Raw genomic sequence first — 51,797 nt, 5'->3', positions numbered from 1 at the left:
TAGACTAAAATAAAGGCTTTGAATGCTTTAATATCATCTTTGCCGTTTTTAATGTGCCCCTCTGATTAAACACCGGCCCCTCCTCGGCCCCCACAGTAACACTGGTCTAGAGCCACCACTGAGAGAGAGAGAGGGAGAGAGAACACAGCATCCTGCAGGAAGCTCTAAGGACGGAGAGAGGCGTGGCGGTGATGATGATGTGAATAATTTGTTCTCAGACTAGTTGGAGCTGTTTGTTGTCACACAGGAAGGAATGAGAGTAACAAGGAGTTAAACCCGGAGGACCAGTTCCCCCTGCCGCAGACCGTGTGTGTGTGTGTGTGACCGGATGAGGACTGAACCGGAGGGAACACACACACACACGCACACTGAGGACGAGGAGGACCAACGTTTTTAGGAGCGAGCTGCCCGGACTGACCGACCATCACACACACACACTCTCTCTGCTCATGCAACACAACATACACACACTCATAACACACACACTCCGCCAGAAATAGATTTTGGAGGATGAATGGAGCGGCGGTTACGCAAGACGGGACCGAGCCGCAGGGTGGCGCGAGGAGGACACTTCGGTTCCAGCGGCCACACGGTGAGTGACAGCGACACACACACACACACACACACACACACACACGCTCACGCACGCACACACACACACACACACACACACACACACACACACACACACACTGCTGATGGAGCTGCATGTCAAACATAGTTATGCAATAGAAACATGCAGGCGTGCATACACACACACACACACACACACTTCCTCTTTATTTCAATCATTTGTGCACGGCAGCGTGAAAGGGAGAGGGACAGTGTGCGCGTGCGCGACCCCGTGACGCAAACTGTTGATCATTTGCTCTCATTGATTACCGAGCAGAGCGCGTGCTGATCATGACGCTGCATAACATGAATGAGACACGTGCGCTGTCACGCATGTTTCTGCACCATTATGTAAGAAATGTGCAGATTTTAACGGGAGCCTATGAGGTTTTGGGAGGGGGGGGGGCGATGTATGGGACACCGTGTGCTGTTTGAGTTTGAGCGAGCAGAACCGGACGTGGTGCGCGAGGAGGTGTTAGGTGTCCCTCCGCGAGGGCAGTCCGGGACGGAAGGAGGTGGAGAGAGAGAGAGAGAGAGGGAGAGAGAGAGAGAGAGAGATTTTAAGGGATGTATGGCCGGTCTGCGGGGGTTTATTTTGGGAGGGGGGGTAGCGTAACAGCCCACGTGTCCTCGGAGTCCCTCCGTGAAGACAAACAAATGGAGGCCAAGAGGAGCGGGACACCGGTGCGGCGGCCGCTGCGAGTGCGGTGTGAGAGCACAGGTGAGGTCTGAACCTGTAGTTGGACTATTAACCTGCAGTCTCTCTCTCTCTCTCTCTCTCTACTTAACTCTCTAATGGGGACCTAGTACCAGTCCTAACCTTAAAGGGGCAGTGTGTAATTCTTTGCTACATGCTGCATCTATTGTTTTTCCAACCCAGTTTCGCTAAAGTCACGCCAACTTCTAAATGACAAAAGCCTGAACTTTGCTGTGATTGGCTCCTCACCTTGACTTAAAAATTATGGCAGCCGCAGGTTGTGTGGCTCTGTCCCGAAGCGGGAAGCCAGGATCAAGTTATCCAACCAATTCGAAAGGGCCATCAGGGCGAATCGGGATATTTGATGTCGCGCGGGACGTCTACCACACGCCTCCCACTTGGTCCAACAGTCATCGAATCACTGTTCACTGCAGCCGCCGTTGCTAACTGTGCACAGCGCCCATTGGTTATAGTAAACAAACCAGCATGCTAACTGTACACATGGTGTCTGCCGCTAATCATTAAAAAACGGCTTTGCTAACTGAGTGTCCGGTGCTTGTTGTTAACAAACGTTGGTGGCAAAGTGAACACCTCCTGCAGCAGCAGCACACACACACTGTTTGCCTATTAGCAATGTGCTACTGTGCAGCACTGCTGCTGCTCTGTCGCACGACACTATCGTCTCCTCCCACTATCGTCTCCGCCCTCTATCATCTCCGCCCACTGTCGTCTCCTCCCACTTGTCTCCTCCCACTATCCGCCCACCTCGTTCCGCAACACCAGACTGCACTATGAAAGGATACAAATATCACGCCTTCGTGGGATCATTATGAACGCCCTAAGGAGAAAAGCCAGCACAGATCTTTACGGCAATATAGCGGGACATTTGTGGGAATGCACTATGAAAGGGGCTACAGAGAAGCCATGATTGATTCTGCTGAGACCAACGGTCACATGACAAATATTCACTGAAAATCTGTTTACACAGAGCAGAGAGGAGAGGACAGGAGAGGCTGTTTACACAGAGCAGAGAGGAGAGGACAGAAGAGGTTATTAACACAGAGCAGAGAGGAGAGGACAGGAGAGGTTGTTTACACAGAGCAGAGAGGAGAGGACAGGAAAGGCTGTTAACACAGAGCAGAGAGGAGAGGACAGGAGAGGCTCGAAACATGACAATACTGAGAATATGTATAATATGTGGAGAAAACTGTTTTTACAACATTCGTGACACTTGTTTATATGTATATTCCATTTTATTCTAATTTTATTAAAATAATCTATAAGAGAAATTATTTTTCTTTTTTATCACAAACACATGTTTGAGTTGTTGCCACTTCTAGTCATGATTGTGCTGATTCCATATGTAACATAGTTAATCAGGTATTAGGATTCCACTTGCCATCTTTCAAAAAGCCCACAGGTATTGAACGCAGCACCCCTGGGGGTTAGTGTCGTGCACCCCGGGTGCAGCTGCATTCAGACCTTGTGGGATAAACGGTAAGGTTACGGGCTAGGAGCTTAGAGAGTCTTTTTTCTTTAATATATTCATTTTATTTTATTTTATTTTAGTAGAAACTTAATGTGTCTTTTAATTTTATATCTTTCAGTGGGATGCACTTGTGTTATTTTGTCAGGTATGATTTTTGTATTTCATGTTTGTTGTATTTCATGTTTTTGTATTTCAAGGCATTCAGACCTTGTGGGATAAACGTGGGATGCACTTGTGTTATTTTGTCAGAATAAAGGGCTGGATGCCGACTCGATGTCCTGGTCGAATTAATCACACAACGCAAAGAGAAAGTACTAAGCCGCTACACATAGAGCTGCAGGACTTATAGATTTATATAGATTTTACAGTGGGTAAACAGCTTGCTGGTGTTCAGAGGCTGATGTTTTTAATGTTTATTCGCCGTCATCTGATTAAACCATTAAGGAACTTCTCAGTATGGTTGTAAATTGTTTGTCACATGACACCACTTCCTGTTTGCCGGGGCAAAGGTGCAGTAGTTGCACTTGCTGATTGGTGGATGACCTCATCACCGGGCCGGCTCAGGTGACTGACAGGTCATCCGACCAATCAGACGCCCCCTCAGGTGCTCTGACGGGCAAAGGACTCAAACTCCTCCCATTTCTACACCGTGTGTGAAAGTTCAAAATCAGTGCGCTCACCTGAGGAGCTCCTCTTTAGCTCCCCTGTCACACACACAGACACAGACACAGACACACACACAAGACAGAGGTTTTATACATTCACACACTCTCACTGGGCTGCTGAATCCATGTCACAAAGACTCACTCAGAACCCTCTGGAGAAAACGTGGGGGCCATGGATGAAAAGCAGGCTAAGCCAGCGCAGAGGCTGTGAGTATATACACACACACACACACACACACACACACACACACACATACACACACACACACACACTGACAGGCTGAAACTTGTGCATTAAAAAACCTGTCTTTCTGTCAGTCAGACGTTTTCTCTGTGTGTTTGTGTTTCTGGAGCTCGGCGTCTCTCCTCTATGAGACCGGCCGGCCGTTCACCCCGAAGGTGAACACGTGTGCTCTTTTCTTCAACATCTCCACAACTTTCACAGAACTAAATGCCTGTTTTGATTCACTTAACTCTTTGAACTCTGCAGTATAAATGCTCTGCTTATGCCCATGTTGGTGTTTTTGCACATTGTGATCATCTTCAAATGATTCATGCCCCTAAAAATCTGTAGAACTTAAACTAAAGTGTTATGTAAGTGAACAAACCATTATAACTGATAAAACTATTGAAATTGTGCCATTAAAAAGTATTATTATATTCTATCTATCTATATACACTTTGTGCTGCTGGGTGGTTGTTGTTGCTGTTTAACAGAATGTATTATGTTTATTCTTCTAACTAGAAACTAAAACATTTTGTAGGTCAACAAACACAGTATCTGATAGATGCATTTAAATTGTGCCATTATTATTATTATTATTATTTATTGTATTATATTTTTTATTTGTCTCTTCTCTTTTAGTGCTGCCAGGTTGTGGTCGTTCCTTTTGGCTTCTTCATAAATCAATTAATTGTTATTGAGTTTCTGTTGTAGATATTAATTGTATCACCTGGTTTACATTTTTAAGATATAATGTATTTTATGGACAGAGAGCCAAGGCATCAAATTATTTATATCCCTAAAAAACCTGTAGAACTTAAACTAAAGTGTTGTGTAAGTGAGCAAACCATTATAACTGATAAAACTATTGAAATTGTGCCATAAAAGTATTATTATGATCAGTATCATTCTATTCTATCTATCTATATACACTTTGTGCTGCTGGGTGGTGGTTGTGCCATAAACATTTATTTTATTTTATTTCATTATATTTTATTTCTCTGCGGTGCAACATAAAAACACAGGAACATAGGACATAAAACAGACCAATGCATCTTAAAATAAAGAGCAGATTTGACCATGGACCTTTCATGTGTTAAAAAGCTTGTTTTCCTCTGACTCCTGCTGACCGACTCTGAGATTGTTTACTCACTTTGTATGCAGCAGCTGTTTTAACACTCTGTGTGTGTGTATTTGTGTGTGTGTGTGTGTTTCAGCGTCGGTGCCCCAGTTCACCAACTCCCCCACCATGATCGTGATGGTGGGACTGCCGGCCAGAGGGAAGACCTACATCTCTAAGAAGCTCACCAGATACCTGAACTGGATCGGAGTCACGACTAAAGGTACAACATGTCTCATTAATACATGATCCGGTTTCACTTCGCTACCTTTAACCTGTTTATATGCACAGAGGTGAGGGAGAAAATATGAAATGTTGAAAAAAGGTGATATTGATTGTGCAGGAAAGACCTCAAACAAAGTCCTCCACTTTGTTTCAACAAGTCATTTAAAACATCAGGTGGTCACATCTGATGAAACCAACTGATCATTAGAAAATCAGCAAAAATTCACAATTTATCGTAGAAAGAAACTGTAAAAACTGGCTTTATTGGCGCAGTTTCTAGCGGTCCTTAAACAGATCATGTGTGAAACATGATGTGTGTCACATTTCAACTTCCTCAGCTGTAAAAACGTTTCACTGCACAATATTTAGTGCAGGTTGTTCATTGCGGTGTATGGAAAAGATATACTTGTTGTATTTTGCAGATAAAGTTAATTGTTTTTACACAAGCTTAGGCTGGATGTTACCTTGCAATAAAAAGTTTGCACTCCCACTATGTGAGAAGCTTTAGTTAGTAACTCATATTAATTAATCTCAAAACCTACTGAGTCTGAAAAGTATTTTTCTCTTTAGAAAATCACCCAAAAAAAGTGTATCCTAGGGGGGGAAAAAGTAAAACAGGCATTATTTGTAGAATTATAACTTTCTGACAGTCCTTGAGCAAACATTTGAGAGAAAAAGTAATCAAATTGTAGCTTATTGTTGATATTTGTGTCAGAATGTCTTTATTCTACATGTGTCATTTAAAATAAAGCGTTTCCTCTAACCAGATCCTGTTGAAATCATTAAATTCTGCTCCTCAGAGACACTGTGAAGACATGATTGATTCTGCTGAGACCAACAGTCACGTGACAAATATTCACTGAAAATCTGTTTACACAGAGCAGAGAGGAGAGGACAGGAGAGGCTGTTTACACAGAGCTGAGAGGAGAGTACAGGAGAGGCTGTTTACACAGAGCAGAGAGGAGAGGCTAGAAACATGCACATAGTTCAACATGTATAGTGTGGCATTGTGACACTTGTTGACCTTAGAAAAATGTTGTGTGTTTATATATGAGTGGAGCAAAAGAAACAAAAAAAAAAAACACCCTAAAAGTGCTTGTTGGGGTTCGGAGGGTTGAAAACAACTTAAAATGCAGCCCATATGTTTTGTATAACTTGTGCAGAATGTGTTCCTACAAACAGATCTCTCCCTGTGTCTCTCAGTGTTTAATGTCGGCCAGTATAGAAGAGACGCCACACGTTCCTACAACAGCTTTGAGTTCTTCAGAGCCGACAACTCAGAAGCCATGAAGATACGCAAGTAAGAACCTTCAGCTTCCAGCTGCGTCGCTTTACATGTCTCGTCTCTTTGGAATATTAACCAAATTAAATATGGATGAAAGGGCCCAAATCAGACTGTGTGTTTATGAAGTTTTGCATTCTTAATGTTTTTTTCTATTTCTGTGCACAGAGCCTGTGCCATCGCCGCCCTGAAGGATGTGTGTAACTACTTCACCTTAGAGCTGGGCCAGGTCGTGGTGAGTGAAACTAAAGTTTTACTGTATTATATACAATCTATATAAATCTGTAAGTCCTGCAGCTCTATGGAATCAGCACAATCATGGCTAGAAGTGGGAACAACTCAAACATGTTTTAGTGCAGAATAACATAGTTAGAATGACAGAAATCAGAAAAAAATGGGAATGCAAGCTGAATTTCTCCGATAAATTATGCTACATGTTTGGCATGTGTCCGGCCTCTCCTGTCCTCTCCTCTCTGCTCTTTGTAAACAGCCTCTCCTGTCCTCTCCTCTCTGCTCTGTGTAAACAGCCTCTCCTGTCCTCTCCTCTCTGCTCTGTGTAAACAGCCTCTCCTGTCCTCTCCTCTTTGCTCTGTGTAAACAGCCTCTTCTGTCCTCTCCTCTCTGCTCTGTGTAAACAGCCTCTCCTGTCCTCTCCTCTCTGCTGTGTAAACAGATTCTCAGTGAATATTTGTCACGTGACCGTTGGTCTCAGCAGAATCAATCAGGTCTTCACAGTGTCTCTGATTTTAACAGGATCTAGTTAGAGCAAACACTTTATTTTAAATGACACATGTAGAATAAAGAGATTCTTACACAAATATCATCATTTTAAGCTTTGTTTTGGGCACTTTTTATAATGGAAACTTTCATAACCTATGATCTGTTCAAGGTCTGTCAGAAAGTCCAAATTTCACCGATAATGCCTGATTTTACAATTTCTTTCTACGACAAACTGAGTATTTTTGGCGATCTTTTAAAGTTACAAACTGCTTCTTTTTTAAGCCATAAAACAGCTTTTCAGAAAGTTAAGGATGATAAAACTGGCGATGCTAAGAAAAATAATCACACTTACACTCAAAAATGTCACTAAGTCTACAAAAATGCTGCAAAGAATAAGGTCAATAAATCGATAAAATCTGGAATAAAATAATTCAGTTTGTCTGAATTCTGTAGTCCTAAAATAAAATAAAAACATTAAATAATGAGTCCTCACATGGAGTGATTCGTCTCTTTCAGGTCTTTGATGCCACTAACACGACCACAGAGCGCAGAGATGTCATCCTCAGCTTCGCCAAGGAGAACGGATACAAGGTTTGTTTTTGTTTTTGCTCTTTATAAAAATGAAAACCTAGAGGGGGAAAAATGCAAGCTCCAATGTGTCTTTGCCTTTTCCACCTATGCAGGTTTTCTTCGTGGAGTCGATATGTGACGACCCAGAAATCATCGCTGAGAACATAAAAGTAAGTGAATTATGTGTTTGAACAGGAAGTTGTGCTTCCAGGATCACAGTGAGGGTCGAGTGTTTGGAGTCAAAGCCCTCTGTGTGTGTGTGTGTGTGTGTGTGTGTGTGTGTGTGTGTGTGTGTGTGTGTGTGTGTGTGTGTGTGTGTGTGTGTGTGTGTGTGTGTGTGTGTGTGTGTGTGTGTGTGTGTGTGTGTGTGTGTGTGTGTGTGTGTGTGTGTGTGTGTGTGTGTGTGTGTGTGTGTGTGTGTGTGTGTGTGTGTGTGTGTGTGTGTGTGTGTGTGTGTGTGTGTGTGTGTGTGTGTGTGTGTGTGTGTGTGTGTGTGTGTGTGACACATATGGAGATCAGTTCTCCTGCAGTTACAAATATTTTACTTTCTTTTCCTCTTTTTTTCTGTTTAGCTCAGCTCATTTCAGCACAGTACAGTTTAGTTCAGTTGTTGTTTTCTTCAATTTTTTGTTCATTTTAATTCCTGGTACAACTAAAGATACATTGGTTTGGAAACAAATAAAATGGCAAAAAAGCTGATAAGAGTTTAATTTAAGAGCTGATGTCTAGACATTTTCCATGGTTTTCTTGATAATGATTTTGGTTATTATCAAGAGAACCATGGAAAATGTCTAGATATCAGCTCTTAAATTAAACTCTTATCAGCTATTTTTGTTGTTATCATTATATTTGTCCACATAACAAATGTGCCTTTAGTTGTACCAGGCATTAAAATGAACAAGATATTAGAGAAAACAAGGGTGGTCTAATCATTTTGTCAAAGACTGTATATGGGTGGTTGACGTGACGCTCAATTTTTGTGTTCCCAGTGACAAATATTACTCAAATTTGATAATATTTCATTAAAATTAATGTTTTAATATGCAGTTCATTCTTCTACATCTAATCCATCTGCAAACAATGAGTATCGTTCTTCAACTATGCAAATATTCTGTTTTGAACATGACATTTGTCCACCGGTGCAACTGTACTAGGTAGCATTACTTATCTTAAAACAACTGTAATTTAATGAAAAATTAATCTAAATACATTAAAATACTTGAATGCATGTCATACGAGTGTTTACTTAATGAATCTAGAGGATATAAGTGTTAAGGTCCCTATGTAGAGTTATTATGACACATTACATTTTGTCCGCAAAACTGGTGTCCTCCTGGAGCAACGGCATTATGTAGATATAAAACAGGCATTAATGTGACCACCCCATTACTGAGAGGGGTCCTTCCAGAATCAGGAAGGACAGAAGACATCTCTGGAGCAGGTGGACTGCACACAAGATCAGTTCTGTCTCAAATATTTTCATAATATTACTATTTCCGTGCAGTGTTGGAACTGGTCGTCTTAAGGTAGTCCTTTGGTACAACGCAGTTTAAGTATTGATCTGAATATTTTTATCAATTTACATTGATTGATAATTGAAAATAATGTAAACCTTAACACTGTTACTCAGGATGAAGAATGTCTCTCATATAGCTAGTCCGCAAACTAGCATTGATTTCGAAAATGTCCACTGGTGAAACGCACTGTCCTATAGTACAACATGAAGTCAGTTTCACTTATTTTTTTCCTTTACTCCTATCATAATGAAAATTAACATAGTGAAAGCAAACACGCATTTGGATGGCCCGTCCTACCTGGCTGACGGGAGCTTCTCTGTCCTGCTTGGGGATTTCTTCTCCTCTGTTGCCCCCCTCACCTGTGGGGTCCCTCAGGGCTCTATACTAGGTCCCATCCTCTTCCTATTATATATTTTACCCCTAGGGGACATCCTAGTCAAACATAACATCTCCTTCCCTGTTTTGTTAAAGCTAGTTTGATTTCCATGTTGAAAGTGAGAGGCTGAAATGACCACCAAAGAAAGGTCTAGGAAGTTTAGGGAGAGGCTGAATGAAGATCCTGAGAGGAAAGAGAACTTCCTGAGAGAGAGACGCAGAAAGTAAATTTGACAATGTTTGATAATTAATTTGACTTTGTACACGACATGGGCATACTAGTACTCTGTTGTCCAATGGTGCAACGGAATGTCCTGTGGTGCAACAAATTGAATTGTGAGTGGAAAAGGTATTTTAATGAAAAATGTATGTAAAAAGTGTGGGATAGTACAATAATGTTATCATCACTATGCAGCTATAAGGATGAAATGAAGATTCCTTGGGTTTTATACCAATTATAATGAACGTAACCCAGGCATTTGGGTGAAGTCTCTATGTGTACATCTTATAGTATATAAATAACATAATTCTGAATTTTTTGGGGGTATGTTTGATGTGGAAATATAATTGGGACAAACTAATATGCCTTTGGCTTATCAATCTTATCTGTCCAACATTCTCTGAATTAAATAATGACATTCTTTATTGTGTTGCACCGGTGGACACATTTTAGGACTACCACACCAAAAAGTGAATAATATGTAAAGAATTAGAAATGGACACATTCAGTTTTGAATTATTCACATATAAGGGAATATAATTATATATCATTTGACATATATTTTTGAATTATTATTTTTTTCACTTTGAATTTGAGTTCATGTCAACCACCCATATGTCGATAACCCTCTGAACCCCAACAAGCCATTTCAGGGCATTTTTCACTCTTTTTAAATTCTCCTCTCTATGTCCTAGTGTTTCACTGCAATATATAAAATCTATATTTATAAGTCCTGCAGCTCTATGGAATCAGCACAATCATGGCTAGAAATGGACAAAAAATGTTTTTATGTGCATTTATGTTATTGTAACAAGGTTACAATTACATAAATCATCATAAGTTGAAATGATCTGATAAATTATCTTTGTCATGCCCAATTTATGCCATTCCAAGATTGTTTTGGTACCCCTGTGTGCAGGAATATTTTGAATGCATGAGAAAAACTGTGTGGTGGCTGCTATGGGTAATGGCATCATGAATAAATTGGGCTCATTGAATCCACAAGAGCTTTCCAGTCATACCCGATTTATGCAATTCAGGGACTATTTAAGAAAATACGTCTCAGTGACTAACACATTTTTAATGCACAGGAAAAACTGCATGGTATGTGGACTAACATCATCACAAGGCTCATTGAATCCACAAGAGTCTCAGCTTTCCAGTAATACCCAATTCAAGGACTATGTAAGGAAATGTTAAAATACAGTGAGCAACAAAAACTGCAATAAAATGCTATTATGGGAACTAACAACATCACACATGAAGGAAATTGGGTTTATATAATCCACAAGAGTCTCAGCTTTCCAGTTAGATGCAATTTCTGCAGCTCACAGACTGTTTAGGGACCCCTGGATGCACAAATATTCTCAAACAGTAGGCGAAAATAAAACATTTTACAACAAGAGAAAAACTGCAAGGTGGCTATGATGAGGACTAACATCATCATACATGAGGAAAATTGGGCTCATTTCTCAGCTTTCCAGTTATACCCGATTTATGCAATTCAAGGACTATATAAGGAAATGTTTTAATATAGTGAGCGACAAAACCACATTTTTACTGAACGAGAAAAACTGCAATAAAATGCTACTATGGGGACTGACATAATCAGACATGAATAAAATTGGGCTCATTTAATCCACGAGAGCTTTCTAGTAATACCCGATTTATGCAATTCTGGGACTATTTAAGAAAATGTCAGAAGACGTCTCATTTCTCTGCATGAGGAAAACTGCAGTCATGCCCAATTTATGCAGCTCACAGACTGTTTAGGGACCCTAGGATGCACAAATATTTAATTAGAATAGGAGAAAATAACACATTTATACAAACTACATGTGTTTGGCGCCAGACTGCATGGGATTAGTATAAAGTGGGCATGTCTGTAAAGGGGATTTATGCAATTTAAGAACTATATGAAAAACATAACACAACTTTACTGCAGGAGAAAAACAGTATGTATTTTGCTGCAAACTGCATGTTATCTGCATAAATGGGCATGTCTGTAAAGAGGAGTTTCGTGGGTGCACATGGAGACCATTTTCATTCAGATGTGTGCATAGTGTTTTCACTCGCCAAAATGTAGCCTAACTTGCGTGTTATTTCACCCCCTTGATAAGATATCATGAACGGTTGGTGCCAGTGGATCTTGACATGATACCAGTGTCTTCACTGTGGCTGTAAAATTGAGCCTCGTACAGCTTCTGAGACACAGTAATCACAGGCCTGGCCTGTCAAGCTCCTTTAAGAATACGTCCCGCCTTTTACATTTTTGCTTTATTTTGAGTCTTTTCTTTGGGAACACTTGTAAATAAAAACAGATGTGAAAATGTTGCACAAGGCCTGTTGTGTCCTAGAATGTTGGCAGTGAGATTTAGTTTTCTGTCTCACGCAAACCCTCTCTCTGTCTCTGTCTCTTTAATAACAGCAAGTGAAGCTGAGCAGTCCTGACTACATCGACTGTGACAAAGAGGAGGCTGTGGCCGACTTCCTGAAGAGGATCGAATGTTACAAGTTGAACTACGTCCCGCTGGACGACAACAAGGACAGGTGAGTACATCTGCAGGGTGAAACTAGATTGCGGCTGCTCCTGCTTACAGCTCAATGTTTATACTCCATGCAGGAAATAAAGTATCCTGTATGTAACGTGAAGCCATGATGTGAGCTGGGCATAAGACTGTGGCCTTGATTTTCACTGCAATAAGTGGCAGAAAAAGTATTCAGATCCCTGACATGACCAAAAGTATTAATACCACACTGTTAAATTACTCCACTACAAGTAAAAGTCCTGAATTCAAAACTTACTGAAGTAAAAGTACAAAAGCATCAAAATGTACTTAAAGTATCAAAAGTAAAAGAACTCGTTATGCAGAATATTTTATACATTCCAAATATATTATTGAATGCATTATGTAAGCATCGTTTTACTGTCAGGGTAGGGCTCATTTTAACTGTTTAATATAATGTTTTGTAGTTTAATTTATGAAAAATGTCTAATTATTTTAAATGATCAGGTTTGCAAAAAGTTCAATATTTGCTTCTAAAATGTTTTTTTTACAGAATCCGGTTTATGCAAAGTTTTAAATGAAACGTAGAATAAAGTGAGTTTTAAAAAAATTTTAGCTTCTTTTTGGGTACTTTTTTATTGTGAAAGTGTTCGTTCAAGGACTGTCGGAAAGTTAAAGCTCCAACTATAATGCATGTTTTTACAGTTTCTTTCTGTGATAAACTTTTGTGTATTTTTGTCAATTTTCTAAATAAATCAAAAGTTTTAAACCAGCCAGTGGCTTTATGGTTAAACAAATTAATATGTAAGTACTAATATATATTTCTCTGCATTTTCTGTGTTTGCTCTGCATAAATCTGCATTCTCTCCATCTTATTTTATATTCAAAGAAAATGTACTGGCTTAATAAATGTTGACAGGTAATCAAAAAACTCAACTAATTTAATTAACAATTTTTTGCAACAATTAAAACAAATACAAGCAAACTAAACACAAAACTGCCTGGGGAGTGCACACTGTTATTACAATCTTGTAGAATGGTATATCTTTCAATTATTATTCAGTCCAGTCTCAGTGTATAGAGTCCTGGATATTGTCCATTTTTCCCATTTCCTGTCCACTTGTGCTTCTTGCAGCCGCAATATATGTGTCAATTTTTCCATTAAAAAGATTTCTTCCACAATTGTTATCCATTGATCCTTCATTGGTGGTGTTTCGTTTCCCCACTTCCTAGTGATGGCTCTCTTGCCTGCCACCAGCAGTACTTTGATCAGGTATTCATCATGTCTTAGACACTCCATACCCTAATATTTGCTGTAAAACCCTACATACCATTTCCCTGAATACAGTAATTTTTTGACATTTCCAAAAGACAGTGGTCTAAATTGAAAGATCCACAACCTCGATCCACAACATTTCTGGTGGCTGTGCAGTTGCTTACTCTTCATTTTCGGTGTAATAAAAAACAAAACGGATCAGATCCTTCCATGCAAACTCCAAATTCGTGAATTAGTGGATGAGTGATTTATCTTCCACATTTTGTGCCACTCCTCCTCTGTAATTTCTACATTAAGCTCTTTCTCCCATTTCACCTTAATATATTTAGTTAAATGTTTCCTGTTAGTACTCAATCCTTGATATAGTGATGAGATTATCCTTATGCTACATTCATGATAAGCTTTAACTATGATTCGGATGACATCATTCACTCCCCGCGAAGAATCCAACTTGATCTCCTTTTTATAGTAGTCCTTTACTTGAAAATATCTAAACATTTTGTGAGAATCTAATTCATATCTTCTTCTGAGATTTTCAAAACTCACCAGCTCCCCTTTGGTTCTAACACACACCAGCAGTTATTCCTTTTAATAACAGCTTTTATCAGCAGGTTGCAGGATCTTTTTTTTTCCAAGAGAGCAGAAATCTGTAAAATAATTGAATAAAAAATAAATAAATAGTGTTTGTGTAGTTGCCTTCCTTGGGGCTAGAAAACTTTACAGTCTTTTTTATTTGGACAATGCCAATTATCTCAGAAGAAGCGTTAATCGGCCTGATTATTAACCAAACGTCCATATTTATACAAACCGAAGCTCTGACTCTCAGAGATTTTCACTGGACGTAAGAATTATTGTGGTTTTGTTGCATTAAATGATTTTCTGCCCTCTTCTTGTCTTTACGCAGGAACTTGTCTTACATCAAGATCTTCAACGTGGGCAGCAGGTACCTGGTGAACCGGGTCCAGGACCACATCCAGAGCAGGATCGTCTACTACCTCATGAACATCCACGTCACCCCCAGATCCATCTACCTGAGCCGCCACGGGGAGAGCGAGCTCAACCTGGTGGGACGCATCGGGGGCGACTCGGGGCTGTCGCCTCGAGGGGCAAAGGTCAGCAGGGTTTGGGCTGAGAGGGTGTGTGTGTGGAATGAATATATAATATTACCTTACCCACCACATTATTAGGTACACCTGGTTAACTGCTCATTTATGCCGATATCTAATCAGTCAATCACGTGGAAGCTACTCAGTGTATTTAGGCCTGCATTCATGCAAAATGCATGGCAGAAAATGCTGTTTTAAAGCTTTTTAATATGGAGATTTCTTGCTTCTTTCTGGGTTTAAAAAAAAAAAATCAAAATTAAACATATATCTTTGGGTTTTAGGTTTTTTACATTCTCCTCTCTGTCCTTGTATTTCACTGCAATATATAATTTCTCTGATAAATAATCATATAGTTTAAATATATATATATATATATATATCGTTCACTCCAATGTGTTGTTTGTATGCAAACTGCAGGGGGTCGAGTTTGTCTTTGACTTCAGCTCTCAGTAGGCGTAGAATCAGCCGCTCCAAGGTCTTCATGATGTGAGAAGTGAGGGCTACTGGTCTTTAGTCATTAAGTTCAATTTTCCAAGTGCCCACAAGTGTCATGAATATTGGTGAAAAAAATTGCTCCACATATTGTACATACTGAAATATTGACATGTTTGCAGCCTCTCCTGTCCTCTCCCCTCAGCTCTGTGTAAACAGGCTTCACAAACTGTAGCTGAGGAGCAGAATTTAATGTTTTTAACAGGATCTAGTTAGTGCAAATGCTTTATTTTAAATGATGCATGTAGAATAAAGAGACATTTACATTTTAACACAAGTTTTGGTCACTTTTATAACCTATGATCCGTTCATAGACCGTCAGAAAGCTCAAATTTCAACAATAATGCCTTTTTTACGGTTTCTTTCTGTAGTAAGGAGTGTGTGCTTTTGATCTCTTAAAGGAAAAGTATGTTTCAATGCCGAGTTTATAACAATATTCCTTAGTGGCAGCTCTAGTCCAAGCAAGGGGTACCTAATAAAGTGAACTGTATATAAATCCTGTCTGTGTCCTCTCTGCATGTCTGTCAGTTTGCCAGCGCTCTGGGTACGTACATGCGTGGTCAGTGCATCAGCGACCTGAAGGTGTGGACGAGCCACATGAAGAGGACCATCCAGACCGCAGAGGCCCTCGGGGTCCCGTATGAGCAGTGGAAGGCCCTCAATGAGATCGACGCTGTGAGTGTTGACTGTGTGTGTGATTCACCCCTTAGCGTTCTGCCCACGTTTAATGGAGAGTTGTGGGCAGTGGATATTTAGAGGGAGACAGCAAGTCTATAATGCAGGTGCATCTCAATAAATTAGAATTTGATGGAAAAGTAAATTTCCAGTAGTTCAAGTCAAATATCAACTCAAAAAGTATTGAGTCATATAGATGGACATACTTTTCAGAGGCCAACATGTCCATATTAAACATACTTTTTAAAATTGGTCTTCTGTAGGTTCAAATTTTTTGAGACACTGAATTTTAGGTTTTCCTTAAATGTAAGCCATAATCATTATAATTAGAAGAAATTAAATAAATGAAGACATGGGATGTTTCATTATGTGTGTAATGGATCTATATAATGTGCTATTTCCACTTTTTGAATTGAATTACTGACATAAATAAACATTTCTAATATGATATTCTAATTTATTGAGATGCACCTGTATATTATGCATAGTAGTGGTGAACATCATCTGAAAGCTTGAACGTGAAGACTAATCTGAGATGCAGCTCAGCACTGAGAATCAAGATGTTCTGGTCATAAATCTCGAATAAAAATGAATGAAATTAATTATTTATTTAAACCTATTAAGGTGTATAAGGGTTCATAATATTAATATAGCTCAAGTTAAAAAACAAATGCCCTCGCTGCAATGAAATGCTGCAATGGGGACAAACATCATCACACATTAATACCAATCACAGGCTGTTGAGTGACCCCAGCGAGCACAAATATCCATATAGAACGTGCAAAAATGAGAAACATTGGTTTCTGCCTCAAACTGCATGTTATCAGCATGAACATGTCAGTAAAGAGGAGACTTGTGGGTCCACGTAGAACTCTAAAGATATCACAGTAGTAGATTTTTTAGATCTTTTTAATTTCATAAAATAAAGGCCACTACAGCATCTGAAAGGGGAAAAACTAGGCCAAAAAAAAAAAGCATTTTCATACTATATGATGGACATGCAAAACCTTGACCATCAACATGAACTCTACTGTTTATAGTTTAAATTTTACAGATTTTTTATAAACCGTGTTGTGCTTGTTTGTGTGAGTCTTTGACAAAGAGACCGCCTCTGTGTTTTCCGTCTCAGGGGGTTTGTGAGGACATGACGTACGAGGAGATTCAGGAGAATTACCCTGAGGAGTTCGCACTGAGGGACCAAGACAAGTACCGCTACCGCTACCCCAAAGGAGAGGTGAGGAGGGATCGGTCCTTACAAATCCTTTGTGACCTACAGTCAGTTTAATACATTACAAGGTGTCTTTGTAAACACATATTCTGTGTTGCTATTTAGGAATCCAGGTGGAAGATAAACTAATAATAATTTAATATGACATAAATTAGAAGCAAACAAAACGTTTTTACTCTTCATTTTAAAAGAAAACATGACTGATTAAAACCTGCAAAATTCATATTCTGCCAGTTAATTCACCAAGTTATTTTACAGATAATTTATTTTAAAATACAGATAATATAAGTTAATATATTAATTATAAAACATATATAATCTGTGGAATAGTTTTTACTTTTAACCAGTTTTAGTTTTTCTTTAAATTAAATATATATATTTTTTAGGTTTTACTGTAAAAATAAAGGAATTTTTAATTTTAATTTTAAGGAATTCTTAATTTTCCATATAGAATTATGATTTTTTTTTTTGTATTTTTACAAAGAATTCACTGTAATTTAATAGAATAATACTGTTAAAAAACTATAATAATTATATTAATTTACAGATTTAAATGTCCATTTTATGGTTAATATTTGTAATATAATATTTAGTCATTTACCATTTTATGGCATTTGCACTTAATGTAGAAGAAAAATCCTTTAAAGTAATTCAGAAAATTTCAGAAAAATTACTTTTTTACAGTGCAGAGTTCAGTTTAACTAAAACTTGTGTGTGTGTGTGTGTGTGTACCAGTCGTACGAGGACCTGGTGCAGCGTCTGGAGCCGGTCATCATGGAGCTGGAGAGGCAGGAGAACGTTCTGGTCATCTGTCACCAGGCCGTCATGAGATGTCTGCTCGCCTACTTCCTGGACAAAACTGCCCGTAAGACAAACTTCATTTATCGTTGGAATTTGAAGTTTCCAACAGTCCTTGAACGAATCAAAATTAAGCTTAAAATGTTTATGTTTGTGTCAGAATCTCTTTATTCTACATGTGTCATTTGAAATAAAGCGTTTGCACTAACCAGATCCTGTTAAAAACATTAAATTCTGCTCCTCAGAGACACTGGGAAGACATGATTGATTCTGCTGAGACCAACGGTCACGTGACAAATATTCACTGAAAATCTGTTTATACAGAGTAGAGAGGACAGGAGAGGCTGTTTACACAGAGCAGAGAGGAGAGGACAGGAGAGGCTGTTTATACAGAGCAGAGAGGAGAGGACAGGACAGGAGAGGCTGGAAACATGACAATACTTCAATATGTTCAATATGTGGAGACACAATTTTTTTGTGACTGTCACTTGGATGTATGTATACATTCCAAATTTTAAGAAAAATAATTTATCTGAGAAATTCAACTTGTTTTTTTTAACTTTTTTAATGATTTCTGTCATTCTGCACAAAGATATGTTTGAGTTGTTCACTTCTAGCCATGATTGTGCTGATTCCATAGAGCTGCAGGACTTAGAATTCAAATGTAAAAAGAGCAAAAGAGGGTTAATGGCTATTTATACTATATACTATTTAGTATGCAGAAAAATAAACTGTATGTCAAACATGTTTATATCATGTTTAATTTAATTAATTTGACTTTTCTTTGTCCCCGTGTGTCAGATGAGCTGCCCTACCTGAAGTGTCCTCTCCACACCGTCCTGAAACTAACACCAGTTGCCTACGGTCAGTCTCTCTATTTCAACCTCCTTTATATTATTAGGATTCCCCGCATCTTTTTAACCAGACTCCTTCAGTTCCTGACCCCTATCTATCTCTCTTTCTCTCTCTCTCTCTCAGGATGTAAAGTGGAGTCTGTCTTCCTCAACATTGAAGCTGTGAACACACACAGAGACAAACCAGTGGTAAGTTATTTATTTATTATTATTTATTTTAATCTTTTTTTATAAACCTTCAAGAGGGCAGGTAGATTTCTGTGATAACTGTCATGTCGTGAGAATTTCAGCTTTTTTTAATTTCTCCGTCAGATGCTTCAAAAAACCAAATACTCGATACTGAATATACCGTAATATAATATTTTAATACATTTTAATAAATGTTCAGCATGTATTTGAATTAACTGAACATGTTCAACCTAATTTTATCATTATTTCACACTCACACTTGAACACAAAAACACAACAACATTTACGACAATTATGACAAAAAACAATATACATATTTACTACTTGAATAATTAACAAGTAACTTACTAGCCAGGACTGCAAATATTAAGACTGATCTTTTGAAAAAGGTCCCAACCCGTCTCACTGACAGGACACTCAATTAAAAATAAAATAATAATTAATTAATTAATTAAATTTAAATTATTTTTTAAATATGGAACATATATGCTGCCAAAATAATTAGATAACTGACTGTAAATAAATTAAATTTACCAAAAATAATATTCGAAACCATGTGATGGTTTTGGTCTTTTCCAGGTATTTTTTTTGTGTTTACAAATGCATCTATATCATCTATATCACATCTATTATCATTCAAAATAAAAGTAGAGCTCTTTAAGAAAAACTCATTTGCCTGATGAAGAAGAAATATTTCAATAAATGTTAAAAGATAAAACACGGAAATTAATACATTTAGGGAGATGCAAAGGGAAATAATGCAGAAATAAATAAGTCAATAATGAATACATTTAAAATAAATTAATTTAAACATTAATATTCAAATTAATAAATAGGAAAATTCAAAAGTAGGGGAATTCAAAAAATTGAAACAGAAATTCCGATTTCTGTGAATATGCATTTTTATATGATTTTTGGTCAATTTTATGTATTTATATTTTTGTTCAGTGAATATAACAGTATTTTCAATAACTTTTCTGGTTTATGATGGCTTGGTACTGTTTTTACAGATTTTAACCAGTAAATAAACTTGAAACTGTAGAAGTGAGGGACAGAAACAATCTCAGGACAGTAAAGTATTGGTGTCTGTCTCTCTCAGAACGTGGATGTGGACAGAGAGCCGGCGGAGGCCTTGGAGACAGTCCCAGACCACATCTAGAGGTTTAATTTCCATCCACCCTCATGGAAAGTGGCCTTTTTTAATTTAAGAAATCATAGTGTTCATTGGAGAATCGTTGTGATGAGACATTTCTCCTGTGGCAGCCTATTTCCATTGTAAAAGCACTTTATGACGCAGGGCTCCGGCCACATGTCTGCGATATGAAGACGAAGCTTCCTTTACTGTGAAACATGAGTGCTGGCAACACGACCAGTTTCACTCTGTGGATATATTTGAACTCAGTCACCTGCGTGTCACTCACTGAAATCACAAACTCAACATGTGTACTCGCCTTCAGCGTACTTTTAAAAATGGTAGTATGTTTATTTTTAGGACGCACAACTAAATCACTTCGTCACTTCCGGAGAACCTCCTTGTTGTTTGGAGACATTTAAAAATGACACAAAAAGGAGAAGAACAGGAATATCTTGTTTCAGAGCTGCTGCGGTCGTCGTCTCTCATTTTATTTTTTTAATTATCTTTTAACCCTCTGAACGCCATCATTGAAATGCATGTTTTCTTTAAAAGGTCGCCAAAAATACACCGTTTATCATAGGAAGAAACTGTAAGGCAAGCATTATAGTCTGAATTTGAACTTTCTGACAGTCGTTGAACAGATCATAGGTTACAAAAGTTAGGTTAGAAAAAGTGACCAAACAAAGCTTAAAACTGTGGTATTTCGGTCAGAATAACTTCATTCTACATGTGCCATTTAAAATGTCAAGAATTAACTGTTTGGAATAGCTAGATCCTGTTAAAAACATTAAATTCTGCTCCCCAGAGACACTCTGAAGTATTGTGAAATATTCACCGAAAATCTGTTTACACAGAGCAGAGAGGAGAGGACAGGAGAGGCTGTTTACACAGAGCAGAGAGGAGAGGACAGGAGAGGCTGGAAACATGACAATACTTCAATATGTGGAGACACAATTAATGTTCCAATATTCGTGACACTAGGCACTTGGGAAAGTGTATATATATACATTAAATTTAATTCACATTTAAAAATAATTATTTATCAGAGAAATTTGACTTTTTTTCCCCTATGATTTCTGTCATTCTGTGTTATTCTGCACAAAGACATGTTTGAGATGTTCCCACTTCTGGCCATGTTTGTGCTGATTCCATAGAGCTGCAGGACTTATAGATTTATAGAGATTTTATATATTGCAGTGAAACACAAGGACACAGAGAGTAAAATTTAAAGAGTGAAAAAATGCCCTGAAACGGCTCGTTGGGGTTCAGAGGGTTAAAACTGTCGAGCGTTCATCGCATCGAAATAAAACATCAGAATCACGCACACACAGATGAAGCATTGAGAGACAAAACAACAAAAACTGAAGAAACTAAAGTAGAAATGATGCTTTGGTCGCTGTCCAGTGTTCGCACTGTAATAATTCACTGGAAATAGTCTAATTTCTTTCACATACTACACAAATCTCGATCATTTCCTCTTCACTGTTTGTACAAATGCATTTACCAACTTCACACCAGTTCTGTCCTTGAACTGACACGTCGCTGTGAGCCGTTTGACATCGTGTTATCTCGTCTCCACATTCACAGGCACATCATAAGAATATATAAACAACTGGCAGGCAGCTGTGAGTTTTCACTTGTCATCACAGTGTCGACTCTGGAAACACTTTGATATTTTCAGACTACAAGAGATTTGACAGATATTGAAATTGACTGGTGTCGACTTCGGTGTTGAATGAAATTTGAGTAAAAGTAGAGGCACCTTAACTGCCCAAATACCGTGATGTGCCTCACACGAGTCAGATACACGATTATTCTATGCACCCTCCATACACACACACACACACACACACTGTACACCTGCCTCCAGTGTGTGTGTGTGCTATCGTATGTTTTTAACTCATTTTTATGAAGATGCATGAGGGATTTGGTGCAATGTGCAAGTGTTTTTTTATTTTATTTTTAATAAGTTTACTTGGACTTTAGGTCAAGATCTGAGGGACTGTATCACAAAGTTAGTTTGAATTGGTCCGGCTTTCTTTGGGTTATAAAGACACAAAAGTAATGAAGAGCTTTGCCTATTTCCTGTGGAGTACTAGGAAATGTGATTATAATTACCAGAGCAAAAATTGAAATCTCTCAATCGCACAACTTGAAAAGAAGAAACGTGTGTATATATATATATATATATATATATATATATACACATACATACATACATACATACATACATACATACATACATACATACATATATATACATACATACACAGTCATGGCAAGAATTATTAGAACCACCCTTGTTTTCTTCCATGTCTTGTTCAATTTACTGCCTCATACATCTAAAGGTACATTTGTTAAGACAAATATAAAGATAACAAAAATAGCTAATAGGAGTTTAATTTAAGAGCCGATATCATTACTCCATGGTTTTCTTGATAATAACCAAAATCATCATCAAGAAAACCATGGAAAATGTCTATATATCAGCTCCTAAACTAAACTCTGAGCTATTTTTGTTATCATTATATTTGTCCAAACAAATGTACCTTTTAGTTGTACCAGGCATTAAAATGAACAAGAAATGGAAGAAAACAATGGTCTAATATTTTTGAAATAATAAATGTAGTAATCACTGTTGCCTGTGTGCCCTTTTAAACACATTTGACATGTTTGTTCATCAATAAATAAAATTAGTGTCTCCACTTTCACTTTTTACTACCAAACCACAGAACACTGTTTCTGACTGTTTCTGCTGCCAAAGAAGAAAAGAGAAAAGTAGTTCAGGCCTAATGAGGTCCATCTGACCAAACTGTTAGATTAAGAGTTTAGTAGATTAGCTGATAAGACAACAGGTTATTTCCAGTTTTCATTTTACAAAGACAGTGATACAATAAGAGTTTTTAGCTACTGAGCATGATGAAAATGCTGCTATAAAACGTCTTTATGCATTTCGTGGAGTAAACTGTTGATTCTACTGATCTGTTGCTTTTTTATTACTTGTAGCCTAATTGTATGAATAATAACTGGTCAGAGTTAAACCCAGAGAGAGCCGGCTAACAAACTAATCCTGCTTGGTGATATAGACCCCTTAGTGTGTGTGCTTCTGAAAAATATTAGAAATAAATTATACGTGTTACCTGGGGAAGCAATAGAGGATACGATCTTCTCAGGGGACTTTTACTTTAAAAAAGAGAGTAATAAAAAGGGATGCCAGCACATGTCCGTGTAAATAAATGCATGTACTTCTTTTCACACAATGTGACAAGTGTTTCTAGAGTCTAAATTATCGAGTCGTCCCTTTAAAACACGTTCAGTTCTGACTGTCGCAACGGTAGCAAATCTGTCAACTCGTGTTTTCTGTGTGCTCAAACTGCTTTTCTCTTTATATAAATGTGCAACTGTGCCTGTGTATCCTGAGCTCTGTAGTAATAATGATAATGATATGTAGCAACTGGGATGTCAAAGAGGTACATGAACCGTCTTGTTGTGAGCGAGAAATGAATGAAAAGACAATGTTTTATCAATGCAATCATTGTAGAAATGTAGAATCTATTAAAAAAAAGATTTTATTTTCAGAATTTGAACAAATAACTGTTACCTTTTTAAAATGCAGAAAATAAAATTAAAATGGATACCTGACAAATCGTGTGTGAGATTAAATGTTATTTTTTAAAAGAAACGGCAAGACTAAAAAGGTAAAAGTATGAATGTACAAATGTGTGTAATATGAATTATATAATCTGGAATTTAAATGATAGTTCAGTTTTTTGGCTTTGTAACAGATTTGAACACATTAAAAAGAATAAATTGATGCTCTCTTTCAGCATCTTTCAACACCTAAATAAATACAATTTCAAAGTGAAGTAAAGGAAGTGGTAATAGAGGTTATCTCTGGCTGCTGGTGCTGGCCTGTGACGTGTTGGAGGTGGAGTGGGCTTCTCTGTACTGCTGGCTCCAGCCCTGAGGGTCCTGGTCATGAAGCTGACAACAAAAAGGTACAAATACTCAGTTTACCCACTAACAATAGCAGTAGTTATACAGTAGTGTTAAAAAACAATAGCAGTCCAATGTGACGAACCAGATTAATCCAGGTTTTTAGTATATTTTTCATTGCTACATGGCAAACAAGGTACCAGTAGGTGCAGTAGATTCTCAGAAAACCAACAAGACCCAGCATTCATGATATGCACGCTCTTAAGGCTGTGCAATTGGGCAATTAGTTGAGAAGGGTGTGTTAGTGTGGTATATTGTTTGCCATGTGTGGAAAATCTCATTTTTTACTACCATCACAGATACTCACCTGTCCCATGAACTCAAGGATTTTGGCTTTCGACACTTCCACGTCGGCACGTTGACCCCATCGAAACTCGTACTCCACTGGCTCTGTGTGAGGGATCTTCACATACTCCAAGTACCTAAACACATTTGTAATAATGTGGATGATAAATATGCTACTGCATATATATCATCTGATCCCACTGGTGGGTTTGACATGTATGTTTTCTTTTAAAAAATTGACAAATACACTTTCTCATAGAAAGACACTGAAAACATTCAATAATCTTTTAAATTTGAACTTTCCGATAGTCTTTGAGCCGATCATAGGTTATGAAAGTTGCCATTAGAAAAAGTAACCAAAACGAAGCTTAAAATTGTGATATTTCTGTCAATAACTTTATTCTTCATGTCATTAAAAATATGCGTTTGCACTAACCAGATCCTGTTAAAAACATTAAATTCTTCTCCTCAAAAGACATGTGAAGACATGATTGATTCTGCTGAGACCAACAGTCACATGACAAATATTCACTGAAAATCCGTTTACACAAAGAGGGGGGAGAGGACAGGAGAGGCTGTTTACACAGAGCAGAGAGGAGAGGACAGGAGAGGATGGAAACATGACAATACTTCAATATGTGAAGACCCAAGTCATTTCTAGTCTTAACTCCACCTTCTAGTATCTGCTCAGCTCATTGAAACCTCAGAGGTGATTTTTTTAAAAGTACCAGGTACTTTTACACAAATTTTGCCAATGGAAAACCAAGAAACAGTGGTTTCAAGTGAGTGAAGTCAAGCTGTACCATGCTGTAGAGAGCGTTTCATTTTTAAGTAGAATTTAAGAAATGGGAACGGACAGAGATGACAGACAGAAAACACCAGAATCTGCACCAGAACCTTTGTAATGACAAACACATAATGACAATAACAATAATGTTTGGCGTGTTTGAAACCAGACCCTCTGCTGCAGCGGTCTGGTATCTTCCACTCCTGTTTCTCTGTGGTGTGGTATAAACCAGAGTCTAAGGTCTGACAGACACTGGCTCTGAACACACCAGTAATTACACAGTGGTATAGACATACATTAGTCGTCCAAGCAGGGGCGTGAACCTGTGACCTTCTTATCACAGATCCACTGCATTACATGACTGAGCTATAACCTGGCTGCAAGCTTCAGCTAGTCAGGTAGTTCACACCTTCTGAAGGTGGGGGAGGGGTACAGGTACAGGTCACCTGTTTACATGCACAGAGAATCTACAGGAATCAATCAGTATGTTTACATGTACACAAGTAGAACTGCAACAACTAATCAATGATGAAATTTTTTTTTTGAATTTTGCAAATATACTCATTTGTGTCAGTTTTGATGGACCATCACAAAGTTAATTTATTTTCATTTTTTTTAAATTATCTCTGCCTGTTTTGGTCCAATTTATTTTTATATATTGAATATTTATGTTCAGAAGTTTTCAGTAGGCTGTAGAAATGTATTAACAGTACAACATTGTGTTTATTTTTATCTCTTTTATTAACTTTTTAAATATTCTTTATTTAAATGTACAGTACTGTGCAAAAAGTTTTAGGCAGGTGTGGAAAAATGCTGTAAAAATCTTTCTAAAATAGAAATGTTAAGTTTATTTTTATCAATTAACAAAGTGCAAAGTGAGTCAACAGAAGAAAATCTAAATCAAATCAATATCTGGTGTGACCACCCTTTGCCTTTAAACCAGCATAAATTCTTCTGGGCATTTTTTCACACCTGCCTAAAACTTTTGCACAGTATTGTGTGTATGTATTTGTATATTATAATTATTTATTGGATTTAAATACCTTGTTCCTTGTGTAGATGTAGACATGCTGCTCACAATTGTCATTCTTACCTTTGACGCACAAACTCGTCCGTGACCACCCTCTTCACATCTCCGAACTCGTCATGTTTCTCTCTGCAAAGATTTCACATCATCACAATAACAGAATGAATAGAAATTAAACAATATAAAGTCATAAACGATTGTCTGCAGAAGCTGAGAACGGCTATGCTTGCATTTTTTTTATTTATCTTGAGATAAAAGATTACAAAAGATAAGATTATTTATCACGAGAAAAAAAAATTTAAGATCATGGGACAATTGATTTTCTCAAAATTCAGCAAAATCACCTGAAATTTCAAACTGAGGTGGTAATAATAATAATTCTGACTTTAAAATAAAGACAAAAGTCTGACAATAGAGTCAAACAAATCTTATAAATAAATACATTTCATTTTTTTCTTTAACAAGTGGCCCACTTTCACTTTAACTGTAAATTGCTCAAAAACTCAAAGTAATAATCATCCTTTTTAGGGTCAATACACGAGCATCAAAATCCGAGCGGCGGCTGGCTTGACCAGGTTTTTGAAAACATCTCACTTCACTGAAAGGACATTTCTCTGATCTTGAGCTATTTCCTTGTGATGAATTATCTTGTGAATCAACATAGATTAATCGACAATGAGGAGAAAACGGGATTTGTCATCTTAAAAAAATTACAGGTGATTTAAGGATAACAGCTTAATAAAATAATTACAAGCACAGCCTTTCTTGCTGTCCGTAGATTGCACCTATACAGTAAATTATGTGTTTAATAAATCTTGTCCTACCCGGGGTCAACGCGGAGTTTCTTCAGTGTGTTCCAGATGAGGTCTGCAGCACCAAAACACAACCACAGTTTTTTTTAACATGGTAATTTCTGCACACACACGCACAGTATTAGAACAAAATAAAAACATGGTGAATGGGCTGATTGTAACAGATGGCCACTCAGAGAAAGCGATGACTCACTTTCTCTGACAGTGCCTCCTTTCATGAAAATAAGGCTCAGGATCACAAACAGCAGCCCCATCTTTGGATTGGTCGGACTACTACACACACAAGAAAAACAAAGATGACACACATGATTGCATATAGACAATTAAAAGTGAATGGCTAGGGGGACTCACTTTATCGGTGATTCTCCCTCCACAGTCTCCAACTTATTGATGAGTATGTACATGTGGTTTTTGGCATCGATTTCAACCATTTTAAGACCAAACACCTGTTTTGAAAAATAGCAAAATTGTGACTTCTTCTAGTTTAAATGTGATATTTCTTTAACATGACACCTTTTTAGCTGAGGCCACTGATCCTCTCAGACTGAACCGACCTCGTCAAAAGTACGTGCTGCTCTCTTCATGATCTCAGGGTAGATGTTTCTGTACTCCTTCTGTACCACCTGTTTCACAAGGTCTGAAAAGACAAACAGACATTGCACTATTTATTTTTTATGTGTGGGCAGGGCTGGGCAAAAACTCAATGATAATTTATCATCTTTTATCATATCGATACTGTGACACTGTTACATTGTCTAAATTGATAATTAGAAGCACACGTGATCTCTTTTTTCAGAAAATCTGCTGACATATTTTGACATTTGTTTTTGCATCACATATTACATTAACACTCAGTTCAATGCAAAGTTTCAATAAAGTTTGGGATTAAATTCATAGGAGTATACAAAAATATGCTTAACTGTGTGGTTATTTCATAGCATGCTATATTGTGATGTATTTTTATAGAAATATGAAATGACCAACATCAAGGCCAAAATAACGTCACTCAGAGCCAGAGTGTGAGCAGTAGTGACAAAACACCCGCCCGACCAATCTGGAGTCAGTTACAGCTGTCAATCATTACGTCAGAGCCCCATTTTATAGAATCAAAAAACAAATGAAAACCAAACTGATTATAACCTATACTGCAGCCTGCCACCAGGGGGCGCTCAAGATGTTCTGGTCCCAGCTCCCCAAGCTGTCATGTCCTCCATCTTTTTATACACTCTCGTCTGACTGTAGTTTAGACCCACTGTAAAAGAAATACCTGCTCGGCGAACAGGAATCTTCTTTTGGTCCCTCACCAAGAAGTACTGCACCACCTCAGCTGTCTGCAGGTCAGAACAACAAGGTGTGGCTCACTGTGAATTCTTTTCACTTTAGAATTCAGTTTGTTAAACATTTAAATTAACACTTTTCTGTGTGTCTCTTACCTTCTGGTCGACCTGTGCAGATGAGAGCTTCTCCAGCCCTCTCTGGACCTGTGACGTACTCGGCTGAGTGAAGGTCGTGTCCTCATCTTCTTCCTGAGTCACGAAGGTGCCAGTTTGTCTCTACATGCAAATATTTCAGCTGAAACCATCGTCATGTTATGTAAAACATCATGATCATGATCTTCAACAGAAAGTACGCCACTGTAGCCAGAGCAGATCACCTGGATTAATAATATAGCCGGCGCTAAAGCTTATAAAATGTCAGAACGTATTTGGTTTTTTTTGTTGTATCTGACATTTCCTAGAATATCTTCCAGTTTTGGACCTCTGGTCAGACAAAACAAGCAACTTCATAATGTCACTATGGGCACTGAGAAACTGACATTTTTTCCTTTTTTCCCCCACATTTAACAGACTAAATAACTAAGTTCTCATTACGTCACTGGAATATTTGCATGTATGATGCATGTGCTGAATTTGCATTAAAACGATACGAACTGCAAAACTTATTTGCAAAATTTTGCTTTATGCAAAACCACTTTAATCCTAACCCTGTGCTGTATGTCATGATGTCTCAAGTCAATCTCTAAGCGATTTGTTATGAAATCGTCATATTAATGTTGTGTGGCTGATGGTGACGTTCAGTAGTCAGACAGATCAAATATATTCATAAACTACAGTGTATTGTGTAGCAACTACTCCTCATTTTGTAATAATTTCACGTATTTGTCTATTCATTTGCTTTTGTAATACATTTTTTGGGTTTGAAAGACACTTTATGGACTCCTGTATCTATAAGTTCTATTTTATTACAATTTATTACAAAAAAAAACACAGTTCGGCTAAGATTCTATCAAAATCTATCTAAAATTTCTAATATAAATGATCGTGTTATGCTTCAAAATAGTTACATGGTGTGAAACTAAAGTCTAATTTCTTATCTTTCAGACCGTATATTGTTTTTAGTGTGAATGTTAGGCTCGGGTTCACCAGAGTCGGCAAAAGGACACTAACTGTTTCCCACATCGGACGCTTGGATCTCTTTGCTGTAAAACAATGGCCGCTGTTGATTTTTTGGGGGGAAATTGGATATTTCTGGGTAAGCCAAATAAATAACACCGTTATCAACACACCCGTACCGTACTTCTGTCCCGACAATAAAATACAGTACAGTAAATATAAAGATGTATAGACACTGTATCCCAAATCGGACACCGTTCGTTACTTTTTAGATCGTCGCCCAGGCCTTCTTACTGATTTCTCTCATCAGAGTTACTTTGGTATTGTAATTAGACATTTAAATCTCTATGTAAATAAATGAAATTTCACACATAGATTGTTAAATAGTGTCACACTGTTAAAATAATCGCCTAAGTCATTTTTTGTCAAAAACATTTTTTTGCCTAAATCATCTCCTCATGACGCCGGCCACCTATGGTAAAATCGCCTCAGTTGATCAGATCATGTGATTTTACCCCTTTAAGATCATCACTTCTTTGACAATTTGCCACATTCATAGGCATCAGATAAGAACCCAGCAAAGAAGAGCTAGAGGGAGATTGTTTAGTCATCAGTTTAGTTTATCAGTGTTTTATTGTTGACACTAATATTGGTAACACTTTAATTTGAAGGTGTCTACATAAGAGTGACATGAGCGTGTCATAAACATGATATGGGATGTGTCATGAACATTAATGATACTTTGAAGTAACATTAGGCTCATGATACTTGTCATGTCATGTTTCTGACAGGCTTGTGTGACTCTCATTTATTTCTATTAAGTTACATAATTTACACACAGTGTTGTTACTATGCTAATATCCATCATTTGTTACATCCTTTTTGAGTGAAATTATCAATAAATGTCATGTTACACTTTTGGTGAAGTTTTTTGTGTTTCCTGCAAAACTTGAAAAAAATGAGGTAGACTATTATTTTAACAGGGTGACGGTATGTATAAATCAATTATACCTACACTAATGGTGGCAATCTCATTCGAAATGACCGTGAAAACACCGGAAAGTGCGGCATTGCAGATGTGTCCGCTTTGGGAAACAGTCTGTTAATGCATTGAAGTGAAATATGAGGACCAGGTGAGTAAATGTGGGAAACAGTCTGTTAATGTAAGTATTGAAGTGAAATATGAGGACTAAGTGAGTAAATGTGGGAAACAGTCTGTTAATGTAAGTATTGAAGTGAAATATGAGGACCAAGTGAGTAAATGTGGGAAACAGTCTGTTAATGTAAGTATTGACGTGAAATATGAGGACTAAGTGAGTAAATGTGGGCCTGTTGGGGTTCACAGGGTTAAATAACTCAGCCAGCGGATGTTTTAAGCCTACCTTGCTCTGAGAGGAGCTCTGTGTGTTGGACAGCCTCTTTCTCTGTGCCATGGCGACTCTCTACCTGATAAATACAGTAAGAAACAACCGCGGTCAGGTCAGCGTGGCTCTAAACGAACCAAAAACACCAACTAACACAGTTCTACCGGAGCCAGTGGAGCCGTTTATTACCGTTGATGCTGAAGTAGCGTTAGCATAAAGGTAACATCACAGCTAACGAACCGCTTTAAAACAAAAGTCTGATTTAAATATCGCTGTGATGTGAACTCCCCCGTCTCCGCAGACTGCAACAGCGCTACCAGAGTATAAAACAACCGGACAAGTTTTTTTAAAATCACTCACTTTTCTTAATTAAAAACTCCTCCGTTGTTTCTAAACATACCGTCAAATTCCCGCTGCTGCGGTTTGCAGGCCCGCGGTGATGACGTGTAATGGACGCACCGGATCTTTTGTAGTTTTTCTTTTTTTACGATTCACAAAATAAACACAAGAAGTTTTCAGATCCTTTACTTTCTAAGAAAAAAATATGATAAAATATGGTGTTTATTTATTTTAAATTATTATTATTAAATTATATTAATAGGTATTTTTTAATTCACAAATGTAGATTTTTTAGTTACTTATATTTTATTTAAAGACCCCTTGGTTACTTTTTTATGTTGTTTTTTGCATATTATTGTCAATCATCATTATTACAAACATTACATACAACATTACTATGACTATGAAGTTACAGACATATATATATATATATATATATATATATATATATATCATCATAATAAAAAAGACTACATTTTTTCAGTTTTTTCAGTGATATTGAGTACTTTATTTCTGAAATGTTTTAACTTTTCCAACTTGAAAAACTAAGAAATATAACAAGAGTAAAAAAAAATGTAATAGATTAAATTAAATCCTGCCAGTTCATTTAGAGGTTTTTAGTGAATACATTTTTAAGTCAGTATCTTTAAAGGAGGGCATTTTTTTTGAGCGAAATCATTTCATGGATATAAAACTTTGCTATTTTATTATAGGTATATATATTTTTCACATCTGTGGGGGGGGTGCAGATGATATTTTTAGCAGGATCTGGATTTGTTGAGATATGTGGAAATTAATATTTTTTTCTTAATATTTTGAAGCATTAAGTACTTGACAGCTTGGTGATAAATCCTGTTCTGAGAGACATGTGCCGGTGACAAGTCAGTTTTAGTCACTGTCCTGTAATGTTTGATCTTGGTGTGTTAGTTACTTTCAGTTGTGACGTCACCCTGTAATTAACCCGGCCTCACTGATCATGTGAAACTTGATTTGTTGTATATAAGTGTAACAGTTGCTTTGTTCAGGAAACAACTCTTCTCTCCATGTGGTGTGAAGTGAAAAGCTTTGATTCATCACACAGGCTTCTGCATTTTTCTGCACACAATTATTTATTTATGTATTTCTGAGTCTGTATGTTAATAAGGAGAACATCAGTCTGAATCAGGACCTGTTACAGGAGTGTGAACGATTCAGGTCCACTACCTCAGCCTTACTTTTATTTTTTTATTTTGGACAGGAAATGGGTCAGAGAAGTGGTAGATTCTGAGCTGCTGTTGTCTTCCCTTATCTGGTGTTGGGGTTTATTATGCCTCGAACCTGAGCACCACTCGTGTGTGTCTCACGGTTCAAAAGTGTGTGTAGATGGCTATCAGGCTAATTAATAATTAATAATTAATGACAATCCACTATGTACAAATGAGCAAAGATCTTTGGCATACAGGTGGTCCCAACACTGGTCTGAAAACATAAATGTTTTGTGTGTTCATTTGTAAAGTAACCAACGCTGTCAGATAAATGATGTGCAGTAGAAGTAGAAAGTGGCGTAAAAACAAAACACTCAAAGTGCCAGTACATTAAAATTCTAGCCTACCTGGGTAGTTTAATCTGCAGCAGTGATTCATATTGTATGGTGAAACAGCTGATTTCAACTGGATTTTGTAGCTGATCCAAAAAGTTGTTTTTTTTAAACGGATTACCTAAAAATCTTTTTAAAAGTTAATTCCATGACTAGACAGTTTTTTTCAAGGGGCTTTGTCGGGTCCTCAACCGTCCGCTTGCTCCGTGACATGGGATGCACGGGAGCAGGGTGTCGGAAAGCTATTAAAGAACTGGCAGAGGAGGCAGAGAAGGGCAGCTTCTGGCTGTGGCTAAGGAGGAAGCATAGTAGTTGGGGGGCAGTTAACACGTAGGGCATCAGCAGGGGGTGGCAGGGAGAGATCCCTGCCATCGCTCCACCACCAGGAGATGTACTGGGGTTAAAGGAGCGAAACATCCAAGACTGGTGGTCCCCAGCTGATGACCCGTCCATGCCCAGAGAGATGTTCAGGTGTTCACTGTTCACGCTGGCACAAACGGCACCGGCGGAGGTGCGTCAGGCAGTAATGCTCTGCAGGTAGACCATCAACCTGTATTCTTAAATTAAATCAAGGGTTTCTCCCTTCACAAAAGTTGTCTGTAAGTTGGTCATGGGTAAATAATGTTATGATCTGAGCCTCACAGAATAAACACTTGTTTTTGGGGGTATGGCACCTAACATATTATATATAATTACTGAGGTTTTTTACTTAAATAACAGCTGTTAAAGTCCCTTAGGATGAATTTTGGGGCATTAGGGAAATGGAATCAAGTCTCTGAGTCAGATTAAATTGAGAGTAGCCAGAGTCTCTCTGTTATAGCACCCACACTGACTTGTCTGTATTCGTTTTGTAGGTAAGATTACAAAACTCTCAGCCACATAGGAATAGCCTGAAGCAGGATATTGGTTAAGTTCTGTGGCCTTCATTGGAGCGAGAGCTTTCTTTCATTAATTGTGAAACTAACAAACCCAGCAGCTCACACTTCTGCAACAGGGCCACTCCCATGGTGAGTGAGTCACATGTTTATTAGATAGAGAGGGAGCAGAGACACACTTGGAGAGACTTTGTCTTTTTTATTCTGCTCTCACCATGAAGCCGGGCTACACCAACAGAGGGTATAGGTTCAGTTATGCAGAAAAAGAGCACTTGAAGCTGAATGATTTAAAATCTAACGCTCGAGGTAACAACTATCTCTCTAAAGAAAACATCCCACCATACCCTCAGCCGGAGTTTCATGTTTCTCATCTGAAACATGATACAAACAGAGAGGGATTAGAAGCCATCTGCGGGGATAATGGCTTCAGGTGCCCGGGTGGGAACTCTGGTATCCTAGATGTGGGTCCCCTGCTGTGGTGGAGTCTGGTTGTGGGACCTGATAAGATATCAGCAGCTGAGAAGAGGCTCCTGGAGAACACCTACCCCGACCGTACTACAGAGCAGGTCCAGAAGCAAAAGAGCTTCCTAGAGAAGTTTGCTACCTCTCCTGCCTTCAGTAAGACCTCCAGGCTGGGCTCGTACCGCTTCACCTTCCCCGTGGAGGAGCTGCTGACGGCCTACAGCGAGCAGGTATGGAGGGGGTCGGGTTACGCTCCGTCAGTTTGTACTATGCAAGAATATCAGATATATCTGAATGAAAATAGGTTCTGTGGGAACGCACAAGTCTTTTCGGATATGGCGGAATAGCACTTGGGAGCACTTCGACTCGGCGCAGTAATATCATCACTCCTGACGGAAGTGAGAGGGAGCGGAAGTGATGATATTACTGCGCCGAGTCGAAGTGCTCCCAAGTGCTATTCCGCCATACATTATAGTTATCCTTTTTATCCGCTTCGAAAAGCGCCACGTTTTATTTTGTGTCGCCATACTTGGTCGTTTAACTACTCGTGTAGCTGTATTTAAATAGGGAAAACGTGGAGGAGTTTGGTCGCTTCTAACTGTCCATCTGTTTGGACCGTAATGAATGAACTGGGCTAAGCTAAGTGCTAGCCAAGTAGCTCCGCGCGCCAGGGCGATTGAGTGCACGCATTGAGACGCAAGAGGTCTGTATCAACTCGTCTTACTTACCCGAATAACATGTTTTAATATGAAAAAACGGTGGAGTGTTCCTTTAACTTGTTAGTTAACTATTGTAGTTACAGTCCATCTGGAAAGTATTCACAGTGCTTCACTTTTTCCACATTTTGATTCATTACCAGCCTTATTCCAAAATGGATTCAATTCATTTTTTCCTAAAAAATTCTACATTCCCCATACTGTATTAAAAACTACAAAATCACATGAACATAAGTATTCACAACCTTTGGGACAATGCTGTAAAAAGTGCCCCAGTCAGAGCACAGAATTCAACCCTCTTGAACATTTCTGGAGAGATCTGAAAATGGCTGTGCACCAAGGCTCCCTATCCAACCTGATGGAGCTTGAGAGGTCCTGCAAAGCAGAATGAGAAATCTGGCAAAAAATAGGTGTGCCAAGCTTGTAGCATCATACTCAAAAAGACTTGAGGCTGTTATTGCTGCCGAAAGGTGAGCAACAAAAGGCTTCAACAAAGTATTAAGGAAAGGCTGCAAATACTTACGTACACGTTATATTTTTGTTCCTTATTTTGAATAAATTTCCCAAAAATGTATTATGGGGTATTGTGTGTATCATTTTAAGGAAAAATTAATTTAATCAATTTTGGAATAAGGCTGTAACATAACAATGTGGAAAAAGTGAAGCGATGTGAAAACCTTCCAGATATACTGTATGTGTGACAAAATGATACATAAACATGTTAAATATATGAAATATATGTTTTTGGCCCCTCACACTGCTAAAGTAAATATTTTAAAGAAATTACTATTATTGTAATATTAGGTAATTCAATTTTAAATCAAATTTGGATGAATGGGTAATTCTGACACGTGTAAACTTGGTGTAATAATACAAAAAACTATTTTTTCTTTATAAAGTATGAAAGGAAAATGGACAGAATGATCTGTTGTAATTACAAAAAAGATATTCAAAGAATACTTAGACTATTCAATCATAAAATAAATGTATTTAAAAAAGAGCAAAGAAAGACAGAGCCAATAAGACATAACATGCTAAATGAATGGGGGGCATTTTTGACACATGTTGTGCATCAAAGGGTAAACAAAACATTGGCGTTTTGTGAAGGTTTACAAAGGGACATTGCGCCATTGATTGAGTTTTTGCCTCATCCAGTTCCACAGTGCCTTATGATCTAGCTTCGCCAATAGGTTCTTTTGGAAGCTAGGAAAGGCAGCATACACTCGACCTGGTTTTTCTTTAAAAAGCTCTGCCTCTTGCAGAATGTCCACCAAGGTGAGGATGTCTTTGGTCATGTCCACATGGTGAGCACCAGTTTGCTTTGATATGCCCAGCTCCATATCAGTGCCTGCCATCATTTCTTTCCAGACTCCTATAGAACTGCTTATTCTGGCCGCTGAAGACTCACTCAGGTTAGGCCCCAGACCTTTCAGGAAAGATTTCAGGAACCCATTCAAGTGCTCCAGATGTAAATCAAGTGGGATGTTTCTTCCCTTGCCTCCCCGTGTGCCCCAGAACCTGTTCCACTTGAGACTGTGAGCAACCTGTGGAGACAAAGTGGCATTCATTTGTACAGTTAGCAGAAAGGTACTGTATGCGTAACTTGTGTGTCCATAGGCTTTGTAGAACAACAGGGCTACTGTGTAGAGACACATCAGCCTTTCACCATCTCCTTCCTTTACTGCATCTAAAAAGTCCAGAAGAGTAAAGCTGAAACCCAGTCTGGCAACGGTGTGCTCATGCTTGTGTTCACAGTGTGTGGGGATGATTGGCGTGTCTGTGGGCATAACCAGGTTGTGTGTCTTCAGTTTGTGGGTTAGTCTGCTTTTGAAGTATGTGAATGTTCTTGAACAACCCTCCATACGACAAGGGTACTTATTCTTTTGAATTGGTATGTCCACAATTTCGGCGGTTAATCTGTTGAACCATGTCCTTCTTGCTTCTGGAGAGGCCTCTTTAATGTGGTCTGGTATGAGGGACTCAGGACGATCTGTAACAGGACAAACAAAATAGTGACTAAGTAATAGAAGGAGTATTCCAACCCAACACACGCAGACATTTATTTGCCAGCTTCAATATTGAGTGATTCAGTGATCAGGATCATACCAACACCAATGTGGGAAATTCTGCAAGACATAATAATAGTCTTCATTTCTTCTCTAATTAATGGTTTACCTGTGACATGATGAATACCAAGATGCTCAATCGCAGCTGCCAGGAATAGAGCAGTTGTGTCCTTGATCACGAAGTCCCTGTAAGCATTAAACGCAGCACGGGGTCCACTCTTGGCAGTGCTGCACCTGGGGTGAGAAACTATGTCAATGTAGTGCAGGCCACACACATCTTTCTCTTTTGTCTCTGTTACAAAACAATCATTCTCTCTGCAACTGCTTCACAACCTTTAAAGGAAATTACACATTCACTCACTCACTTACACAATCACTTGCGCTGCGCAACAGTTAGTCACTCTGTAGCCGATTCTCATCACTTCTAAGTGCAGTGACTCATAACTGAAACAATCAATTAGTAGCGCCTCACAAAACAGTAGCCGCTTTCCATCCCATGTGCAGGTGCACTCATTCACACACTCTATGCATACTCAAACACACACACACACACACACACACTCAAACACACACACAATATGAGGGGTATTTTATGCCAGCACACTATACTTAAATGCCTAAAACACGTCGCCTGTGCCAGCATAAAGTCTGATTAATAGGCGTGCTTACAGACACACGTATTGCGAGTACACCAGATAACATGGGTGACGGGTGAAAAGTGCCACGAGCGAACGTAGTGGACGCCTGTGTGTGTGTGTAACGTGTGTACGCCTATAACAGTTCAGCTGTTACACAGAGTCTCAGCTTCATACGGGGTTGTGAAAGCAGAACTTATAGATGAACTCCAAGCCCCCACAGAGCTGTCAGGATATTTCTATCATTTTCAGGCCCGTTTTTATTTTCTTGATGATATTTAATGATAGCAACTGTGAAAGGGATAATTAAAATAATTTCAACTACTTAAAAATAGTAATACTAAAGTGCGACGCTCACAGCCAGTTCCCAGTTCGCTCTTGGACATACAGTTCATTACGCATCAGCTGTAATGTACAAATTGAATATTAAGTAGCCATGCGGACCTGTCCAATGAATAAGGATGCTTTTTGAGTAATTTTATGCGCTTGGACATACAGTTCATTAAGCATCAGCCGAGCATTGTCCGGTTCTGAGTTTTGTACTTGAAAACATAAAATCTAAATCTGAAATCTGAGTTTTTATCTTGTGTTTTGAATACATCAGCATATTCAAAAGTGTATGTACACACTTTTTTTCAGGTTAAATACAATTATGATCAACTCTGATAACTCTTTTGAATGCATTTTTTATTTTTATTTTTCACTTTTATATGTTACATGTTTTATCTTTTTAGATTCAGATCTTATTTTTTTACAGTTAAAAAAAAAGGTTTCAGATCTGTCTTTTTCAGTTTCAGACTTTTGACCCAAATGTAGCGTGGGGGGCGTGGCATCAATTGAGAGGGGCGTGGAATCATGACAGACAGCTCAACCAAAAGGAGAGAGACCTTCTATCACGTTGCCTTCAGGGACTGTAGGATCTAAAAGGATTCGGCTACACCACATGATTGGCAGTAAAAAAACTAACTTCCATTTGCACACCATGCATGAATATCCAGCACAGTTAAAACTGTTTTAATTTCCACTGTAAGGCACATGTCACCTTATTAAGTTTTAATATTCTTCAATATGTGGTCAAATCAAATCAAAATTACTTTATTTATCCCCGAGGGGAAATTCAGTTAGTCTGGTAGAATCTCTGTTAGAATGAGACAGCCTTTTTGAAATCTTCTCTGACATTTTCGGAGATGTCAGACGTAGAAACTGTTTTAGTATGTATGCACTTTACCAATAATGCTGTTCAAATTACAGTAACTAACTGTAGTGATGTTATATGGTAGGGTTATTGGGCATTTCCGGTATTTTACTGTAAAAATTACAGCAAAGGCTAACAGTGCAGGAGGTGTTTCCTGTCATTTTAATCCAAACTGCTATTCTCTGTGTGATCTCCAAGTAACCCTCGCTCTCTGTCTCACCTGAGCAGAGTGGTGATCAGGAAACACCTGAGCTGCAGCGGCCTGATGTCACTCCACCTGCCCAACAGGCTGAAGGACTTCCTGCTGTTCAAAGAGAACGACCTGTACGCCCAAATCATCTGCAGGGAGGACTGAGAGGACGGGTTATCTATCTTATCTATGGAGTCTTAAATGTCAGTTGTGACATGCAGTTTATGTAACAGGGTCTATATTGATCAAAAATGTACAAACTATACTTAAGATTGCTCAGAAGAGATAATTTAGGAGTAAAAAATGTTAACATTTGCACAACCGTTAGTTCAACCTCCACAACATTTAGTCATGTGTGCTCATCATAGTAGCAGATTCTCATTCCTTACAACAAATTACAAATGCTTTTGGACATGCATCAATTGCTTTCATACAACTCTCTGCTGTTTTATAACATTATCATTGCTTATGTCATGTCAGTCAAAATTAACTATACTTGTGAATGCTGGATGGTCATTCCATATAAAACTAATAGCCCTCATTTCATTGCTTGAGTCATTACATACAAAAATGTTGAACTAGTTGTCACAATCTATCAAGCAAATTTTATACATTTTTTTTCCATCTTTCTTTTTTCCTGAAAATGTCTCCTAAATTGAACAATTTCTCTCAGGTGAACCTCAGCTTTCACTGCAGAGGGTGGATTCGCCACTCAAGGAGATACTTTCCGAGCTGCATTGATGTAGATGAAACTATGTAGCCAGACAGAGAGGAATGTCTGGATGTGCATGAATGATTTTCAGTATTATGTATGTTGTATGTTCCGTTCCAGTATGTACTGCAATATCGTTTACAGTTGTGCACAGCTCTACACAAAGGGACTTTATGTTTGTTGCAAATAAGTTTTTTTTTCCTTTTGCACAATGCTGTGAACACGTTAGAATTACAAAGAGCATATGCTATAAAAAATGTGAAACATACATATTCAGTGAGTTGTACTCAGTTAGCTCACTAAATACAGTAATGTGTAACTTTACTGTAGTTTTCAAATGGCTGTGTACATAGTCTATAGTGCTGTCTGGAGCATTTTCAGGTAGCTTCACCAAGATCTGACTTTCCTGCATTGGAAAACATTTCTAGAGTAAACTGTCATAATGAAAACATGACAGAGACATTTGACTTTCTCGTTCATAAACATGGTGTCAGGACTTTTCATCTTGATGTCACTGACACTTTCATTGACATGAATACTTGCTTTTGAGGAATGAGCTATGATCCATTTTGAGCAAGTGACACGCTTCTGCAGGTTATCAACTAGGTTTTGCTGTTTGTTCTAATTGTTTTGAGAAATGCATTAACTGTTGTGCAAATGTAAAGAGCGATGTGAGAAATGCACCAAAGCGACTGAGAAAAACTGTAATGTAGCGTGTTAGGTTTTTTTCATATTGTTTCAAAGGGGCATTAATTAAGACTATTATTGTCCTGGCTGTTGCACAAACATAATATCTGCAGTTACTTATTATTCAGTCACTTAATCACTGAGACGACTCAGATTTCTGGGACTCAAGTGTTGATAGAAGGAGCAGACAAAATAATCTTAATAACAAGTGTGCGTTCACACCAAACATTAAGCAAAAACTTTCTCACAGAGGAGAAATTTGCATGACGCTGTGTCGCAAAAACCTTTAAGATTCTTCATCCGTTTATTGCATTTAAATTACATCCCTGATTGAAAGAGCTGATGAACTCAACCAGTTCTTTAACAGATTCAATACAGCGGCCTCACCCAATTTCAATGCTGCTTCTCCTCCTCCTTCTTCTCCTCCACCTCCACCTATTCAACATGTGTTCATCTCCAAAGCAGCAAACAACAAACACATGGGAGTGAACGATGCTGTCTACATGTTTCATCGTGCCCTGGCTCATCTGGAGGAAACTGGTGCTTATGTGAGAATCATGTTCTTTGATTTTTCAAGCGCATTCAACACCATCCAACCCAACATACTCAAAAACAAGCTCACAGAGATGGGAGTGGATCTTTCCTTCATCTCCTGGATCACAGATTACCTGACAGGAAGACCACAGTATGTCAGGTTGGGGAACTGTGTTTCTGGGACATTAATGAGCAGCACAGGGGCTCCACAAGGGACTGTTCTGGCTCCATTCCTGTTCACTCTGTACACAGGGGACTTCAAATACAACTCTGACTCCTGCCACATCCAGAAGTACTCCGACGACACTGCTATTGTGGCGTGTATCAGGAATGGACAGGAATCTGAATATAGGGAGCCTTCAGTGACTGGAGTCACAAGAACTATCTCCTACTGAACACCTCAAAGACTAAGGAAATGATCAGAGATTTCTGCAGGTTCAGAGGTTTGATCAAAATCTGTTTATTTTGGTTTCATACTGCTGAAGTAGCAGCAGTGATCGTGGAAAATGTGATGGAATTCAGAGTCAGGTCCAGAAAAATTAGTTTCATGTTTGGTGTGAACATACAATTACATAACCAAAAGTAGGTATGGCTCCTAAAAACTGTAAATCCTCAAATAAAACCCAGGGGACAGGCACAATATACTGATTTTATGAAGATAAACACGGAAATTGTTCTCTTTGTATGAAAAGGATATATGGAATAAGAGCCTGTCTCTAATATAAGCAAGTTTAAAATAAACATCTGGAGGTTCATGAAAGTCTTTGGGTCCGATTTGAGAATTTTTAGTTTTTAGAAATACTTTTCTACTGTTGTAGACACATTTGTACTGTATTTGATTAGACTGTCGTGTTATTATGAAACATTGTCTGGAAATCATGAGTGTCTGTACAAAGTCTTGGGACAATCCACATGCTAGATGTAGAAATATTTAACAATAAGTGAAAAGTTTGGTGCATTGGGATCACTTAAGTCATTACAATTTAAACTCTGGGTTTCAATATAAATGTTTCACAAGATAACAGTAATCGTTTCAATAGTTGCAGAGGTTTTCAGTCTGGAAGTAGACATCTGAAAAGAGAAGCCAATGGGGAAGCAAGTGGTGACTCCACTGGCTGCTAAAGTAAATTTGATTGTATAGAAGTCTATGGGGAAATGACCCGAATTCTCTCTTGATTTATTACCTCAGTAAACATTTACGTAAAGAGTTTTTGGTCTCAATTGCTACTTTCAAGTCTTCTTCAATACATAAATATGTAATTATCATAACATGATGTAAATCTAGTGAATTATGGTCCTATTTAGAGTAAAATAGACGATAAAACAGGGTTTGCTTTAGGAACGTGGCTACCTTGTGGTTGACAAGTCTCTACCACCACAACCAGTTAATCAGAATAAAGGCAAATCAATGTGTATCCAATGTCACTGTGTCCATTTAAAAGCACTGAACTTGTTTTTGGATGTTGTTCTTTTTTTTGTCTTCAAACTTTCACGGCATGTTTTTAGTTCAAGAAAGTTAACTTTAACATTTTAGTCGGCTAAAACTGCAGCATCACCCTTAAACAGAGGGGAAATTAACTTTTATGTTTTTTTGCTCAAAATTAGCAATTAATATATATATTAAAATTAACATGAATGACAGGTCGACCTCGTAAACCACTGAGTGACAGTTAGAGAACAGCACCTGGTCCACCGTGATGTGTTAACCACTCAGTGGCTAACTGTGGGTGTGTTGCAGTAATATGATGGTACCAATTCAGTCAAAGCTTGATAAAAAGGTGAAGTTAACCACTATACCTTGCTCATCCCTTTCATCCAGATATACAAACTTACGGTGGCCCTGAAGTGCAAAACACAATGACAAATCAAAAAACACAACAACAAAACAGAAATTATAACAACAAATCAAAAAACACAACAACAAATCCAAAAACACAATGTCACAGCTGGCTCCAAGCCATGACAAAAGCGAGAGATGCACCGCTTCAACTGAATAAAGTTTAACATTTTTATTTAACATAAATAATAAATGATACAATAAAATGAGGTGTGAAAGTCAGTAAGATCAGTGGTGTAGGATGTGCATGTCTGAAAAGTATGGTGTGTGTGGATGTTGTGTGGAACATAACAGAATAACAACAAAACTCAAACTAGAGCTGCCGCACCACCCGGGAGACAGGCGTCTATCTGGAAGGAGAGAGAGACAGAATGAATGAGCAACAGTGTATATAGTAAACCCAGATCACCTACACAGGTGACCTCAATCACCAGATTGCCGGGCTGGCCCGACCCCCCTGTCAACCAGCAACTTACTCCAGGCCCCACTGGCAACACCAGCAGGGGCCGCCACACACAACAAGAAATCAAAAAACACAACAGCAAATTAAAAAACACAACAGCAAATCAGAAAACACAACAGCAAATCAAAAAACACAACAACAAATCAAAAACACAACAACAAATCAAAAAACACAACGACAAATCAAAAAACACAACAGCAAACCAAAAAACACAACAACGAATCAAAAAACATAGCAAATCAAAAAACACTGTTGTTGTGTTTTTATATTTGTTGTTGTGTTTTCTGATATGCCGTTGTGATTTGCACTTCAGGGCCACCGTACAAATTTATCCAAAAAAACTCAAAAAAAAACAACAAGAAAAAAAAAGGTCGTCCACAAACCAACCGGCCACTTCATTAGGTACACCTGTTCAAATGCTCGTTAATACAAATCCTTGATCAGCCAATCACATGGCAGCCATAAAACACAGAGGGGAGGGGATGATCACAACAACAACATTTAATTTCCTTGGCTAGTGGCCCTTAAAATAATTTCACGTGTATTTATTTTCAATGATGTTATTTAATGATCAATTATGTAGTCTAAATATACTTTGGTTTGTCACCATTAAAAAACAAAACACAGCAGAGTTTTATCAACCCCCGGCATCAATACTAGTCTTATAACAATTCTCCATCTCAGACGTGTTGACTTCACGATGACTCCAATTTGCGTACACAAGCTGAAAGCAGATGTGAGATCTGATCGTACCCTCTGCTCATGTCCAAATCAATAAATGCTGAGCCTTGTGGAAATGATCGTACGCCCACTTTGCGCTCACTTTTTGCACTGATTTGATAAATAAGGGCCAGTATGTTTGTAGTTAGTTATGTTCAAATTTGACACAGACACCCTCTTAGATTCAAGGATGAGCTGATTAAAATTTGGTGTTTTTGGTGATGGTGAAAAAGTGTTTTTGGCCATAGCAAAGAGACAAAATGAATTCAAATGTCCAATAGGATATATGATGACACTTTATATCCAAAAGGTTAACTTCACTATGACATCGTAATATTTTTGCAATAACACTTTTTTGGTGAATATTCAACGTAATAACTCAGGAACAGATGAGATTGTGACAGTATTTCAAATTTGTTCAGACACTGAATGGTGACACTAAACTCAGCTGTGCACCTTGAAACTGTGGTGAGTGATTCTATAGATCTTTTATGAAGCATCAATTAAAAAAAAAATTGTAACATAAGGCCACAATTTCAATTTCTGAAGCATTTTCTACTCCCCTGGACAGAATATGGATGTTAGCAACAACTTGTTTGGCTGGAGATGGTGAAGCGGAAAATTGTAGATTTGACAGAAGAATAGTTTTAGCGTGATCTTAAATGATTTCTTATGGATAAACTGATGTTGTGTGAAGTTGTGATATTGTTTGTGAGTACCTGTATTATGTCAGAAGTGATGGATGCAGCTTATGACCTCGATGAAGACGACGAACTTCTGGCCTACGACTTTCAGAGGACCATTCAAGAGTTGTGTCAGAGAGAGAATTTAACAGGATCAGGGAGGTAAAGCCACTTAAAACAATTTTTCATATAATAAACTTTGTCTTACTGTGTTTTTTAAAATAGAGTCAGAAAGTGAAACGCTGACGTCCAACAGCTGCAACACAACAAACTGGTTTTGTTTGGCAGCATAAAAAGAGAAAAGGAAGGAAATCAGTGGTGATGTCAGCAGAGTAGCAGTGGAGCATTAAACTCCTGGTGAGGTTGGAATATTTAATTTATACATTCCTATTTGCAATACTTCTGTACAATTAGCCTTGTTACATTTAAACAGCTCTTTTAATCACTATTTGTTTTTGGGTTTTTACTGCAGCATATTTCTCTATTCAACTCTTTATATCCAGAAATGAACAGTACTAAATTACTATTTTTAACCAATTGAATATTTATACAATTGCAGGGCAATATAACACCTTATATATCTCAGCTACCAGAAAACAATTATCACAACCTGACATCATATCAACACAAATATGCATCATATGCCTTCTCTACTTCTCTCATGTCGCTGTAGCGACATGTTAGCTTACCCAGTTACCCCGTTAGCACTCACATCACAAATTACAGCTAATACCTGAGCTAGCGTAGTGGTAGCAACACTTCGGATTAGTGTTAGCATCAATCTTTTGTCAGTTTAAAGTCAGTTTACTCAGTTCCCAATGACGCCAATAGTATGGAGGTGAGTTCAAACCATAAGTTCAAATATTGGGAAACATTCCTGTAGCTCCGATTGGTTTATTAGAAGTATCTCAACGAAAGGCATCTTCACACAACAAGCTACATCAACAGCTCATCACGGACGAGGCCTAGCCTATTAGCATGTAGCAACCAGGCTTACCGGAGTTTTCCTGAGAGGGCTCACTCAGTGAAGCGGCTACTCTTATCCACAAAACTCACAATTCTTGCTCCTAAGAAACAAAAGACTTATTAGACAGTGCTTCATATGATAAATCATTAATTTTCGACCTTCATGTCGTTTTTCTTACCGATATTCGTCAGTTTACTCACTAACTGCGAGGTTCTCAAGTCAACGTCCACGGGTCAAAGTGCGCTCGCGCTCATGATCCTGACCATGAGTTGAGGCTAAAGCGCCTCCTTGTGGTGGGGAATAGTAAACACTTCACATTACAGAAATGGATTTAGGAACCAAGTGCGTTACACGAACAATATTAATGTTTACACACTATTAAAAATTGTTTGAAATATATATATATTTTCATCATACCTTATGCTAAACATACAACTAATTGATTAAAAAAACATTATGTCAGTGGTTAATGTGGAAAAACTGAATATTTTTTTAGTTACCATCTATTTTTTTCTTAAAATAATCACATCATTGTGCGTGTCTTTTTTTTTTAATTTTGGATTGATGAGTATATGTATTTCTTCTTTGAAGGTCTGTTATTGGCTTAATCAGTGCTTGAGGTTTATTTTTCACTTATTTTTTATATTTTTCCCCAAGCTTTAAGTCATAAGGATACTAAGTTCTGGTATTAATATTGCCAAAGCATCAAAATTAAACAATATACATCAAAAATGCACGATACAAATTATAACTTATACAATACATGAAATAAAAATAATTTATTAACCAATTAATTAAAAAAAACAAAACCGTAACAATAACCACAGTGGATAATGTGGTGAAACGGAAACATTTTTCCCAACATCTCCCCAATTTTACTGCAGTGAATCACAACTGTGCGTTTTATTCTTATTTTGTTTTTTTATTTTTATTTTATATCACCTGATTGATATTGATGAGCATATTCAGGTTGGATAAAGATAACAATGTAAGTAATAGCTCCGGATGTCAAATTACAACTAATGGTTTAACAAATCCCTGAAAAAAATTATTCAAGTGCAAATAAAATTAAAAATTAAAAAATTATTAATGAAAAATAAAAATTAATTTCTCTCTTTCGTCCTTGTCCAATCACACGCGTTTGCGCCAATTACTGCCATGGAGACAGAACGTTGACCGATCCAGGTCGGGTATAAAAGGGCCGCAGCTCACTCTGATCTCCCCTTTGCATCCGGACTTTGAGAACATTGACCTTTTGCAAAACAAACTTTGGCAAACTTTTGTCGTTTTAAAGCGCTTGAGAGAATCTGATTTGTTGTAAAACTAATCTCGTGCATCACTGAACTGCTGTGCAACATCCAGGAGCTCAACCATGGTGCTCGACCTGCAGATCTACCCTGATGGTATATATTTTTAATTTTTGATTATTTAAAAATGATTATCACATATTTAAGGGTGCCGGACTTTCACTCGACGATTTCTCTGTGAATATTAATGATTTCAAGCAAAAAATGTCTCAAATTTCCCGGAGGGGTATAGAATGCATATTTAATAAGCAAGATGTTTTAAAAACACTGTTGTTTTGCTTTGAGGGCAACAAAACTACCTAATTTGATATTGATAAAATGGCGACCAGACCAAGTTTATGGGATTTCCATATATATGTTTGTATATGAATATATGTTTCCCATGGCGACCATGGAATTATTTTGAGGAGGATGTCAGAACGTCAACGTCTGTGGTCAGAACACTAACGTGCAGCTGTACTGAAACACGTCATGTCCTTCTGTGTGGATCAACACCTGAGTTCATTTGTTTACAGTGTTGAAGCTTGACCCTATTAATGTGGAAACAGCTACCCCTTTTAGTTTTAAAGTTTATTAGGCCTATGTTAAATTAACTTGTTAGATATTACCCAAATACACCAATATATTAATGGGTTTCGTATATTTTTTCCCCGAGCTCCATGTCGGACAGTTGCTGTAGGCTATTTCTCTCTCCCGATTTGATCATTTTCCCGGTTGCTCCACTGCTTCCTTGCTGATATTTTTCTCTACTTAAGGATCCGAGGCCTGAAATCTGAACCCAAATTAATAAGAAAGTGAAATGAGCCGTGCGTAAAAGCGCGTGCCGTGCGCCTCCTCCACTTATGAAGTGGTTTTCAAGCGCACCTAATTATTAATAATGATGATTATTATTAGTAGAAGCAGTGGTGTAATGTGACTAAGTGAATTAACTCAAGTACACCACTACATATGGTCGTTGTTATGTGTTCTCTGTTTGTCAATCTGAACAAAACGTCATTGGACAGATTTATATTTTCAATCATGTTATATTTCCAAGAATGATATTTGTATTAGTTACAATATAAGTAAAAATATTTTACAACATATCTGAATAAACATGCAAAGTCACGTGAAAATTTAAATTTTCCAAGATTAACACATTAAGTTAAGTTGCAAATATGCAACAGAGTAATGGTTATCTGTATGTCTCAGATTAATGCAGCATGAATTGATGCTCAAAATAAAAATATTTCATATTGTAACACAAGTAGTGCAGTTGTAGTTATGCTGCTGTATTTTATATTTACTGTGTTTGTTGCAAATTTAATGCAATCTATTTCATGTGAAGAGAAATCATTATAATGTGAACTCACATTTTCTGCTGCTTTTTTTTCCACAGAACAAGGCTACACTTGGATCATCTGGGATGATGGTGAGTATGACGAGGGTTTCTTACAGGAAGAAGAAGGACCCTTTTCTCCCGTCTCCTCTGATGAAGAAAGTGCAGACTACAGTCCGCTAATAGAGTCCGTCTGGTCCGACTGGTCTAACTCTACCAGTGAAGACTCCCCTCCCACCCAGCAGCTCCCTCCTAGAACTTTCTGGCATGGATTGTCCTTTGGATCTCTTTCCTCTTCTCCTCGTGTTGCCGTGCCTCCTTTTGGTGTCCCGGGTCCTTTGTGGGGTCCACGCTCAGAAGACTCTGCTCCTACAACCTCAGGACTTGGCTCCTCCAGGAAGAGAAGCAGGGACGAGAGCGAAACGGAGCTGGTAAGTAGCAAGAGACAGAAGCTTACCTCTGAGGAACCAGCAGCCACGCCTCCTGCAACCAGGAGCACAGAAGAGGACAGGGACTCCAGACCCTCCACTTCTTCAGGCCCGGGCCCCTCCAACAGGGATGATGACAGCGACTGGGACGGGGACTGGGACTGGGACTTGGACTGGAAATGGTAATGTATACTGCAGGATTTGAAAGCCTTAGCGTCTTGCGGGGCAGAAGAATCCTGGGGAAAGCCTTAGCGTCTTGGGGGGCAGAAGAATCCGGGGGAAAGCCTTAGCGTCTTGCGGGGCAGAAGAATCCTGAGGAAAGCCTTAGCGTCTTGCGGGGCAGAAGAATCCTCAGGAAAGCCTTAGCGTCTTGCGGGGCAGAAGAATCCTCAGGAAAGCCTTAGCGTCTTGCGGGGCTCACTCAGCCCTCGGTAGCGTCTTGCACCAGGGCCCACTTGTACATATGTGAAGGCAGGATTGTGCCTTTGTAATCTTGAGGGTTGACAAAGACCTAGGTGAACTCTCCACACATCTAGCAGGGTTGGCAATGAATTAGGTAGCGTCTTTTTACCCAATGGTGTAATTGTATATTGGATTTTTATAGTATTGTGATTTTGTATGTGGGTCAGTGACAAATAAGGGTTGGCAATATGTCAAATGGTGTAACCACAAAAAAATCATAAATATTAAATTCTTCATCCACCTACACTGTATTTCAGTGGACTCATACATATAATTACTTAATTTTAAAAAACATCAAGTTTTTTAGTATTTCTACATTTACACATTTTGTCAATATTGAGCAGAACATATTCTAAATCCAACCATTTTTTTCAAAAGTTTTGGCAAATTATGTAAACATTTGTTATATACCATGGTGTTGCAATGTAAACGTGGATTGTTTTGTTTTTCTCATTTTAGTTCACATTTATTTCCCTGTATATAATCAGATTTTCATGGGAAAAAAAATACTGTTTACACCAACTGACACTGTGTTAGATCACGTCATTGACCCATGTTGTTGTAAAAGCCCAACTAGGGACAGGAGTTGAGAATTAGCTGAAGCTATATCTCTATATGCAGCACATCGGATGCATGTCCTGTATCTATGTTAACTGCATTGTCCCTGTCAAAAAAAAAAAACAACAACTTATTTTTTAACGCTCTATCTCTTAACGCTTAATGTATTGGACACTGAAACTGATTGCATTTACACTCACAAGTTGCAGCTCATTCACCACTCAACACACTCACTATCTCAGCTGCAGACACGTATACCACAGGTAAGTTGACAACTAACGGCAGCATTAACACATTTTAATTGCACTTATTTAATACTTGAGGGTTTATTCATCTTACTAACTGTATTTTATATTTTTTTCTTTTTTTAGGTATAGGTGGTCACACCTAACAAACGTAAGTCAATGCTTAATGAGAACATTAAGTCCTGAAAGTGTCAGGAGTTAATGTTCCCATTATCAGTGGTGAGTGAGTGGTAAATCACACTTACCATTGATTCAAAGACTCTTTATTTTCTCACTCTTTCTCCCTCTTTCTTCCAGCGTCGGTAGCTGCAACTGAAGGAAGTGAAGTGACTGTTTGCTAAATATCTTGTTTGTCTTCTCTTTTTATTCTATGAGACTCAACATCCAGGACTTGTTGACAACAGAGACGATGCGTTTACCCCTGAGCAGATGAGAAGGATGGACGACTCCAGGAGAGCGCTGGTCGCCTTTCTTTCACTCCGCTAAGTATGTAATCCCCTCTCTATGACTACAATAGTACCAGTAGTAACATACAGTGGTGAAAAGTTCACTTTATAGATGTGAATTTGAACTTTATTCATGAGTGTTTTTTGTCTTGCACAGGGCGGGACTCCTCCTGTTTGTGTTGGTTCTCATTGGTACTCAACCTGACCCCGGCCACCACCATCACCATCATCAAGAATATTTGACAATATATGAAATCTTAATTAAAAGCAATTCATTTGATTTTCATTTGACTCAAAGGCATTTCTGTAACAAATGTAACTTTTAAGTGTGTGATTTTGAACATTTTGGTAAATATACAACATGTAAAACAGATCATGTTACATGTTGATATAAATAAAAATAAAAAAACTTTTCATGCACTGGTCAATTTTAAAATCCTGCTTCTACAACATTCTTCAACATTCATCTTATTTTAGACTATTGAAAGAAAATATCCAAAATACACAGATGTTTATTTTACAATTGATTCTGCTGGCATGACAAATATTGACTGAAACCCCGTTTACACAGAGCAGAGAGGAAAGGACAGGAGAGGAGAGGTTGTAAAAATTCAAATAGGTCAATATGTAGAATATGTGAAGACCCATTTTTCCCCCAATATTCATGATCAGAGTCGGCCCAAGGCATAAGCGAACTAAGCGACTGCTTAGGGCCCCGTGGCCACTTGGGGGCCCCCAAGAGCAATAAAAAAAAAAAAATTATTATTCCTCTCAGATTTAGACAGGACTGAGCAGGTGATCAGAGGGCCACTGCCTATTAACGAGAACTTTTCATTCCCCAAAAGGCATGTTGGCCAAAGTTACCATTATCACTCTCTATAGACAGTTACCATTATCACTATACCTAAAGACAGTCAGTTAGTCAATGGGGAAAAAGTCAAGCTGAGCTTGTTGACTTATTCAAGAAGTAAAGATGTTATTTGATATATATAGATATATAGATGTTTCTAAGTGATTTTATTTGTTGTTGCACTTTATTGTTGTTCTTGCACTACAATTTATTTCTGCACATTGCTGTCACAGTTTTTTGAAGCCAAAATAATAAACCAGATGCCACTTTTAGTAAAATATATATAATATAGGTTTTTTTATATAATGTATTACCATTTGGAACGATGTGTAAATCAACCCTAGCTCGCTCTTCTAGTTGAATGTGAGATTAAAAAAACCATACATATGTGACACCATGGACATCATTCAATCATTGGCATTATTTGTATTATTATTGCATTGTTATTATTTATGTTATTAACGGGGCCACCCCCATTAATGTGTAAAGACAGGCTGACAATAGGATAATGTAAACAAGTAGGTGTAGTAGGTGTGTGAATGATCAGCAGTCAATATTATTGACAGAAATAGAGGGCCCCACAATCGAATTCTGCTTAGGGCCCCATGGAGGCTTGGGCCGGCTCTGGATGTGTACATGTTAAAATGATTATTTCACCCCTTGTCAATGTCTTTACTGTATTTTCGATTAATTTTTGTAACTCATTTCATGAATAAAAGTTTGTTTCATGGGAAACAACAGAGAGATTTTTTTTTTGCTGAGCCCAAACTTTTGAGCTGTGTCGTAAAGTATCACAAAATTGTACCTAAGTACAGCACTTAAGTAAATATACTTAGTTACATTATACAACTGTACATTCAGTCATGGAAAAATGATCAGACCATTGT

The 51,797-nt window shown here is 38.0% G+C and overlaps 3 protein-coding genes and 2 long non-coding RNA genes across 10 annotated transcripts; 3 read left to right on the top strand and 2 right to left on the bottom strand.

Annotated features, from left to right (window-relative positions):
- The first annotated feature begins 425 nt into the window (after positions 1-425).
- On the top strand, positions 426-20,726 carry si:dkey-96f10.1 (6-phosphofructo-2-kinase/fructose-2,6-bisphosphatase). 2 transcript variants are annotated; one of them, XM_059332985.1, is made up of 14 exons: positions 426-592; positions 4,904-5,029; positions 6,235-6,331; positions 6,482-6,548; positions 7,550-7,624; positions 7,717-7,773; positions 12,144-12,265; positions 14,403-14,610; positions 15,625-15,771; positions 16,901-17,005; positions 17,735-17,864; positions 18,599-18,661; positions 18,776-18,840; positions 19,940-20,726. In XM_059332985.1, the coding sequence occupies exons 1-14, from the start codon at positions 511-513 to the stop codon at positions 19,997-19,999; spliced, it is 1,404 nt and encodes a 467-aa protein (XP_059188968.1). In that variant the 5' UTR covers positions 426-510; the 3' UTR covers positions 20,000-20,726. The 2 variants fall into 2 exon arrangements, with proteins under 2 accessions (XP_059188968.1, XP_059188967.1); XM_059332984.1 differs by lacking the exon at positions 426-592 and adding an exon at positions 2,427-3,670.
- A 2,427-nt stretch (positions 20,727-23,153) lies between these two features.
- On the bottom strand, positions 23,154-31,075 carry ndnl2 (necdin-like 2). Of its 5 annotated transcripts, none has more exons than XM_059333769.1 (11): positions 31,000-31,075; positions 30,658-30,721; positions 28,316-28,435; positions 28,150-28,213; positions 27,437-27,519; positions 27,234-27,328; positions 27,076-27,155; positions 26,895-26,937; positions 26,137-26,199; positions 24,279-24,393; positions 23,154-23,959 (listed from the first exon to the last, which is right to left on the bottom strand). In XM_059333769.1, exons 2-11 carry the CDS (start codon positions 30,706-30,708, stop codon positions 23,864-23,866), a joined length of 810 nt encoding a protein of 269 aa, XP_059189752.1. In that variant the 5' UTR covers positions 30,709-30,721; positions 31,000-31,075; the 3' UTR covers positions 23,154-23,863. The 5 variants fall into 5 exon arrangements, with proteins under 5 accessions (XP_059189752.1, XP_059189754.1, XP_059189753.1 ...); XM_059333771.1 differs by having other exon boundaries at positions 28,316-28,408; positions 30,829-31,044; XM_059333770.1 differs by having other exon boundaries at positions 30,658-30,717; positions 30,829-31,044.
- Positions 31,076-33,644: 2,569 nt separating this feature from the next.
- si:ch211-197h24.8 (uncharacterized) lies at positions 33,645-39,189 on the top strand. The gene is made up of 2 exons (XM_059332576.1): positions 33,645-34,121; positions 38,732-39,189. The coding sequence occupies exons 1-2, from the start codon at positions 33,645-33,647 to the stop codon at positions 38,921-38,923; spliced, it is 669 nt and encodes a 222-aa protein (XP_059188559.1). The 3' UTR covers positions 38,924-39,189.
- Positions 39,190-42,622: 3,433 nt separating this feature from the next.
- Positions 42,623-45,553, bottom strand: LOC131972252 (uncharacterized). The gene is made up of 3 exons (XR_009394451.1): positions 45,475-45,553; positions 44,366-45,396; positions 42,623-42,813 (listed from the first exon to the last, which is right to left on the bottom strand). It is a non-coding gene; the product is annotated as an uncharacterized LOC131972252 (long non-coding RNA).
- A 4,287-nt stretch (positions 45,554-49,840) lies between these two features.
- On the top strand, positions 49,841-50,346 carry LOC131971870 (uncharacterized). The gene is made up of 2 exons (XR_009394413.1): positions 49,841-50,100; positions 50,218-50,346. It is a non-coding gene; the product is annotated as an uncharacterized LOC131971870 (long non-coding RNA).
- The last annotated feature ends 1,451 nt before the right edge of the window (positions 50,347-51,797 follow it).

This window comes from Centropristis striata, chromosome 5 (assembly GCF_030273125.1).
Source record: "Centropristis striata isolate RG_2023a ecotype Rhode Island chromosome 5, C.striata_1.0, whole genome shotgun sequence".
Taxonomy (NCBI): Eukaryota; Metazoa; Chordata; class Actinopteri; order Perciformes; family Serranidae; genus Centropristis; species Centropristis striata.
Note: the sequence above shows the minus strand (reverse complement) of the source record. Positions and strands in the feature narration are given on the sequence as shown.

Bases quoted from the DNA above. Each gene is read 5' to 3' on its own strand.
- si:dkey-96f10.1 (XM_059332985.1), top strand. From the start codon at position 511: ATGAATGGAGCGGCGGTTACGCAAGACGGGACCGAGCCGCAGGGTGGC. The intron at 593-4,903 runs GTGAGTGACAGC...TGTGTGTTTCAG, and splicing joins TCGGTTCCAGCGGCCACACG to CGTCGGTGCCCCAGTTCACC. The intron at 6,549-7,549 runs GTGAGTGAAACT...CGTCTCTTTCAG, and splicing joins TAGAGCTGGGCCAGGTCGTG to GTCTTTGATGCCACTAACAC.
- ndnl2 (XM_059333769.1), bottom strand. From the start codon at position 30,708: ATGGCACAGAGAAAGAGGCTGTCCAACACACAGAGCTCCTCTCAGAGC. The intron at 27,520-28,149 runs GTATTTCTTTTA...TTGTCTTTTCAG, and splicing joins GATTCCTGTTCGCCGAGCAG to ACCTTGTGAAACAGGTGGTA. The intron at 26,200-26,894 runs GTAGGACAAGAT...AAATCTTTGCAG, and splicing joins AAACTCCGCGTTGACCCCGG to AGAGAAACATGACGAGTTCG.
- si:ch211-197h24.8 (XM_059332576.1), top strand. From the start codon at position 33,645: ATGAAGCCGGGCTACACCAACAGAGGGTATAGGTTCAGTTATGCAGAA. The intron at 34,122-38,731 runs GTATGGAGGGGG...TCACCTGAGCAG, and splicing joins TGACGGCCTACAGCGAGCAG to AGTGGTGATCAGGAAACACC.